This window comes from Eschscholzia californica, unplaced genomic scaffold (genome assembly GCF_041429995.1).
Source record: "Eschscholzia californica isolate CP2 unplaced genomic scaffold, dmEscCali1.0.p SCAF_2, whole genome shotgun sequence".
Taxonomy (NCBI): domain Eukaryota; kingdom Viridiplantae; phylum Streptophyta; class Magnoliopsida; order Ranunculales; family Papaveraceae; genus Eschscholzia; species Eschscholzia californica.
In genome coordinates, this window is record NW_028238309.1 from 49,407,376 (window position 1) to 49,477,589 (window position 70,214).

The window sequence follows — 70,214 nt, forward strand, 5'->3', positions numbered from 1 at the left end:
ATCTGGTGAGGAAAAAGTCCACTAGGCCGGGGAATAAAATTTCTAAAAAGTTCAAGTTTAGGATGCTTCCATTGGGTTTGAAGTAACATATACATAGTGATTATTGATGCACGGTTAATGTTGGATAAAATGTCCCAGGTATCATTTGTCCTAGATGTATGGATGATTCTGGGTGATAAACTAGCATCTTTCAATTATCTCCATGTGGGTTGTACATAAGCCCGACCAGGAACAAGTCTACTACTAAGTATATCTTATGATCGATCATACTTCATTTTGTGAGAGTTCTAACTACTATTTTCAAATTTCTATTAATATTAATATATTATTACAAAGTGAATCAATTTATATGTTATATCATATACACTTCATTTTGTGAAATTAGTGAAGATAACATAGAGAATCGAAACATATATTCGAGGGTATTTTCTCTATATTTTATTTTCTAGTGAAGGTATTAAACGTATTTCTGATTCTTTGTTTCATGCAGTTTTGACCTCCCCACAAAGTCCCATGAAGATGATCGAGGGGTTGATTTTTTCGGCGGTAGATAACAACATGTGATGCCCAGGTCCCGTGTAAAAAGAGCAAACGGAAACTTTCGTGTTAATTAAGAATGAAGATGTTAAAAGATGCAATAACAACATGTGATGCTCAGCTGATGTGGCGGTTGTGGTTTGAAAGTTTGACTAAATCACATGCTGGTATTTCTCTTCATCAAAAAAAAAAGACTAAATCACATGCGTTAAAAGATGAAGATCACAACCGCCACATCAACTGGGTAACTTCTTTTGTCAATTTTTTTTTGTGATTCTAGCACTTCCGTTCAGAATAAATGGTCAGGGTCCGTACCCGTAACCAGTGGAGGTAAACATTATTTCCTACTTTAGTATCATGGATTGAAAGAGATATCATGAACAAAATTTTAAGACGAATGAAAACTTTGTCAAGATTTTTTCCAGCTTGAAACTATCTGTTCAAACACTATAATGTCTACTATAACAATAAAGTGCACGCTTTCAATATGTTAATTAATACGAAGGAAAAGTAATAAAGTTTTCAGAAAAACGAATAATTAAGCTCAAGATTGGAGCTTTATCTGCGGAAGAGAAAGGTAAGCTAAGAGTCTGAACCCAAAATCCATGGCAAACATGACACCAATCTCCACAAAGCCACTGTCTGGTTCGGGGTGAATGGCGTTCAGAGCTGGAGGGATGTGATCATATTGAACCTTGAGAAGAAGCCCATACGTGTGATAGTTGAAAGAAAAATTTCAAGCCTATACGTGAGCTAGCATAGCTCTCTCTTGTCTAAGCAAATTAACTGGTTATGCAGAAAGTTTATCGGTCACTGAAAGGGCTCTTTCAAACTAAGTCAATTTGCATCCAATATAATTTGATCTATTTGGCGTTATTCAGAACTTCACAACAATTATCAGTACAAGTCTTGGTGACTAGCTAGCCTTGAAATTTCTACATAAAGAAGAAGACACAAGATACGATCTTAAAACGACTTTTTGTGAATAGTCTGTAAGACTTCAAAACAACTAAAAGAATTAGAAAATTATGAGTTCAAGATAACCCATTGAAAGGACAAAATTTGAAGTCTCCAATAAATTACTTTCACAATATTTGTAAGTCTCAATCAGATACTTGGATTATTGAGATATCTTGAGAAGTTTTGTATCTGGATAGACTCATTCACTCAAAAGAATTAGAATCTAGCTCAAGTGTACATCTAGAAATAATGTTTCCAACAAAAATAACTAAAAGATGGAGACGATGACTGAGTACTGATTCTGAACTTCCAGGGGCAAGTACACAGGTAAAGCCCCTTCAAACACGCGTGGTCTATTGGTGTACAAGTGAGCTCTCTTTAGATAATCCAAAGAAAAGAAAACACAACAAATATTGGTGAGTAGATTCGGTCACAAACTGCGCTAGCAGTTGTTGGCAAATCAAACCCATTGAGAGGGTCGATGAATAATCAAACTTAACAAAGTAGAACAGTCTAAATACTAAAGAAAAGTCTCCAACTAATTTTATTGTAACAATCTTTGCAAGATTCAACGGGCCTATACTTATTCATCACTCTCTTTGTGGCCATAACATCTTAAGATATTACACCCCACAAAGAATTGAGTGGTTGTAAAGAAAATGGAGTTGAGACCGACTACTGATTGAAGGTCTTGTTGACTCGAAAATTGACACTTCAGCTGAAAAATTGAATACAGTACGAGAGGTCCTATCACGCGGAAAAGCTTTAGATTTTGTGTGTTTGTATATATATGTTGGCGATTCAACTTGAAAACACAGTTGATTTTTGGTTTTGATTGAAGTACGTAATAATGGAGTCGAGGTCTATTTCTCTAATGCTCTTTCTTGATGCATTCTTCTTGTTCAGACCAGATAACAACAAATTCAGCTTTGCTGCATTCTTCTCTAATGGGTAGGCGTTTACTCTGAAGTCTTTACTCTTTAAGTCTTTACTCTTGAAGTTCACATCCTATGTTGGGTTTAAATTAATATCTGAAAATTTAACATGTACTAATTTTAAATGCATTTTTATATTGAAGTTCACATCCTATGAAGGCTCGCCCTTGTTAAAACATTTTTCTTATCTCACCACTTGTTGGAGGACCCATGGCTGTTCAAGGTGCATAATGCACGCGTAGTGTCCCTTCAAACACGCTCTTCTTCATTTGTGTTCTGTACTATGCTGTCTCTACTCTATTAAGATAACACAAGAAAGAAAAACAAACCACAAAAAGACACAAACTCTAAGCAAATTAACTGGTTGTGCAGAAAGTTGATCGGTCATTGAAAGAGCTCATTCAAACTAAATCAATTTGAATCCAATATAATTTGATTTATTTGGCGTCATTCATAACTTCACAACAATTATCAGTAAAAGTCTTGGTGATTAGCTAGCCTTGAAATTTCTACATAAAGAAGAAGACACAAGATACGATCTTAAAACGAATTTTTGTGAATATTTCACCTCTATTGTGAATCGAGTTTGGAATCTCCCGGATTCTAGAGTAGATGCAATACAAACTAAGCTAGCAGTTGTTGAAAAATCAAACCATTTAGAGGGCCGATAAATAATCAAACTTAACAAGGTAGAACAGTCTAAATACTAAACAAAAGTCTCCAACTAATTTTATTGTCAACATCTTTGCAAGATTCAACGGACCTACCAACTTAAGATTTTGTTGAGTGTTCAGACCAACTACAGATTGAAGGTCTTGTTGACTCGAAAATTGACAATTCAGCTGAAAATTAAAATATAGTATGCGAGGTCCTACCACGCGGAAAAGCTTTAGATTTGTGTGTTTGTATATATATTGCCGATTAAGTTTGAAAAACACAGTTAATTTCTGGTTTTGATTTCAGTACTTAATAATGGAGTCGAGATCTATTTCTCTAATGTTCTTTCTTGCTGTATTTTTGATGTTCAGATCAGATTACAACAAGTTCAGTTTTGGTTTTGTTTGCAAGGAAAGGGAGAGACAAGCTCTGTTGTCCTTCCGAGAAGATTTAAAATATCAAAATACTTCATATATTGATGAAAACGGAAATATTTATTATGAGAAGAATATATTATCTACTTGGGATGGTAAAGAATGTTGTAAATGGACAAGAGTGGTTTGCAATCCGAAAACGGGAAATGTTGTTGAACTTCATCTTCAACACTTATCACTAGGTGGTAAGTTAAATCCTTCTCTGCTTGAATTTAAACATTTAAATTATTTGAACTTAAGTTGGAATGATTTTAGGGGTAATGAGATACCTTCTTTCTTGGGCTCCCTCCATAATTTGAGATATCTCGATCTTAACAGCGCATATTTTGGTGGAATAATTTCCAGGGAACTTGGAAACTTATCCAATCTTCATTTTCTTGATATTAGTTACAACCCCAAGCTAGATGTTAGTGATCTTCAATGGCTCTCTCATCTTTCTTCTCTCCAACATCTTGACATGAGTTTTGTGAACCTGAGTAGGGTAAGTCATAAGTGGCTAGATGTGATTAACATGCTCCCATCTTTAGTCGAGTTACGTCTTGCTTTATGTAATCTAGATTCATCCGTAGTACCAACTCTTCCTCACATAAACTTTACTTCTCTAGTAATTCTCGATCTTTCTATTAATTTCATGAATTTTTCATTATTACCTGCATGGTTATATAATCTTACTAGACTTGAAGAACTTCATCTAAGTGTCAATAATTTCTACGGAACGATTTCAAAAGATATTGGTTATTTGACTTCAATCAAGAGCCTTGATTTAACCAATAACAACTTTGAAGGGGAGATACCTAATACCTTAGGAAATCTATGCCACTTGCAGGAATTAAACTTGGGAAGGAACAAACTTGGTGGAGATATATCTGGATTTTTGGTAAATTCATCTGGATGTATCACCAGTAGTTTGAAGTCGTTGGATTTATCATTTAACAAACTTTCTGGCCCTTTGCCTGAGCAATTGGGGAAATTAAAGAATCTCGAATACCTCTATCTCGACCATAACTCATTTTCTGGTTCAATTCCCTCGTCGTTAGGAAGATTATCATTATTAAAGGTTTTATTCCTTAATGGAAATGAATTGAATGGATCATTGCCAGAAACAATATGGCATCTCTCAAATTTAGAAAGATTAATGGTCTCTGATAATGAATTACAAGGCGTTGTAACTGAAGCTAACTTCGCCAATCTCCGGAGATTAAAACTGTTGTTTATTGATTCAGTTGATTTGAAGTTGAGATCTGCTTGGAAACCTCCTTTTCAACTCGAACAATTATCATTTAAAAATTGTCACATAGGATCTGGATTTCCCCAATGGTTAAAAACACAAAAAAGTTTAACATATATTGATTTATCCAACACAAGAATATCAGGCACAGTTCCCACTTGGTTCTGGGACATTTCTTCTCGAATGGAAATCTTAAATCTAGGCCACAGTAGTCTCACTGGAGAATTACCAACGTTATTGAAATTTAGTTCTACTTTTACAGAAGTTAACTTGACTTCCAACTATTTTAACGGCCCACTACCTAGTGTATCTAATGTTTCAGTACTAGATCTTTCTCACAACTTCTTATCCGGTCCTATTTCCTCTTTCCGATGTCATCCAGAGTTTGGTCAAATGTGTACATTAGATTATCTTGATCTCTCAAACAATGCCCTGTCAGGAGAGATTCCAGAATGTTGGTTTCACTCATCATCTTTGTCATTTCTAAAGTTGGAAAGTAATAAGTTAACAGGAAAAATTCCAAGCTCTATCGGTTCTTTAGTTGAATTAGAATCCTTGCATTTGGGTAATAACTCTTTATCCGGTGAACTACCTCAGTTATTGCGAAACTGTACCAAGTTAATAGCGATTGATCTTGGTGAAAATAAATTCAGTGGAAGCATATCGACATGGCTGGGAGCTGACTTTGCAAGGCTTATACTTCTTAGGTTGCGTCTAAATAAGTTCAGTGGTAGTATTCCAGAAGCACTTTGTGACCTTACTTCACTACGAATACTGGATATCGCTCATAACAACTTATCCGGATCAATTCCAAGATGTTTCAGCAATTTAAGTGCCATGGCTTTGAAGCAAAAAAAACAGATAGACTATTCTGGCATCAGCATTAGGGGAAATGAAGAAACTGCTTCGCTGGTGACAAACGGAAGACAATATGGGTATAGTAACACTCTTGGACTTGTTACAACCATGGATCTTTCTACAAACCACTTATCCGGAGAGATTCCTCAAGATCTAACAACACTTCATGAGTTACGATTTTTGAACTTATCTGATAATCATTTTACAGGAAAGATTCCAAACAAAATAGGGAAGATGAGCACATTGGAATCTCTTGATTTCTCCAGCAACAAACTTTCGGGTGTAATTCCTCAAAGCATTACAGATTTGAATTCTCTGAATCACTTGAACCTGTCATATAATAACTTGTCAGGGAAGATTCCTTCTAGTACCCAATTACAAAGCTTTACTGAACTGAGTTATATTGGCAACCTTGAACTTTGTGGTATTCCACTCAAAAACTGCAATGACGACGAACAAGCTCAACCGCCCGGATATGGTGAAGGCAAACAAGATGATGATGATGGTGAGAAGGATGATTGGCTTGAGATGAAGTGGTTTTATATTAGTGCAGGATTGGGATTTGTAACAGGTTTTTGGGGTTTCTGTGGGGTGTTACTATGGAAGCAATCCTGGAGACATGCTTATTTTCGGTTCATTACTTCTATGACACAAAAGCTCTTCAAGTTTTGTGCATGGTAGTTTGGGAATAGATGTGGTAATAATAATAATATTTCAGATAGCAGACCAATCCCATTTTTTTTTTTGTTGAAAAGACCAATTTCAATTAGAATGAGACTTTGGTCCTTAAGGTTGTGGTGTTTTTTGTCTTCTTCTTGTGTAATCTCGCTAGTCCCAGTCTGATAATTTGTTTGTAACCGACTAATCTGAAACATACAAGTTGAAATGTTATAAGTTAGCATCTTTGCTATCAATCAAAGTTGTCTCTGAATCTTTTTGTCTTCGTACTTATGCTCTTAAATTTAGGCGTAAGGAAGGGTATCATATCCTCTCAGTCTTAAAGAATTTACTTAGGTTAGAAAACTCAACTGTTAAAGGTATGACCCCATCTCCATATTATAATGTTTTTGAGTTATTTTGGGTGTACTTGTAAGAACATTGCAAAGTATATATATCATTTAGAGAAGAAAACATAAAAGAAACCAAAACTCAGCTAGTGATTGAAAATTTCGTGACAAACTAGAAGAAAAATGCCTATAGTTTCGTGTGAAACCCCAGAAAATAGAGTAAAAGTTCAAATGTTGGCCAAAAAAAATTGTTACCTTTCAACCATTGTGTTAAAAGTAATATATACGTAGTGGTTATGTTCGATAAAATGTCCCATCTACCATTGTGTTAGGTATGGACGGACATATATGATTCTGGATGACAGGGTGATAAACTAACATCTTTGAATTATCTCCATGTGGGTTGTACATACTTCATTATGTGAAAGTTCTAACTACTATTTTCAATATATTATTATAAAGTGAGTCAATTTATAAGTTATATCATATACATAGAGAATCGAAACGTATTTCTGATTTTTTGTTTCATGCATTTGACCTCCCCACAGAGTCCCATGAAGATGATCGAGGGGTTGATTTTTTCGGCTGTAGATAACAACATGTGATGCCCAGGGTCCAGCGTAAAAAGAGTAAACGGAAACTTTCGTGTTAATTAAGAATAAATGATCAGGGTCCGTGCCCTGTAACCAGTGGAGGTAAGCATTATTACCTACTTAGTAATAGTATCATGGATTGAAAGAGATATCATGAACAGGAGTTTAAAACAAATGAAAACTTTGTCAAGATTTTTTCCAGCTTGAAACTATCTGTTCAAACACTATAATGTCTACTATAACAATAAAATGCACGCTTTCAATATGTTAATTAATACAAAGGAAAAGTAATGAAGTTTTCAGAAAACGAATAATTAAGCTCAAGATTGGAGCTTTATCTGCCGAAGAGAAAGGTAAGCTAAGAGTCTGAACCCAAAAACCATGGCAAACATGACACCAATCTCCACAAAGCCACTGTCTGGTTCGGGGTGAATGGCGTTCAGAGCTGGAGGGATGTGATCATATTGAACCTTGAGAAGAAGCCTATACGTGTGATAGTTGAAAGAAAAATATCGAATCCATGATATGAACACTGGAACTCTCTGCAAAGTCATAGAATTAAATTTTATTATCAATTCAGTAATTGATCTATAGGAAGTCAGATAAAGCTTACGAATACTCGTAATCTTACCTTTATAAAGAACCCACCAGCTAGCATGAAGGTCATAGCAGTTACTGACGCCAAGGTAGTTGCCTTCTTAACATCCATTAGTATAGCACCAATAGCCAAGCCAAGTCCCTGATATTGTGGCAACCGTTCTTAGCTACTTACTAGAAAAAATGATCATTCTCGTTTTTTTCCTCGGCTGATTGCCAATAGACGTACCTGTGCTGCTACAATGCTGAGAAACACGGTAAGCAAGGTTAAGAAAAACGGAGCAGCACCCAATCTTAGGCCAGCCATGAAGTAGACAATGAGAAGGAATAGCAATGGTAGCAAGAGGTCAAGTGGTAGATCACTGGTTATTCTTGCAACAAAATATGCACTTAGTCTATACATATCGACTGCCCGTTCCTTGTTTAGCATAGCTCTCTCTTGAGGGAATGTAAAGATAGCCGTGAAAACTGGAAAGAACCCCCAGAAGACAGCAATAAAGAACAACAGTCCTGCCTGCAAAAATAGTCATTTGACTCAAAAGATACAAAATCAACTCAGGCAAGCTAGGCATCACGAGTCAGACAATAGAAACTGAAAATTTGACTCGAGCCAGTTCAACCTTAGAAAACCACAAAAGACAACCTAAGAATGTTTGTGTCATGTAGTTTAGTACCTGATCATGTAGGCCACTAGGTGTAGTACTGTCTGAGTTCCACCATAGCAAACCCAAGATAGTAGCAGTGGCGAGGACTTGAGTGATTCTTAACCAGCTTAAGTAATCATGTCGCCTTTCTTTGAGGCCTCTCCAAAATAGGATAGAAAACTGCTGAAACCAGCTTGCACCCCATTCTCTATTTGGCATAGATACCATTGCTTTTACTTCTTCATTGATGGGTATTGGTGCCATAATTCTTTTCTTCTCTTTCTCCGCCACTCTTGTCTCATAAGCCTCCACTAGATACTTAAATAGAACACAGAATATGGCTTATTCCCCTAGGTACTGTATACAAGTAAATTAAGAACATTGAGCCTTACCTCATGAACTACTGTCGATGAAGGTTTCCCTTTCTCCATTTCGGTCTTTAAAGTCCCCATTTGAACTTTGTCTAGTAATTCTGATGGTACAGATACATCATTTACATTTCCATTTGCAAGGTCTACCAAGAATTCAGCAGGGTTCATTGCAATTAAGGGAGAGCATCCTATGGATGCAAAATAAACCATCGCTTCAGACGCATCTCCGAAGTATAGCAGGCTCCCCTTCCCCAAAAGTATCAACTTGTCGAACTTATGAAAGAGTCTGCTTGATGGCTGGTGGATTGTTGTTACCACCGTTTTGCCAGCCTGACGTATAAGATTACAATGTCACAGGTATATTCGTTATACTGTTGTATAAAAAGCACACACATATTCATAGATTGTCACCCCTTGCCCGCGGCAATTAATGGGTCATTGCTCAATCTAGTATTTCAATTTATAGTGATATAGATGAATCTCCTGGTTTTAGATGACATTTGTAAGTAAGAAAATTCCATACCTTAGCTATCTCATGTAACATTTGAACCATCCTCAGGGCTGTTGTTGAATCCAAGCCAGAGGTTGGCTCATCAAGGAACAGAAGAGAAGGATTGAGTATTATCTCACTGCCAATACACACTCTCTTCCTCTCGCCACCTGAAATTCCTCGCACGAAGGTGCCTCCGATCATTGTTTCCTGACACCTATGTTCACCAAAATGTCCCCACATCAGCATTTATCATAACAATAATGAAAATTTATTTTCTTAGGTATACCTCTCTAAGCCGAGCTCGTGGATTATATCTGTTGCTCGTTCTTCCTTTTGTTGTTTCGTTAATGTCTTTGGCAGTCGTAAGAGTGCAACATATGTTAATGTTTCTTTCACAGTGAGATGTGGAAATAGAATGTCATCTTGAGTCACAAATCCTATCCTGCCATGTATTCATGTTCACATCAGAATAATAGAATATCACTGAAGGTCCTTTAGAAGTATCAATTCCTAGAAAAGAAGAAAACTAAACAAGCCTTTCAATGTTCGTAAATTTAATAACGACAGAAAGCACTTGTTAGCCGAGGTGAGTTGGGCTGAGGCGAGCTCGCCTTGTGCGTCAAATTAAACAACATAGTCTATAAAGTCATAATTTAGTTACCTGCTTTTCAAAAATTTAGAATATGGTTGATCATTATAAGTAACAGAACCTCCTGGAACTGATTCATTTAACCTCCCACTTAGTAGATTAAGAAGGGTTGTCTTTCCACTTCCTGAAGGTCCCATTAGTGCTAAAACTTCTCCCGGACTCGCTGAACCTGTAATTCCGTTTAAAATTTCTTTCTCGACCGTTGTCGTTACCCCTTTCATAACTATTTTGTATTTCACATCTGTAAACTGAATAATCATTTTTATCTCTTGTTATGCAACATAAAATTAATGTCACTTAACTCTTGTAATCTCAGTTGTGATTTTGATTAGGAGTATATAAGTAACTTATTATTACCTTGAGATAAATGGGTAAGGTTGGATCAGTATGTATCTTCTTTCTTGTACTTGCTTCAATATCTTCTGTTGCTGCAAATACATAAATAATTAGAGATTGCCCCCTTAATCTGAGTGTTTTTGTCATTTGATCATTTCGGTGAGGCCCGGTAAGGGTAGTTATACATGATTACCCGTAAGATTATCCGCCTGGACTTTCACCTAATGGGCCATGAAATAAATACAATTTTGTATCTGGGTTACTTCATGAATAAATAATGTTAGTTTGCTTACAGATTTCATCGTCGCTTATTCCTCGGAGATTAGCTATTGGCTCAGGCGGAATGGTAAATCCAGCAAAAGAGAAAGATAAGCCGCCAAGGCTAGCACTAGAAGCTCGACTCAGCGCACCACTGCTCATCTCATCTCCACTTCTTGACTGCTTCCTTGTATGGGTCTTAGCTCCAGGTGAAGTCATTATTTTGCTGAAACCTGATTTTCTAGATGGGCTTGGGCCAGAATCAGTTTCACCAAAAGGCCACCGACTTGGCGACTTCCTCAGCATTACTTCTAGTTGATCTGATTTCGACCTTGGTAGTACTGACGATGACGATGAAGCGGCCTCCATCTTCATTGAGTGCCCACAAAGGTATTAACCAAATATTGTCAAGAAAAGTGTAGGTGGTGTTGGTTAAAACACTAATGATTTTTATAGTGAAAAGAGAGTGGAGAAAACCAAGAAGCATGTGAATTTGTAGAAGAAAACATAAACCAGGAAAAAAATTGGGGCAGGAAAACATTTTCCGACAATGACTTGACAAATGAGTTGGATGTCGGTTGGGGAAGTTCCCTCTCCAATTTGTTAGATAAATGCTCAACTACTTCAAAAATATAGTTGGTTCTTTTATGTTTTCTTCAAAAACTTGGGGGAGGGTTTTACTTTTCATGTTCTAATGTCTGTTCGACTCTAACGTTTATATGGGCGAGAAGCCGTTGAACACGTCGTGTTATTGCTACCGAAGAGTTGTTGTCTTAACTGCATTCGTTGATTCAAAGCAATTCCGGAATCAACTCGCCCTTTTCTTTCTTTACACGAGTCAATCCCTTCTAAAAGTTCATATATGCTCGATTTAAAAAGGACGAGCCTTAAAAAATTAAAATCACAAATATATTTTCATGAAATTAGATTTTTGTTATTTAGACTTGGACTTGAATTCTTGTAGCCTAATCTTAAATAAAAGAAATTGCTTTTTTTTTAAATGAATACAAAAATTGGTGAGTACTATTTGCAACTAATAGAAAGGGAAAGCAATAAATATTTCATCAAAAATGGATGATGTTGCTTAAAACTTTGAATGCTCGATCATGAAAATAGAAAACAAACCATAAATGTTTTGTTAACTCCAAACAATATTATAAAAGTTTATGTTATTAACAATCACCTTCACTTTGTTAAAACCATAGTTTCCAAGTTCCAACCACTAAAAAAATTTAAGAGGATTTTTAGGTATAGAGAAATTATATCAGTAGTACAAACATATATTGTTTGTACAAGACAACACTACGTTAAACCGCAACCCTAAATTCAATATTTTAGCTACTATTACGTAAAAAACTTCAGTTCTCATATTTCACTTGGTACAAAAGCGAACGACACTTTTCTCCGGTTTAGTTTGTGAGCTAGCAAAATGAGAAACTATAAATAAAGACCCTAATTTGATATACTAATTGAAGAGAAAGGAGTGAAATTATTTAGTACCTTCATGGTCCAATGGAGGGGAAGAAAAATTTGAAACTCTTGTTGAAGAAAGGCCACTGCTACAGAAAAACTAAATGTATTATAAACTTCAACTACTTCTCTTCTACTATATAAAGGGCCAAAAGGGTCACTTTCTTAATGATTTTTGCAATATTACAAAATTACCATATATTTGTTGATTGAGCAATTAAAATTGTTGATAACCTTACAAAAAAAATTAAAGTGTTGATAAGGACAAACTCGTCATTTGAGTCAGATCTCTACCATCCACGTGTAACTTTGTGTTTATTGTTCTGTTTCCATCAATGACTTGTCACCGTACATGTGTATCTAGTGGCTCCACCATAATTAATTATGGTCCTAGATGTTGGGACTTGATTTGTGAAGTTTTAGGGGGACGACTTATGACTCCTCAGCTGCCCTATGATACAATGCCACGTATTGTGAGTAGCTATTATTTGGGAATGCCTATCCACTATAATGAACCCTATCTTCATGGCCTTCAAATTGCTAAGACTAATCATGTTTGAAATTGGATCTTTTTGACACAATTTCTCCTCTCTAATCTCTAGGGACAAAGTTTGTAAATACAACATTGGGGATGTGTGGCTGTTAGATTATACTCTAATATTCATTTTGTTTGATCTTTGTGGTACTCAATTGATTAAGAAGAAACTTATTTATGGTTGATAACTCAATTACTTTTTAACTAATTACTTTTTATAATGTGTAAGAGCTTATGATTCACGAAAAGAAAATTGTTGCTTCTAAACTTCAAACTATTTCGAATGATTCCGGGACAACCTGTAAAGAACTTGAAAATCTCTCTGATATTGAAGTAAGTAAAGGGTTCTTGTAATTAAAGAATTAAACGCCTCAAACTTAAGTTTGAACCTTTGATTGATTGCTTACTTGTCCGTTTAGAGTGAAACTGTTGTTTTTTATAGGCTCGTTTAACGACGGTAGATGTGTGACAGAGCCGTGTTTGAGGGGGGGCGGGCAGGACGTCCGCCCTGGGCCTCCACCTCAAAAGGGCCCACTTTCTATTAAAGGGCCAGAGTGGTTATATAACTTACAATACCACCTTAATCATCTAACTTCTAGTAGCTCCGTGGGAAGGGTGATGTTTGTCCATGTGACACGGGTTCAAATCCTGATGGCTACATTTTGATTTTCTTTTAGATGAGAATATAATTGCCAAGTCAATCTCTAGTTTTGCTCCACTACACTTTGTCTTAACCATTCTTATATTAGGTGTATTTCATTAATTTTTGAACTGTTTTTTAAGAAATAGAAAGTTAAATGTTTTTTCAACAAAAAAATTATAATACATAAATACACATGTGAATCACCTGATGATTTTCATCATCTTACATTTTGTTTAATTTTGTGAACGTAATTTATTTATGTACGAAGGGCCCGCAATTAAATTTTGTCCTTGGCCCTCAAATTCTTAGCCACGGCTCTGATGTGTGATAGTGATGAGGCGCTGAAGATCCACCGACTTAAGATAAAACTACTATTTCGTAGTCGTTAGGAGGTCCTCGTTTGAATATATTTGGAATTTAGATAGATTGTGATGTCGATCCCGAAAATTTCGTAAGAAAAGTTTCTTCTACGGCACTCTTGTGTCCCGAGTAACTTAGATATTGTTAAAATTTTTTGTCTCGTATCTTAGATCTGATTCGAACTCAGCTTGGGAAAGTATCAAATACACATCTACCACCTTATATTTCGGGATTAAAGTGTTCGACCCCACTTTCTCAAACCTCCCCCACATCTCTAAAATTTTAGGCAAACTTAGAATATATTTAAACTCAAGGCAGGGTTGTGGCGTCTAGGATACTCATACACACCCCCAGGGTAGGAATTGAGTAGTAGAGCTCGATTCACCTCCCTGCTTGACTATCACAGGTTGACCCGTTGGGTTCTTGGTCTTTTCTTGATTTAGTCAACTAATGACCAATAATTGGATCATCAATTTTTTATTTAAAATATTTCATGGATAGGACATGAGCAAAAGTGTAGAACCGATTGGATTTGTTGCTATTGAAATTAAATCGTTGTTTTAGAGATCTAATCAAAATTAGCAATTAACTAAACATGATATTGGGTGGGCCGAAGGTCCAATTTTAAATTTTTAAGGTAAAAAAAATAAGTTATATTATGTTTGGTTACAACTCAACATTTGTATTTGTAACAATTACAATATTTGTATTTTATTTAGTTGAAAACCTAACATTTTTTTCAACTATTTTTCAATTTTTTACAAGCAGTTGCAAATAACAAAAGTATTTAAGAAAAAAGTTGATTGATCATTTTTCACCGAAACAAAAACACTAAGGAATTTTAACCAAATTTTCCTTAAATAAATGTTTATAAAGAGAGTGAACTTTTGGAGAGTCGGCAAGTACTTATACATTATATGTTGGCATCTTCGTCAAGATTATCTCTTCTCTTTTTTTAATTTCGTTAAGGTTACCTCATTAAGTGAATCTCCCCAACTTGAACTTTTGTTTCCACTTCTATATGTAAGATTGTTTTGCACTTTAAATTTATAAGAAGATTTTTATTTATTTTTAATATTTCTACACGAATTAAAATTTTAGAATTGCTATATTTCGAACATTTGTTTAAAGAACAAAAATATTCTATATCTAATTGGATATCATACATAAAACAAAAAAAACAATCCAAAACCACCATATTTTAATACACTATAACCACCTAAATACAAAAAATAGAAAAGAAAATAAAAAAAAATATCCATTATCATATTTCTGGTATTGTGATTATCCTCAATTTAAAATCACAACCTAAACCATTAGATTTCTCAAATTCGTAGTCTCTAATTGTGTTCCCTTAACAAAACACAACATTTGTAAATCTCTTTCTATTTTGTTTTGTTTGTTTCAAAAAATAAATTTCACACGTTCTGGACTGAAAAATAATATTCATCATCTTACAGACTCAAGTCAAGATATAAAAAAGGTGGCCAATACGTGGACAACCATTTTTCTTATATGGACAACTATTTTATGTGGACAACCAGAAAAATTAAAAATTTTATATGGACAACAGTATTTAAGGGGACAACTTTCTATTATTTTCATTCAAGTCCTCTTAGAATTTGATGTTATATTTTAACTCCTCCTCCATTTTTTTTCAGTAAACCTAAGTTTCTTCCTTCTTCTTCTTCTTCATCACCGACACCTAAAAATTTCTAGAGAGAGAAACAACTTTGTCCCAAGATTTGCATACTCGCAGTTAAACAAAACTGAAGATTAACCCTAAAGTATTGGTATTAGTTCTTCCCAACATCGAAACTCTCCCTCTTCCATCTTATCTTTTTCCTCAATCAGCCCGTCAATTGAGAAATACCCATTAGTAGATATCAAGAGTTTATCACAAGATCACAGAATAGTTCTAAGAATACAAGAAACCAGATCATGAATAATGGCCTTACCCATATGAAAAAAATAGATCAACAAAAACAAATTGCATGTTAGAGAGAGAAAGGATCAATTAATTGATAGAACCCAAAAATAAATGAAGGAAGAAACAGATCAAGAAAGAAAGCAATACCCACACCGATTCTTCTGCCATTGATCATTCATCGCGGTACATTGAGACCTAATTTCATTTCATACAAATATAAAAAGGGGACTGAGAGATAAATCAAACCCCTGGGTTCGAACAACAAAGAGTACCCTGAGACATTGACCTTGAACTAGTACCATCTTCCATCAAAAAAGAACTAGTAGCATCCATGCCAAGACATGAAGTCAAACGAGCTGAAGAAACAACACTATACAATGGTAACAAAGATTGAACACAACCCATCTCTAATGGTACCCTTAATTCTTAAATCAGATCAAATCTTTATCAAAATCTATACAATTTGATATTAATTTCATTGAGAATGTGAGCAATTGGGGAGACTAGAAGAGAAGGGGAGGACTGAGGAGGAAGGAAGGTTGTTCTTGCCTTGAAAAGGTGGGATTTTAGCAAGGAAGATGAACTGAAGGAATGGGTTGTAGTTGAAGGTTTATTAATGGCGGATTTCAAAAAGTTGAGTACTGGTTTTGAGATTGATCAACGTCGAGATGCCAATTTTGAAGAGAACAAAGTAAAATTTGTGTATGAGGGTTTTAGGGCGTTTTATTGTATCGTCCAAAAGTTAATAACAGTTAATATTTAAGGCTTTACGAAGTTGTCCCCTTATTAAATCAAAGTCAACTAAGTCAAGCATAATTGACTCACGTCGGACCCGAAATTAGTTGTCCATACAAAAAAAGTGATTGTCCACATATTGGTCCCCATAAAAAAATATGTGGATCATCAACCAAGTATCGAAAAGCTGAGGAAGAAATACTGGATTAATACACAACATGACAAATATGACGTGCTTTTTAATCCAATTTGGTGAGAGAGCCACCAAATTTAGCTCGCTTTGCTCACCAAAAATTCAAGACTGACCCTGTTAAAAGAGGAAGACTTTCGTTTTCTGTAGGCTATAGAGTGGTTGAACTTCGCAATGTTTGTGGTTCCGGTAGGTATTCTATATGCCTAACGCAAGACTAACTACTAATGCAATCCTAATTATCTCGAAAAAAAGAATGTAAGTCTAATTCATATCAAGGAAATCATGGATGGAAGTACGTAACTTGTGCAAACTGCATCAAAAGTTTAAACTTCGACAGTAGGGTATTTTGTGGGCAATACCCAAAATTGTTAAAAACAATTTTGTCAAAGACAATCCCTATTACAGTTTTTTACTACGTTATTGGGTTGTGTTACCATTATTGTGGGTCAACTAGTTTACTTCATGGATCTCTATAAGAACAAATGCATTTATGGTGTACATGTGTTTGGTTGCAGGATTCCTAAGTATGGTTCGTATTAAAAGTGATATTTGTTAGGAATCAAGAATCCTTGATTTATTGGGCTACAAAGAATTTGAGGACTCTTGAATCCTAAAGATTCTTAATTCCAAAATTTGTATTGGATCAAAATCTACCCCTACCCCCCAATATTTGCTAGGATGTTGGATTAATAAACTTATATTTCAAACTTAAAATCAAAAAAATATATTTCTTTTTACAAAATAGTTATTTCAAAAATATTTGTTTTTTCAAAAATCATTTTTTTCCATAAAATGTTTTTTCCCCCCGAAAATCATTTTTTTTCCAATACCCGATTTTTCTGACAATCGTTTTTCCCCCGAAAATCGATTCTTCCCCAAGTAACTTTTTTTCCCGAAAACAAATTTTTTCTCCAAACCCTTGTTTTTTACCGGAAAATCGTTTTTCGAAAACAATTTTTTCGATAAGTGAAATTTCCTTAAAACTTTTTTGTTTCATGAAGACCGTTTTTCCCCAATTGTTTCGTGAAAAAATTTCATTAAATCTCGGTTACTGAAAAAATGTTTTTCAAGAAAAAAAAGTTCTTTTTTCGAGAAAAAGTTTTTTGAGGAAAAAACAGCTATTGGGAAAAACTATTTTCTAAAAAAAATTTGTGTACTAAAAAAATTGGAAAAATGATTTTCGAAAAAAATAGTTATGAAGAAAACGGAGGGTTCTCGAATGAAACGATAGTTGAAAAAACGAGTTTCGAGAACAAGGTTTCGTTAATATTTTTTTAAATAAGCGTTTAAAAATACTCAAATAAAAATAAAACATAGGATTCTTATTAGTTGCCAAACAAACCAAAAAATACTACTTGGATTCATGAATCCGTGGAATCATGAATCCGAATGACTCATGAATCCGCAGATTCATGCATCCCAACACACCATTATTACATTTATGGGATGACCGTTTTAGGTTTGGATCTTTATCATACTGTCTGAAGGGTTCTTAAGATTTGAATTATGAGTTTTTCGCTTCATTAAATCTAATTTTTCTAATTGTCAATGCCGAATCCTGGATCCGCTATATATTATGTATAGGGTGGTGTTAAATCTATGTCGGATCTCTTTGTTTCTGAGGTGAGGTTTGGATCAAATCTCAGAATTCTTCGCGAGATATTATTGCCAAGGCTTACACATTTGACATCACTTAACTTCCTATAGATAATTCCTATCGAGCTCGATAAATTATATTGTTTAGAAATTAGGTTTCCAGATCAGAAATCCTCCTTCATGAAGAGTTCCGATTTGGAAACCCTTGTTGTGCTCCCCTTTGTCAGGATTCCTGTTTACGAAGGGGATTTTAGAGAGAGAGGGAAGAGAAGGAGGAAGAAGAGAAAAAAATGTAAGTCGCCAGTTGGATATTGTCGGCCGGTTACATTTGATTGGAATGCAAAAAAAAAAGAAGTGGGTGATAAACACCTTCAAATTTGGGGGTTGCCTTTAACCGTACTCAGTCAACCTATTTTGACTAAGTCTCGAGTGAAAAACACATTGCCTTTAACATGTCTGGACATTCTCTATAAAATTTCCTCAGAGAGTATTATGCTTGAGTAAGAGTAATGTTGCTTATCAACAAAAGCATTACTAACAACAATGAATTGTATATAGGTGCATTGAGTCTAAAACATTCAACAACATATTTTAAGAATTGACAAAGTAATAGTAGATTGTCCACAAATATTTTTGTCCTGAGTTACAGAATATTTTGAAAATAAATACATGAAAATATCTATGAAAAACTCTCATTATCAATAAATATCGATAAAGATTTGAAGACTTCAAATGTCCGTCAATATCTCAATCCTTTATGCTCACGAGTGAAATTAGTTCGAAGTCTAGGTCGAACTCCAGCTAATTGTTATTTGGATTGATAACAACAAACGTTTAGTGAGAAGAGAAATTCCAGCTCAAGTATATGTAGGTCCTTTCTAGTTCTTGACATCTTTTATCTTGTTATGTCATTCAAGGAGATAATAAGAAAACTTTATGTGGTATAAATAGTTCTACGTAGTTGTCCAGAAAACTTTATACTCCATTAAATATTGTTGATAGAAACTCAATAGAGACACGTAATTGATTAGATGAGGAAAGACAATTAAGATGTTATTATGATAAATTTAGTTAGAACTGAGGAATGAGTGACACCACCATACGAAACGACTCAATTATTCTTCAGCGTGTGAGGGTAGTCGTGAGTACGCTGTTTATACTAATGATCGGAATTATTGTGACTCGGGCTTATGACTTATCATTTATAGTTAATTAGTTTCAGTGGATCTTCACAAACATAAGAAATGTTTGTCTTTTTTTCCAAGTCAAGACTCGTATCAGAGATCAAAATCATTTCTTTTGTCTGACTTGTCTCAGTGGCTGGTTTTGGATGATTTTTAGTCTATCTAAATCGCGCGAGTCAGATGCATAGAGCGACGAGATAAAAATCCCACCAAAATTTGCATTGTTTTACTTCTAAACTTTTTTATTGGAATGACTTTTAATCAAACTAATTTTTAAGTCACTCATACTAACATATGTGTTATTTCATTTTCTTTCTAGGGATTGAAATTTCGGACGAAAAAAATAAAAATTTTAAAGAATGGAGATCTATGAAATGCAAATGATTTTGATGTTGCTAGTTATATTTAGTTTATGAAAATGTAGAATTTTATAAATTTATCTTCGGAGTGATGTGTTATAAATTTATTCTGAAATTCATATTTATGATAAAATAGCAGGTTATTATTCACTATGTTGCTGCAGTTTATGGATCACCACATGCAACAATGGATATAGATTTGTGTTTATTTAAATTAACAAAAATTATATCGTCAGCAAAAGTTATAGCGACGCATTATGACCGTCGACAAAACAAAGAAGTTGTCGAAAAAGCAGGAGAAACTTGGTGCCAATAGCCGACGGTACGAGAAATCACAAAACCGACGGAAATGGACCTGCCGACGGCTGGGTTTCCGTCGCCACCCTCGTCGGCAATAGTTTGCCAACGCACTTTTGGCCGACTATTTCTCTCCGTCGGGTGTTACCGACGATAACTTTTGCATTGCCAACGGTGTAATGCCGTCGGTAATAACATTCATTTTTGTAGTGAGTCCTAAGTTCAAAAGACTTAACCATGCTATCAGTGTCAGAGTAGTCCAAATAGACAATGAGTACTCTGCTAACTCTAATGATCAAGAATATTATATCTTGGCCTATCAACTTATGGTTAATTAATTTTGAGTTGGGGCTTCATAAACATATGTAGTGTTTCTTTTTTTCTAGACAAATGACTAGACTCAAGTCAGTGTCGTCAGACTAACATTTTCTTTATTTGACTTGTCGGAGTGGTTAGGTTAATTTGCGATGTTTTTTGGTCCATTTGAATCAGACGACAGTGAGAACAAGAAAAAGACACCACCTAAATATGTTAACAGTACCATAGGTCATTAGGCCAAGCAGCAATAAATAAAACCATAGTAGAAGTTCCAATGATCTAACCATACTATCCTCAAAGGAAACCAAAATATGCTAACACCCAACTAAGTTGGATTTCTTTGAAAAAACTATTTATCTTCTCATCTTTCATTTGTCTGACGTTGGTTGTCGGCTTTCACTTTCTATGTCTCTTGGAAAAGAGTCGTAAATATGAAGAGAGAAAAGCTGGAAAGTAAAAGGTTAAGTTCATTAAGTTTCATGTGAGTTGGATCTTTTAAGATTATGATAGCTTGGAGCCTTGGACACACACACACACATATATTATTTGAAAGAGACAAATATCGGTTTATCACGAATCAAACTTTCCTTTTTCATCATTTTCATTGTCGATGATTACCCAAGTTACAATTTTATGAGGTATTCAGGCATCAATCTATTTTTGTATATCTCTGAGGTATTCAGGGGTATAGTCTATATCAATCCACCTATAGTACAAAGTTTATACAAATAGATTTGTTTTCTCCTATAATATAACTCTAAGTTAGTAGTTCTATACCCAAACTCACAACATCTCCTAAAGAAAAGAGAACATCTTATAATATATGCTAAGATTGTCAAAGAAACATTCTTACTCGAAATAAATCGAGACAAATGTTTTAGTTAGTTATATGAAATACAAGAAAGCTCAATACATATGACTAATATGCAGATATAGATGAACTAAAAAAGACAAGTTTCTTAACCAACATATATAGATAAGAACGAATTCGCTTAGATAGTAAACGTATCGACAACGTAGTAACGGATTATTTCCAGTTTTGGGAACTCGGTTAAGTTTTTCGTATGACTATCAAGTTGTACTACGAGATGGAACTTGTAGCATCGTTTCTTTCAAGTTGGTAACATCTCGAGCTCTCGCGAAGAACATAACTTTTATCTTTTAATTTTAATTGTTGTTCTTATCATCTTTGTAATCCATGGCGCGCTAAAAGCTCAAAAGCTCTGGCAAAGCATTCACAAAAAGTGAAAGATGGATTCGATCTTCTTCTCCTCAAAATCAAAGTATCACAAAGATTTAACAATGGAAAGTGATATAAACTCATCGAAAAAAGCTCCAACAGATCAATAAAGAAGTTTACATTACAAATAACTAAGTAAATTTACAGATGGACAAAATAGAAACTAGTACACGGTTGCGGACGCTAGGTTTCCAGACGAATGGGTTAATGAGCGCGAAAAGGTGTTTGAATTATATTCCATGGCCCTAATTGAAAAAATCAAAACCATAGAAAAGCTTTCAAGTGTAGCCCAATCACCACTCCATTGTTTGCTTGTGGGAGCTCAGTTCCCACTCCCCCTGCACTCATGGTTAATAGCCCAACCATTCCATTGTTTACAGTAAGTCATATTTGTATTCTTACTTCACTCTGAAAACACCTTAAGAGTGGATCTGGTGTATGGATTGAAGTCAATGATTAAAAAACAATAAAGTGGAACAAGATAGAAGACAAAAAAAGAAAACTTGTATTATTATTATCTGATCATAAGTAGATAACTAGTTGGATGTATAAACAACAATAGGACTTCTCACAATATGAACCCCATCTGACCAGAGAAGTATTGCTGTCGCGATTCCTTCTTTCTGTAATCCATCTCCTTCAACATTCAATACAAAAGACTTCTTCTCACTTACAGACTCAAAAGACAGGACATTAGGCTCAACAGTCACCTTAATCCTATCATCCGAAGTGATGGTCGCCTTGTATGTCGATTTTGCATCGCCAACATTTGTTACCGTTCTTGGGAATTTGATCTTAATGGACTCTCCCTCTTTAACTTTTGCACCAAATGAAGGATAATTTAGATCTCTTGCAGTTCCGTTGGCAGTTTGATTGTCAGGACAAGTATGGTTAGTTATGAGCTTAACTTTGCTTCCACTGTAACCAATATCACAAAGCATATTGATATAATCATCACTAACCAAGTCATACACCAAACCAGGATTTATCGCTTTTACCGGGTTTATGTTACCCGCTCCAAAATCAAACACACTTGCGTTACCCTTGGTACCATTCATAGGAAAAGCTATAGATAACAGGAACAAATTAGTAAATGAACTAAGTGATGGGAGGGTACAAAAAGAAGTAAAAGCATGATAGACTTAGTTGAAATTACCAGTAGTCATAAGAGCAGATTTAATAGCAGAAGGAGACCAGTAAGGATGGAAAGATTTAACATAAGCTGCTGCTCCTGTTGCATGGGGGCATGACATCGACGTCCCTGACAATACACTATACTTTACAGACCTTTTATCGCCGGGTACATTTGATGGGTTACCTTTAGGTGAGAATGCAGCAAGTATTTCAATTCCTGGGGCACTGATATCTGGCTGTTATATAATACATGACAAATAAGTAAGTATTAGAGAAGCTAATAAAGCTAACTCGGGTGTCATTTGTATGGTTCTCATCGTCTTATTCTTCCTATTCTGAATCTGAATTATCTGAGTCAATTAAGTGAACCTAGAATCGACCCGAATCAGACATTAGAAGTTAGACAAAAATAAACATTTTGAAATCTAGGAGTCAATTCAAACTCTTGAACCGCATATTAGATCCCGATGGAAAACAAAAACTACTTCACATAAATAAGTGATACCTTTACAATATCTGGTAAGATACTGTTCGGTCCACGAGAAGAGAATGAAGCAACTAATGGAGCTTTGGAATTTTTTATAGACTCCGATTTGAGAATAGTTCCCACAGGTTTTCTGTTTGTTGAAATGCATAAGTTAGAGAACTAATAGTTTGAAGCACAAACAATCATCATCTTTGGATACTTTTGTAAGCTTACTTGGTTGAGTTGAAGTACGAGAAGACACTTTTGCCGACCGTAGTATTTAAAAGAGTTGTCGGTAAGGGGTAAACGAATGAAAGATCGGAAAATCGACTTTCAGCAATCAGGATAGTTCCTAATGCATTCGCTCTTAAAGCTTCCTCCCCTCGGTCATATGATTCACATATCACAATCTTGTCCTTAACTAAATTTTCATCGAGGCAAGAGTAGTAACAAAACCTGAAATTTGAAACAGGACGAATAAATAAAACTCGAATTTCTTATCTTTATACTCCAGTAATTGTAAAAGCTAAAGTATCAAAATTTACCGAGCTTGTTCAAAGGAACAATTAGTCGAGACATTTTTCCCATACAAAATAGGAAATCTAGTTCCATTTAATTGAAAACCATTAATAACATTACCCTGAACAAGAGCAACAAGGTCAATGAATAAGTGAATACGCTAACATTCCATTCAAAATTGAAACACATCGTAAAACTACAGGAATCGAGAAAGTATACCTCGAATGTCTTCCCATTTCCAAGAACAACCTTGTCGATGATCTTACGATCTGTTCCCGTCGCTCCCACAGTTAACATCCAAGGTGCATTGCTAGTCACAGATTTCTGCCAGGGGCCGCTGTTACCTGCTGAATTCGATGTGAGAATTCCTTTTTGAATTGCATGAAAAGCACCGATGGCAATAGGATCTTTATCAAATTCCTGGGGATCACGTGAACCTAATGAGACTGAAAGCATGTCGACCCCATCGGCAACTGCGTCATCAAACCCAGCCAAGATGCTGGCGCTGTTGCAACCTAAGTCGGAACAGACCTTATAAACAGCAAGTCTTGCAGATGGCACAGCACCTCTAGCATTTCCTTTGGCTATTTCATAGAAACTCACATCCTTCACTATGTTCCCTGCTGCAGTTGATGCAGTATGAGTACCATGTCCTTCGAAATCCCTCGCACTGTCGCCATCTTGATAATACCGAGCCCCGATGATCTTGCTGAATGTACAACACAGATAGACATAAATTGTTATGTATATATCTACGTTCGGATAGAATACAAAACACATTTCTTATAATTTCTTGACAACGAAAGAAATGAGTAGGAAAATTACTTGTTGCAAGTGAAATTTTCGCCACCTTTACAAATACCCTTCCATTTTTCTGGTGGAGGCCCGAATCCAGCATCATTGAAACTTTCTGACTCTGGCCAAATTCCTGTATCTAATACTCCAACAATGATATCACTCTCAGTAGTAGAAGCCCGTTCTACAGTTTCTACGAATCCTAGAAAGTCCCACGATCTTGTTGTATGAAGTTGTAGTTTTTGGTCAGGAAATATAGACACTATGTCTTTCCTTCCTGTGCACATATTGAATATATACATAAGTTATTTTGTATTTCAACAAAAAAAATTTTTGACACAATAAACGTATCAAAATCGGGTTATTCGCTAATTACCATAAAGCTTGCGAACTTCTTGTTCAGTAAGCTTCGCTGCAAATCCATTGAAACTTCTTTTGTAACTATATACCATGACATCTTCCACCAAGCTGTACAATAACCATGAATATAATTTTAAGTAATGTAAATTAAGCTATTAAAAGAACTCATGTTCGGCATAATGTGAGACAAACAACTTTTCTGCCTGTCTAAAATTTTCAGGAAAACTATTGTTTAATCAATACTACCTTTCCCCGATAACTTCTTTTAGAATACTCTCGTGATGAGATGTTGGAGAATATTCCGCCTCAGCTGGAAGTCCGCCTATGTACACGATATATATCTGCATGGGTCATCCACACCATCGTGAAGATCGAAGTTAAAGAAATATAAGGCACAAGCTTTCAACATATAGACTAGAAATTCGAAGTTAAAAAAATTAAATTTTTAAAATCTGGTAGTGCTTGGTTGTGTTTTTTTTTTTGCGGATACAAAAGAAATAGATGTGAGTTTATGTATTAATGGTGGGAGTAGTACCACATAAGAAAATAACAATCTAATAATCAATAGTATACTTTTCGGGTCATTTTACTCATTGTAATCGGTTTTGAGTCGTAAGACAACAAATTTAACAAAGTATGTTATAAATTATTCGAATTCTACAAAAAAGACAGGGGAGGGAGAACCCAAATAAGAGATTTGGTAGATTACACATCGCTAATTTGAAAATAACAATGCTATTTTGAATTGTATAAGTTCTTCAAAAATGAAAACTATAAAAGTTCAAAGAAAAATCATTTGAAAATCGTAGTTGAGTAACACTTTTTATGGTAATTGAATAATTATTGTAAATGAGAGAAAATGCAATTCTAATCAAACATTAACTAGATATGAGAACAAACATTTCTATCCTCGTTAACACCAGCATCAGAAGCAGCAAAAGTTAAAATCGCCAGAAAGAAAATGGAGAAAATGCTAACAAGGAAAGGAGATGAACTCAAATTGTAAAAGGCCATTTCTCGACTCTAATGAAAAACTATGATTCCCCACAGGTGTTTAAATAGGCGAATGGAGAATTAATTTAGCATTCTGTTTTTAGTATATGTGATGATTTTAAGACTCCGTTCGTATAATTTTTTGTTGATGGCTAAATATGAAAAGTTAATTGTTTTTTATTATCACGCGTTTTCCTTACATGTACACCACAAGCACATGTAAACTCTGTAAATTGATTGTTTCGTTTTGAAGAAGTTAAAAGCAACTCTTAGAGTAATCCAACATTTCCTTAATGGAAAAAGATAAAAAAAAACAATTAATATTTATGACGCAGGACACTTGTTAGAAAAATCGCTTTTATACACCTATCCCACTATAATAATTATCTTAGCAATAATATTGACCTTGCTATGACTAGACTATTACATATTTTGCAACTATTCAATTCTTAACATCAAAACAGATGATATAAATGGTGCAAAAGTAAATGCAACAAGTAGTGGAGGTTTTACGTCCCCATAGTTCGATTGTGACGTCCAATATTTCAAAAAATAGTGCCTAACGTTATTTTCTAGTTCTTGACATCTTTTATCTTGTTATGTCATTCAAGGAGATAATAAGAAAATTTTATGTGGTATAAATAGTTCTACTTAGTTGTCTAGAAAACTTTATACTCCATTATATATTGTTAATAAAAACTCAATGGAGACACGTCAAGAAATTTAAATTTTTTAAGTATATGTTGATGAAATACTCTTTAGGTGATTAGATGGGATCGACAACTGACAAGTAACTGGTTAGACAAGCCAAAAAAGGTAAACATGATTATTATAGTAAGACTGAGGAACGAGAGTGGAGAGACACCCCCATACTACGCGATCTTATGAGTGTTAGGATAGTCCATAGTAAACAATGAGTATGTCCATTGATCTAGTTACCAACATTATATTTTGGGTCTCTCAACTTATTGTATTGAGTTGGGTATGTGGTGTTCTTTTATTTTTTCCAAGTCCAATCTGAGTAGATTCAAATCGAAGAACAACATAAGTTTATTCTTCGACTTGTCTGAGTGGTTGATTTGGGATGATTCTTAGTCCGTCTGAATCGTACGAATCAAATTCACAGAGTGAGAAGATAAAAAAAAAACATCTAGAATGTTTCGAGGACCATAGGTGATTACGTCAAGTAGCGATTGAAAAATAGAACTATGGTAGTTCTAAGTTCGAAAGACTGATCCATGCTATCAGTGTTAGAGTAGTCAAAATAGAATACGAGTACTCGGTTAACTCTAATGATCAAGAATATCATATCTCGGGCCTATCAACTTAGCTTTCATTAGTTTAGTTTTGGGTTGGGTCTTCATAAACATCGATAGTGTGTTTGTTTTTTTTCCCAAGTCAAATCTGAATAGACCTAACTCAAAGTTCAACACTTGTTTTACTTGTCTAACTGGTTGATTTGTGATAATTTTTAGGTCATCTGAATCAGACGAGTCGGATTTATTTTTTCCTGTTGAAAGGACGAGTCAGATTTACATAGTGAGAAGAAGAAAGAAACATGACCTAATAATTTTACCAGGATCATACGTGATTAGGCTAAGCAGCAATGTATAAAACCGTGGTAGAAGTTCAAAGGACCTAACCATGCTATCCGTCAAAGAAAACCAACACATGATAACACCCAACTTCGATATCTCAACAAAATTACTTCATTATTGTCATTTTTAATCTGTTTGATGTCGTCTTTCACTTTAATTACTTCCACTAACTTAAGTTTTCCCATCAATTTCTTAAACCTAAAATTTTCCTCTTTCTCTACATGTTAATGGACAATCGTGGTGGGTTCCCCGTGGAAAACTCGAACGTGTAACCTTTAATGGTAATATGTAATTGTACATAGCAATTAAGTTGAGTTGTATAATTACATAATAGGCTAAGGAAAGCAACTCCTCACATATATTGAGCTTACCTTTCATGTGAGTTGGTTCTTTAAAGATTATGATAGCGTGGAGCCTTGGACACACATATGACATATATTAATTGGAAAAGACAAATATCGGTTTATCACAAATCAAACTGTCCTTTTCATCGTTTTCATTGTCGATAATTACCCGAGTTATAATTTTGAGGTATTCAGGCAATAGGCATCAATCCATATTTGTATATATCTGAGGTATTCAGGGCATTAGTCTATATCAATCCGTCTATAATACAATGTTTATACAGATAGCATTTGTTCAAATAGTAAACGTACCGACAACGCAGTGACGGATTTTTATTTCAGTTTTGGGTACTTGGTTAAGATTTTCGTAAGATTATCTTGAGTTGTACTATGACATGGAACTTGTAGCATTGTTTCGTTCAAGTTGGTAGGATCTCGAGGTCTTGCGAAAAACATAACTTGTATCTCTAAATTTGAATTGTGGTTCTTATCATCTTCGTAATCCATGGTTGAAAGCTCTTGTCTACAAGATTAAACATTAAAGCTCAAGAGCTCTGGAAAAACATTCACAAGAATCAAAGATGGATTCGATTTTCTTCTCCTCAAAATCGAAGTGTCACAAAGATTTAATAATGGAAAGTGATATAAACTCATCGACGAAAGCTCCAGCGGAAATTTACATTACAAATATGAAATACCCAAGTAAATTAACGAAGGACAACATAGAAACTAGCATAAGGTTGCATCAACTAGGTTTCCAGCCGAATGCGTCAAGTAGTGCGAAAACGTGTTTGAATCATATTTCTGTAGGGAGGGGAAGGCCTACGCATCAACTGGAGCTCAGTTCCCACTTCCCCTACACTCATGGTTAATAGCCCAACCAGGATTAGTAGAAGATAAATACCTATAATCATCTTATAAATTTAAAGATTGATACCTTTGGCAATTTTAACTTTGTGGGTTTTAACATTACTGAAGGACAAGTTCTAGGTTAAATACCTATAATCACTCAATGTTACGACGAAGACCATATGACACAGGAAATTTATAACGAAAGTAAAAAGCCACAAAAAGCGCAAGAGATTTGTGTGGTCTTGCCGTCTTGTTGATGAGATCTACTCTACAAAGGCACGATAATTTTCACTACGAGTGAAGAACAAGATTTCTTAAGGATTTTAATATTTGTAATTCACTAAAACCTAGGACTCAGTCGACTCTATCTCTCCCCTCAAAAACTGAAAAATGAGATTGCACACTTTACATTGATAACCCTAATTTGAAAGTGTGAGAGTTTAACAAGAGACACTACTCTGACTGTGTAGTTTGTTCTTCTCACACTCTTTGTTCCACGCGCATGATTTCTAGGGGTTTTTTGCTCGATGCATTCACTCAATACTTATATTTGTCCTTACCAAATGCGACAATATCAAAGAAATAAGAAATTTCATTGCCACACCTTGAGTATATGATTCCAATGCGTCTTGAGATCTTTTTCATTAAAAAAATTCACGCTAACAAACAACTAAATACGCCTCACCAAACAGGGATAGGCCCTACACAAAATACACAACATCCGTTGTATGATCGGGTGGATAACCGAACCACGGCATATATGTTAAGACTCCCTTGCGGCACCATGGGTGACCTTTACACGAAACTAGGATAAGTGGAGTCGATTTCCATCAACCATGTTAACCATACACATTCCTGGCGAAAAGTTACTGACTGCCTCTGGGTAACACCCACAAAGTAGCGACATATTAGTCAAAATCTGAGCCATAGAATGTGAGGAACTTGCTCTAGTGATCCCGGATTGCTTCATTTCCTGCTAGAGAAAGGATTGCAATAGCTTGTAACAGAACCTGATTCTTCGCATTAGCTTGTTTTGATAGGAAAGCCCTTCCCTAGCTTTGAGCCAGTGGTTTCAGATCCAGGGACTGTAAGCAAGTTCCCATTATCGGACATGTAGAAATAGTTGTAGTTAATTCTAGTGATCAAATCAGCCAAATGAGGAAAGTGCCCCACATTGAGCTTGAAGGATAGTACCTAAACACAGTTAAGAGAAACAGTAAGTTAGGTATGAAACTAAAAGCTGCAAGGTTATATGTATCTAAGTAAAAGAATGTCTAATATCTGCATGATGAGGTTGCTTCTGTCGATGCATTTAGTTAAGTTTGCACTTTTTGTAACAAGAAAGTAGTATGCACAAGTCAAGATTAGACTGCACAAAGCCCCCTTTGACGCAGCGGAAAAACTGATAAAAGCCTTAGAACTCCGTCTAAAGACTATTGAACCGAAATTGATAACAAGAATACTAAAATACTGAATTTTATTGATTGAATGAATGACTGAAACAACTTCTAAGCCCTCATTATATAGACTTAGGGTTTCCTAATCTTGGTCAAACTCCAATAGAAAGTCCTAAAAATAAAATACTAGAATAGTAGTAATCCTAAACTGAAAATAATTACCAAAAATAGAAAAAAAAACTAGTAAAAGTCCGTTTTGAGGCCCTAAACGATGGAATTTGCCCCTCAAAGTGGGTCCGTTGTGGCGAAGCTACAACGAATGACCGGAACGCTATTTCGGACCATCCCTCAAAATTTCGTCCAATTCCGACACCCGTAGCTTCGATTTTGGCCGTTTTAGTCTGTCACCCTTGTATTTGGCCGCTTCGATCTCATCCATGTATTTCTCGGCCAATTCCTCTACATCAGTCTCCTCCACTTGAAAAGAACTCGACCTCGAGTGATTGTTAGGATAAAGTGGTGTATCTGGATAAAAGGTATAGATATCAGCAACATTGAAAGTATTTGAAATTCCCATGTCTTGAGGAAGATCCACCACATAAGCATTGTCATTGATTTTCTTCAAGATCTTGAATGGACCATACTTCTTAGGTTTCAATTTATTATATGTGCCTGCAGGAACACGCTCTTTTCGCAAGAAAATCATCACTTCATCTCCCTCCTTATATACCTTCTTTCGACGATGTTTATCGGCAGCTGCTTTGTTCTTAGCGTTAGTCTCCTCGAGGCGAAGTCGCACTTCGTCGTGCATTGTCTGAATTTGCTCGGCCATGTTTTCTGCTGCTATACTAACTCCTATTCCTTTGGGTAACTTCGCTAAATCTACAGCGTGATTAGGAGCTTTCACGTAAACGACAGAAAATGGAGTTCTTCCAGTTGCACTATGCACTGCATTGTTGTAGGCAAATTCTGCTTGAGGTAATGCATGATCCCATTGTTTGGGTTTATCACCACAGATACATCGAATCATGTTACCTAAAGTTCGGTTTGTTACCTCTGTCTGTCCATCTGTTTGAGGATGAGCTGTAGTACTTCTGTTTAAAGAAGTGCCGAACATCTTCCATAAGGTGACCCAAAAATGGGCTAAGAAACTTTGAGTCCCGGTCTGAAGTAATCGATTTGGGTACTCCATGTAGCTTGACAACTTCACGAAAAAACAATTTTGCTATATGGGTAGCATCCGAAGTCTTCCTACACGGAATAAAGTGAACCATCTTCGAAAACCTATCGACGACCACAAAAACTGAGTCTACTCCCCTTTGTGTACGAGGGAGTCCTAACACAAAATCCATGGATAAATCCTCCCAAATGGTTGCTGGAATGGGAAGAGGCATGTAAAGACCCGTATTTTGTGTCTGACCCTTTGAGACTTGACAAACATAACACTTCTGAACATAATTCCCCACATCTCTCTTCAACTTTGGCCAGAAATATCGACTGGATAAGCTCAGAACTGTTTTATCTCTTCCGAGATGTGCGTTTAATCCACTAGCGTGTAACTCGCGGATCAAATTTTCCCGTAGGGATGTTTTGGGAATGCATAAGCTGCTGCCCTTAAATAGGTAACCCTCTGAAATAAGATAATCTGCCACAGGTTGATCTTCCTTACACTTAGCCCAGATTTCTTTGAAGTCCTCATCATCTTCGTACAACTCTTTTAATACTTCAAAACCCACAACTTCTTGTGTTAACGTTACCAACAGTGTGGCACGTCTACTAAGTGCATCTGCGACTCTATTCGTTGCTCCAGATTTGTGTCGAATAACAAAGTTGAATTTCTGAATAAAAGTGGCCCACCTGATGTGCATCTTGTCTACTTGTTTCTGACTGTTAATGAATTTCAGGGCCTGATGATCTGAGTATAAGACAAACTCATTCTGGTACAAATAAACCTCCCAACGTTGTAAAGCTCGAACTACTGCATAAAACTCCTGGTCATAAGTACTCCACTTTTGTCGGGCTTCATTCAATTTCTCACTAAAGAAAGCTACAGGACGCCCTTCTTGTGATAAAACTGCTCCAATTCCTACCCCACTAGCATCACACTCGACTTCGAAAGGTTTATCAAAGTTGGGTAAGGCTAAGACCGGTGCATTGCATAATTTTTCCTTAATAAGGGAAAAGGCTTCGTCTGCTTCGACACCCCAGTCAAACTTTCCTTTCTTCATGCACTCAGTGATAGGTGCCATGATAGTGCTAAAATTCCGAATAAATCTTCGGTAAAAGGTGGCTAATCCATGAAAACTACGAACTTCAGTAACTGTTTTAGGAGTCGGCCACTCTTGTATAGCCTGTATCTTTTCGTTATCAACATGAATTCCTTCTGAACTTATTACAAAGCCTAGAAATATAAGACTATGTGTGAGGAAAGTACACTTCTTTAGATTCAGGTGTAATTCATTCTCCTGTAGAACCATCAATACCTTTCGGAGGTGTACGAGGTGTTCCGCCTCAGTTTTACTGAAAATAAGGATATCATCGAAATAAACAACAACGAATTTTCCAGTAATACAAGGTTCAAGTACCTGGTTCATCACTCGCATGAAGGTGCTGGGAGCATTGCTAAGACCGAAGGGCATGACCAACCATTCATACAGTCCATCTTTACTTTTGAAAGCCGTTTTCCATTCATCTCCTGGTCGGATTCTGATCTGATGATATCCACTCCTCAAATCAATCTTGGAAAAGATTTGGGAGCCCTCTAATTTATCCAACATATCCTCTAGTCGTGGAATTGGAAAACGGTATTTCACAGTTATTTTGTTGATAGCTCGACTGTCCACACACATTCTCCAACTTCCATCTTTCTTTGGAATCAATAAAGCAGGTACAGCACAAGGACTCATGCTTGGGCGGATGAATCCTTTACTGAGTAATTCTTCGATCTTCTCTCTTAAAATCTCATCTTCCTTCGGACTCATACGGTAATGTCTCATATTAGGCAAGCTGGCTCCTGGAATGAAGTCGATATGATGTTGTACGTCCCTAAGAGGAGGTAGCTTTTCAGGTAAATCTTCAGCAATGATTTCCTGAAACTCTCCCAGTATTCCCTCAACCTGTTCTGGAATTTGGATTGGCGGCTTATGTACTCCTTCTTCCACTGCTGCCTTAACGACAATGGCATAGACTCCTTGCGCTTCCTTCACATCAGCAAAGACTTCGTCCTCTGACCTGCTCAATGTAAGAAAAGTTTCTTTAGATGAGGATGTAGGTGAAATACTTTTAACCTTACTTCCTTGGGGCACCATGAGAATCTTATGTCCCTCCCAATCGAATGTATAAGTGTTGGATCGGCCTCTGAAGGTACAATCGGTGTCCCATTGCCATGGTCGTCCTAGAAGAACATGACTAGCATCCATATCGGTCACATCACATACGACTTCCTGTTTGTAGTACTTTCCGATAGAGATAGGAACTCGACACGTCTTGACAATTTTCTTAACATGTCCCGGTTCTATCCAACCAATGGTGTATGGTGATGGATTATCTTCCACGGGTAATTGTAGATGCTCAACAAGTTTTCTAGAAATAAAATTCTCAAAACTTGCGGAGTCAATGATTAGAGAACACACTTTTCCTTTGATAGTACATTCAGATCGGAAGATCTTTTTCCGTTGGCTACGATCTTCCTTCATTGGTGTGAGTAAGACTGGATGAATCATGCAAGCTACTCGTTCACCTTCCTCTTCGGCACATTCATAACCCTCATAATCTTCACCACCATCTTCGTCTTCTTCCGGAAAACCATCTTCTCTATTATCTGCCACGACGTTCACTGACCTTCTGTTCCTTCCTTGGGGACAATTACTTGACGTGTGGTCGATTTCTTGACAGGAGTAGCACTTAGTCCCACGAAATTTTGTATATGGATTTGGATTGGCTCCTGTGTTAGCTGGGGGTCTCTGATTAGCAGTACTGGAGCTGCTTCTTGTCACGTTTCGTGGGGGTTCAGTATTTTCCCCGAGTCCCTTGCTCTTTTCAGCAGTCAATCGAGGTTGTTCGTCTCTTCTGAATCCTGAATTGAATCCTGAATTTCGACGATCTTTCTCCCAGGATTCCGCCTTTAGTGCTAAATTGTACGCGTCCTGGATAGTCCAAACCGTAACCAATCCAATCTTTTCCCTTAGATTAAATTTTAAACCATTCATAAAACGATCCACTAACACGTTATTTGATTCTGTCAATTGTTCCATCCTATTTCTCTGGGCCAATCTTGAAAACTCCTCGTAGTACTCTCCCACCGAACGCAACCCTTGTTTACAATTTTGGTAGATCCTGAACAAGTGTTGTTGATAATCAGGGGGTAAGAACCTCTCCCTCAAGTGTTCTTTCATAGATGGCCAATTCTGGATTGGAGCCTTTCCTTGCCCCTTTCTTTGACGTTGTAATTCATCCCACCAAACCGCAGCACTTCCTTTGAGTCTACAAGCGATAATGTTTACCATCTGTTCGCCAGGAACAGTATAGGACATATCCACTTGTCGTTCCACCTCATGTAGCCAATCAAGGAACTCTTCGATCGGCAAATAGCCACTGAAGATTGGAATTTCTGCCTTGATTTTGTATTCATCATAATCTCTGCGCGGGTAATGTTGGTTAGGATAATAGTTACCATCACGTTCTTGGTTGCCAGCATATTGTTGAAGTATTTGTGGTCTGCCTTCGTTTCCATTAACAGGTTGGTTGTGGGCGAATCCCTCAACACGTTCTCTGTTAATAGGTTGCCTAGGGTTTATGTTGACATTCAGGTTGTTAATCATCTCCATCATCTGATTTAGTTGATGACTCAAACCGTCAACTTTTACCCACAAAGCATCGTTACCTCGTTCACCGTCGAGGTTTGCGTTTCTAGCTTCGTCTTCTGCCATTAAGCCAGGAGAAACCTCGCTCTTGATGCCAACTGACGCAGCGGAAAAACTGATAAAAGCCTTAGAACTCCGTCTAAAGACTATTGAACCGAAATTGATAACAAGAATACTAAAATACTGAATTTTATTGATTGAATGAATGACTGAAACAACTTCTAAGCCCTCATTATATAGACTTAGGGTTTCCTAATCTTGGTCAAACTCCAATAGAAAGTCCTAAAAATAAAATACTAGAATAGTAGTAATCCTAAACTGAAAATAATTACCAAAAATAGAAAAAAAACTAGTAAAAGTCCGTTTTGAGGCCCTAAACGATGGAATTTGCCCCTCAAAGTGGGTCCGTTGTGGCGAAGCGACAACGAATGACCGGAACGCTATTTCGGACCATCCCTCAAAATTTCGTCCAATTCCGACACCCGTAGCTTCGATTTTGGCCGTTTTAGTCTGTCACCCTTGTATTTGGCCGCTTCGATCTCATCCATGTATTTCTCGGCCAATTCCTCTACATCACCCTTATAAGTGCCTTAGAATTGGAACCCTCTTTTCTTCTATCTGGTTTTCTCACCTCTCCTCTCCAAACCAGATAGAGATATGGATGATATGATAAAGGTGTTAGCCTATCATATCATGTGTGCGTCCGAAAGAATGGAGTACAATTTATGTAAATATAAGCCGAATGAAACACAAGGAAGTAGAAGAATACTCTGAGAAGAAAGGCAATGCAATCATCAAACTGTTTCTCAATTCGATCCACTTCCATCTCACATCTAGCTTTGATAGCGAGAGCTGCTCCACCACTACTAAGTGTCTGCTGAATGGAATAGAATTCGAGAGCCAATCTAAGGATACTTTTGACCCGACTTGCAATCAAAGCCCACTGCATTTTGCGAACACCAATAACATGTCTCAGTAAGTTACCAGTATCAAGATTGTCTTTTTTTTTACGTTTTAGAATACTGGAGCCCATAAACGGATCTTTTTTGAAAAGTTAAAACCTTAAAATAGACTTAAGCTCTGAAAGAAAAGAAAAAAGAAATTCAACTTACAAACTTATCTGGAACCACAAAGCACTGACGCTGAATAGACGATAGATAGGCCTCATGAACTTCTATAACTTCATCAAGGGAACCAGCAGACGCCATACCTTCACAGAGTTCAATCCATGCACTGTGAAAAACCTGTATATTCAGTCCAAGAACGATTAGATTGAAAACTTTCCTCCTTAAGTAGAGTATTGAGACAAATTTTTTATTTTTACCCTGTCCATGACATACTGATGAAAGGCATCAACAAAATGGAGGAGCTTCTGCTCCACCAGCCAGTGGCGTTTGCGGTTGACTGCTGAACTGCCTCTACCCTGCATAATAAACTCCCAATATAAAGCACATGCTCTGAAAAATGATTGTGCAATCACAACTCCAGCCAGTTAAAATTTTCAAAGCAAAGCATGGGGAAAGTCCAAGTATGTCGAACCTTCCACATCCACCTACGAGCTTTGTCAAGGACATACTTTGCCCGCTTCACCTTCAACAAGAAACCCATCACCTAAATCCAACACAAATATCAAATGATCTGGACTGTACTTGAGGACAACCCTTGTAGTTGTAGAGAAGCAAAACAAAATATTTGGGAATGACAAATTTATACCTGATTATACTTCTTAATTGCCTCTGTGTTTGCAATAAGTTCAAGAGGCCAAGAAACCTGTCATAACATATACCATCCTCCACTTAAAAGGATGAGCTTTGAGAGATATGATGATTCCAAGTCCAACCTATAAATAATCAAGATTTTGAAAGATACTCACCTTGTAAGTAAAATTCAGCAAATCAAGGGCATCAATACCAAAATTATTGTTGCGGCTTTTAAGGTTATTGGAGGCAAAGCTTGATGCAGTGTTTTGCTCATTGATATCAGAACCTTCTTGCTTTGTGATTGAAACGACCAAAGAATCCGGACCACTTAAAAGCATTCCATCAGAGGAGTTTCTGATGGACTCCTGTATTAATCAAATATACTGTGATTACTGCCAGGTTAAAAGATATGCACCTTTAACTACCAGCGAGCTCAAGTTCTCAACTATGGCGACATACAATCACAAACCTGTAATACGCCATTCAGCTCAAACTCGTCATCCCAGGATTCCCCCTTGTCCAGTTTATCAAAAAGAACCGTCAGAAACTGTTGCAGCAGATCACCTAACATCGTAAATATCAGTGAAATGTTAGAATAAAATATCCTTTAGAAATAAGCAACCAAACCTTATAAGTTGAAAAACTAGAAATTACCGGATCCTAGTAAGTAAATAGCACGTAAAACTCCAAGCTCATCCATCAACATCCAACCATTCATCAAATTCAATAAAATACGTTTTCCCACATAATCCACCTGCAATATAACATCATAACAAGTTAAACAGACAGGCACACTGACTTGTGGGAATTCTGGAGTTTTATAGACATTTACCTGTTTCTTTACGTAAACAATGAGGGACTCCTGCATAATAACAACAGGAAGTGGGGTGCCCTTTGGTTTGGTGTCTTGAATCCACTTAAGAATTTTTGATGTGAGGGTGCTATTTCTCTGGAAAGGCAAAAGCTCTGAAATAGAGAGATCGTCCTGTACAAAAATGGTAAGGGCATGTTAGAAGAGCCATTGAAATTACACTAGATGAGAAACTATTTAAGAGCTACAACTAAAGCACCTGGAAAGGAGGAAGAAGATTTGGAAAGGGACACAAGACTTCTAAGGTTTTTATGTCATTTTCTGAACGATTAAACTCGGATTCACCAAAAGGAAAACCAAACATATAGTCTGTCTCCTTGAGTGCATGGGGTACTCCATCAATTCCACCAAATATTGCATCTCGTAAGCTCTCATCATTTAAGGATGGAAGGTGATAACTTCTATGTATTTCTAGTTCGTCCACAAAGTTGTTGTTGCTACTAAGAAAGGTGCGGCAAACTGTAATCATCGGATTTTCGGGACAGAATAATTGTGTAAGGGGCTGACTTTCTGCAGATTCCAAAGTTATGTTCTCTTCATTGACTTCTGCTAAGCAGTCAAAATCTTTCATGGAAGATTCTGGGCGAATCATTCCTTGCTGTAGCATTGCATCCTGCAGGAACTTAAACCAGATCTTCTCTGAACATACTGAAGGTACTGGGGTGTCATTAGTGTCTTGATAACTCTTCTTTTTACCCATGGATGACTCAAATAATAGCTCGAGATTTGGTTCCCTTCGCTCATCCTGCACAAAGTACATAGAGACATGGCTACCGTCACCTATAAGACCAGCCAGTGATACACAAAAAACCTCTGATAGAGTTAGCCCCCCAATGCTTGTCCTTGGATTCTTCTCACTTGATTTCTGACCAACTCCAGACCTTTCAAAAACATCACTATCAGGATCTTCAGAACTGCGCAGTGAAGAATATTCTCTAGGGTTGTGCCGGATCAGTTGCAATGATTTACCAGCAGAGACAATGGCCTTGGCTATATCCTTCAGAAAAACAGGACAAACTTCAAGGCCTGACAAGCTTCGGTCTTTTCCTCTTGCCGAACTAGATGAAAGGATGGGTTCTTTATCAGTCATTTCCTTACTGTCATTTCTCATGGATCCACCATCATTGCCTCTTCCTATGGTAGAGGTCCCAGGAGCAACATTTCTGAACTGTGATCTCAAAAGGTAGCTCTTATCCCAGAACTCAGCCTGACTGATATGGTTGATAGCAATTCCATTGTTGGCATAAAAGAACAGCTGCAAAGAAAATATTCAGACAATCACGAGTAGTCAACATTTCCCAATCATAAATAAATGAGTCAAACTACAGATACAGATCATGTAACGCAATTACCTCCTCAAATGGATCGTCAAGATTTCCATCATAGAGCCAAGAATCAAGTGCTTCAATATAGGGCAATATACTTCCTACAAGTAAATATAATAGCATATGGTAGGCTTCCTCCTGAAATTAGCAAGATAACTAATTTAAAACCATATAGATGCACAATACAAAGCTTAAACTATGGAGCACAAGATGTTTCGCAACCTCGCCACCTTCCACGAGACTAACTTCATTTAACTTCATGTAGAGATGATCAAGGATATGAGCAGCTATTTCGGCAGCTGGAATAGATGGTTCAAGGTTCAAATCTGAACCAGGTATTGCATCATGCACTACTTGCAGCAGAAATTCGGCTCCAGAGCACAAACTGTGAAACCATGTATACCAGTGAGGCAGTGAGAGACCAAACAAATAGTGTAATTCAAAGACCAACAGTGACCCGCAAAAGGAGCCTACATAACTGATGTGGATCAGCCGAGCTCAAGAGGGATACTTCACCCTGATCCCAGCTGAGAACAAGAGGGCAGCAACCCACTTTCTATTTTCTGTTTTGATTGCTCTTAGTTAATAATTCCTAACTGTAGGATTTCTTTTCTTGTCTATTTTTTATTCCTAGACTATTTACAAATTATGTCTACTGGTAACAGAGACTTGTTCAGCAAGTAGAAAATTAGTATTAGACCCTCATTGGACATTCTGCTGTCATATTTAAATTGATAATTCATTACGTAAAGCGCGTCAATTATTTTCAGGATTTTGAAATAAATCTATGTGAATATAGTGAAGGGGATCACCTTGACATAGCATTTGCCAGACTTAGAAGTGTGCTTGTGGTCCCAATAGTAGAACTCACCACCTTCTTTTCCTCCTCTAGAGCAAGTGTACGGAACCTCTTCTCACAGAATGAAGTCAGTTATTTTTCTCTAGACAGTACATGTTTAAGACAAAAATTACATCATACATTATGTAGCGCGCATATATACCTTTAGCCATGCAGAGACTGAATTTGCAAAGGCCTTCAGAGTAGGAACTGATCTCAAAGAAGACTTGTCCACCTTGTTTATGAAAGCTTCTACCAACTGTAAGCATGTTGCACTATATACAAACTGGCTGAGAATGCCATTGAGACTTGCTTGAGTAAGATGACTTAAATATATCCCACTTTTGGAACGAAATTTTTGGGTCTTTTCATCCCAGTAAAATAGAGAACTGGAAAACCCTTGTAGCATTTGTAAGATACCCCGTACCTAAAATACAACAAAGCATGATAAGGCATCACAAACTTGAAGTTCAAATTCCATTATAAAGGCTCACATATACCAGTTCAATTTCATTTGTCCTCAATGTGGAGGATGGCGCTGCAAATGTAACACCCTCTGAGAATATGCAACAAAGCCGGTCGACTAAACTTTGAGGAACTTCAACCTTTCTATCATCTGATGGAAAGAAACAGAGAGTATGTAATTTGAAATACAATGAGGTCATGATAAACTTTCTTTCTCCCACTCAGTACAATGTTATGATTTAAGAAAGAGGCTGCAATGCTTTCAATGGACCATGCAAACACTGAGCACAGCCGGCACCCTTACAAAAAGAATCTCGAATGTGATAACCATAATACAAGTAGAAGAACTCTAATCACTCTTTATATGCCTCCCAAAAATGCTGTTGCATGATGAGACGCTTATAATGGTCACCGGGGAAATCTGAAAGCTAGGAGGGTTAGGAATTCAGTGGCCTACGTCATATTATGATCTACTTGAGCTGGTCAATCTAGTGATTTGGGGTCTAGCAGTCTAGATAAAAGTATCAAATTGACTTGAGTTGCTGGGCTTTGATAAATTACGATCTACAATTGGAAAAATAAAAGCATAATTTTGAAACTTTATTATTAGAAAATGTTAGCTAAAAAAGAACATAGAAAACCAAAAACCATATTCTTTGTTTTCTAATGTAATGCGCCATATTCAATTTTGCATCTTCTGTTTACAATTGCACAACAGACTGAGCAAGCTGCAAAATGAGCTCGAGACTGCAATTACGGGAAGGAAAATTTGAGGGGAAATAGTCTCAAATAAGCATTTTATATTGAAAGATTAAACGTTTTCCTTTATCTTGTTCGTCTCAAGGAAAAATAGCTGGTAAAATGTTTTCTAGCAATTTACTTGCACTATTGTAGGAAAGAAAATCAGGATGGATTTAAGATTGAGAATTCTTAAAAAGAAATAAAAAAGTTAATGGAAAAACGAAAGGGAAGAGAGATTTTCTTAGTGAAGCAGATTTCGACTGGAGATATCACAGTTTTACCAATTTTGGGGGGGAAATATTGAACAGACAAGTTCTTTCCTTACCCTAAAGACCTACCAAACACATGGAAAATACTACTTCTAGGTGAAGAATCTACCCTTTTTTGCTATCAAAAATGCTGATCAAACACAACATTTCACAGGCAGCTAATCAGCTCAGCCTTTTATCAAAATCTTCAAACTGATAAATGAGAAGTAAATCAATGGAACACTGGAATTAAGGTTCTGGAACAAACAATTTTAAGACCTAGGGCATTAATGAAACTACAGTTTAAGTGTTACAAGTCAGTTTTAATTAATTGAACTCAAAGAAAGAGATGAATTCAGAAATCAAACAAGTACCTTTTTGGATCTTTTCAAGAGTTTTAGATAATAAGTAATGATGAGAATCGAACGTTTCCGCATCCACCATGACTGATCGACGCGATTTTCACTCCCAAGCACAATCCCTGAGTATAACAAGAAGACTACAAAATAAAATCCAAATGATCAGAACCTCAGAATTCACTGAAAGACTGTGTGCATTTGTGTAGAAGTAAGAAAAGTAAAGAGATTTTAGGGTTTCGGATGACCTGTTTCTCTCTACTGAATCTTTCTATCAGGCTGGCAATGCACCAACTGAGAAACCATTACTTGGAGCTCTTTCTGAAGAAAGGTAATTTTATTTTGCCTCCAAAATTTTCTAACTAAAATTGGGGGAAAGTTGTTCGGGTGGTCATTTAGTAGTTCATGTACGCCCCAGAGGCCCAGTGTATGCTTCTACATGTTGGGGCTTGGGACTGAGTCACTGAGAGCAACTCCAACGTGGGGCTCGGGCTCCCAATTTTAGGAGCCCCTGAATTTTGGGAGCCCCGGGGCTTTCCTCAATTCCAACGTCGGGCTCCCAACCGGGGCTCCCAAATCAATATATTATACGTGTGCGAAGTATGTGTGCGAAATTTTGATTTTAAATTTCGACTATAAATTATTAGATTTCGACTATGAATTAAAATGTGATATTATTCGAGAGAGATAATTTCAAAAAGATAAACACAAAAAAAACACAAAAATAAAAATTAGAGAAAAATACTTAAAAAAGTAGTATTTAAAATAATAAGATTATTAAAAAAAAAAATTAGTTTAAAAAAAAATTAAAAAAATTTAAAAAAAATAAAATAAGGTGGGGTGGATCCCCTTTTTAGGGGATCCACCCCAAATATGGCCGTTGGAGCTCCCAACGGCCATATTTTGGGGGCTGGGAGCCCCCAGCCCCGGGGCTCCGGGGTTGGAGGGCTGGGGCTGGGGCTGGGGCTCCCAAAATTTGAATTGGGAGCCCCAGCCCCCCCAACGTTGGACATGCTCTGAGGGCAGTCTGATTCTCAAGCTGGACTATAGAATTATTGTGCTAATCGGACAAACATAAGTACTGGGTCATGAGTTTGGGATACGAAGATTTTATTTTTTGAGTTTAGAACATTAATTAACTTTGACTAACTTTACCATCCAAAAGGTAATAACCTCTAACAAATCTTAACGTTAGTTAACTCTAGTAATAAAAAGTGAGAAGCCCCCAACACTAGTGTTTTAAACTTTTACACCACAAACAGTAACTCTTAAATTCAAATCTCCAAACACCGGTATTGTAAAAAAAATTCACAAATATTCAAAATAGAAATAGGAACTTAATTACATCCATAAAATCTGTTTACATAAATCAGCTGATGGAACTCCCTTCATCTCAAGAGATATGAAAGGGATTCATGTGAAAATCTCATAAATATTTACATCTTTCACGACTCTTTCTATATTTTCTCTCTCTATCCTCTCACTGTCCGAATGATGGAAATGGTTTGTTTCGCTGAAACCCCCTCCGTCTTAGATGGAGGAGGAGGGTTTCAATGAAATCTTGAAACTCTCGAGAAAGTTTCTCCTAAAACCTTTCCCCTTCATCTCAGGTGGAGGTGGTTCTGACGAAGAGGAACCCTTCCTTTGCTGAAGCGAGAAGAGAGAATGGTAAGATTTTTTTTTCCATCCAAAATCTTGGATTCTTTATTCTCCAAAGTCGCATCCTAAATTTAATTTCTTTTGATATTTCTAAACGAACGTAAACTTACTTTAATATTGATAGACGTTATATTTTAACATTACTAAGATGCATAAATGTTTGCTTACAAACAAACAAATCTTTACATGTTCTTCTTTTTAGATAATTTGTGCTTTAATGAATGGACGAATGCATACCGTCAAATTTTTTGATAATAGATTCAGCGACACGTAAGATTATGCATAAAGTTTATGAATTTATGTGATTATGCATATTTATGTGTATATGTTTCTGGATGTAAATTGACTTTTTATTTATATTTCGAATATTTATGGAAAAAAATTGCAAGAACGTAACGGGCATCTGAACTAAGAAATTAGTGTTGGCATTGCACTTTTTGTGACTAACGGGAGAATTAACTAGCGTGAAAAGTTGTTAGACGTGGTTACATATTTTTTTTTTATCAGGTTAGCCAATGCCCCAGACTAAAAAGAGAGCATCTTCATGGTCCAAATTCAAATAACATTTTCATACTCCAAACTCATCACTGAGTACTTGTGTTTCCCCATTTGCAAAATAACTCGCTATATTACTAGGGAATTGTAATTTTCTTCTCCTCGAGTAATTGATGCTTAAATTCACTGCGAGGTCCCGCCTTACCTGAGGTCGGAAAGTGGGATCTCGTCCTTCTGGGGAGACGGACAGACTTGTGTTCCACAGGTCCTGGAGGCAGCCTCGGCACGCAGGTGTTCCGCAATTTGATGATTTTTTACTATCGGCCACTGCCGTGCAGGCCACGCAGCGCGACACGTGCCAGTCTATACTCCGGTGACCAATACGTGGACAACTGAAATTCTTATATGGACAAATGATATTAGGTGTACAACGGAAATTCTTATGCGGACAAACTTGACCTAATTTCTGAACAAAACCATCTCTATAACTAGTCTAACGATTATATGATATGATTGGGATTAAAATGATTAAAACCCTATATCCTTTAACAGTGTCGTATGCCTCCTAAACATTTCTTCCACCATGGTAACAATTCCTCACATCTTTGAATTTCACTGAGGTAACCGAATATATCAGAGAATACAATTGAATCTTCAAACCTCTATAAATCGGCAAAGAACTCAAATTGTGAGAGTATTTGATGCAGAGAGTTGATCTAATGCTGGAAAGTCGAGGAATTGTTACTGAATTAAGTACGGCAGCGATTGATGATGAACTAGATTAACTAATCTAGGGTTATAGGTGAGTTGGATAGATCTAGAGATAGAAAGTACTTTAGGTTGTGAGATCAGAAAGGGATGAAGAAGAATTATGTATGTAGAGAAGAAAATGAAATGATGAAGAGAAATCAGTGGAAATCGAAACCAAACCTTGTCCCGATTTAAACAACTAATTTGGTGAAAATTAAAGAACATGAAACGATTAGGCTGCCATGGACAAAGATACAGATGATGAAGGAGAGAATTATTTTTACACCCGATATGGTTGTCCACGTAAAATTTTGTTTGTCCATATATTGGTGGCCTATACTCCCCCTCCCTCAAATTTCTTCTCCTATAATTTGTAGGAGTAGATCAAGTAAAGGTAGTTCTTGAATGCCTTCTAGAGTCTTTTATATCCAAGACTTTCATTCTTTGATCTACTCTTGTCAGTTGAGTGTGAGTATTAATCTCAAGACCCTTGTGCCTTGGTGTGCACACGAAAAAAGACAAGTGAATTTTGTTGCTTCACACATGGCCTTTGAGCTCTGAGCTCTGACTGGGGTATGGATTCAAGTATAATAGAGTAGTCTTAAATAACAGGTACATTGGGGAACTCAAGAATGAGGTGTTTTATCTGATTACTATGCTAAAGAGTCTTTGAGAAATGAAAACCGGTTAAAAAGTTACATACTAAGGAAAATAGATTGTTGGGTGAAATCAAACAATCAATATCGAACCTGTCTTTGAAAATAGAAGCATTGTAACATGTTACAGGGGTATAACTTTCGACCAGCACCTTACTGCATTCATGCCCGCCCACTTAAACCTTTGAAATATATTCTTAAACCTGTATGAAAAATGATGTACAAGAAAAATACTGCACAAAAAACCCAACTCCCAATCCTGCACTCAAACTGAGTCCAGGAAAAAAATACCCTACTTCTAAAGGGGAGACTATAAACACAAATCCACACGACAAACAAATCTAGGGGAGCATTGGCTCTAAAGAGCTGGTGAGACAACAACTTCGAAAAACTTTCAGTTTTAACATTTGATTTGAGCCCTTGTTAGACATCTCCATTGTCTCATATTGGGTCCTCTGTCAAGCAACAATAATAGTCCCGCATTGCTGGCGGATAATCCAAATGTATACCTGTTACGTTTGAGGCACTTGTGAGCCTTTCGTGATATCAAGTGAAGATTGATAATTGACATAATAACAAGGAGAGAATTGCTTACTTGCTTCGCTGAGCTTTACTTCTCCAGAAAATGAAGGATACCATCCACTGAACATAGAGCAATAAAGAATTGTCAGCATATGATTAAAGCAACTATTAGAGTAATTACTACAAAATCATTAAGCAAAAAATTAGTTTTTAATACAAGTCTTTAAGTTATCCAAAAGAAGTCAGAATAATCCCCGACAATGTATACGTTATGATTTACAAGCAAATTTATGTCTGAAATAGAACAGCAAAAAAAGGGAATATTTTTTTAATAAAAGCAAAATAATCAACTAAATATAAGGAGAGAAAGCACACTTAAGCACTCAAACGGCGGGATATTTCAACATGTCGAACGCTTCCTCAACCTACTATCTTGCCCCCTTAAGCGCGCTACACATTATGAGAATTACGGGCTTAGCTCTCATTATCCATAAAGTGGTAAAACACAAACATTTTGTACCATGTACAAGAGATCGAATGGAAATAATTAATCCAGTGATGATTTAATTTGTCTCGAGATCGGATTAGTTTGAGTGGGAAATGTTGGAGAACTCAGCTAACTCATACTCATCTCCCTAAAAACAGGAAATTTTGATATAAGCTATAAAAGTTAAATCATATGGAAGAAAGATTGAGACGAAAGTTCTATATCATATGGGGCGTCGAAATAGAAGGAATCATTAAAGGCAATTTGTTTAATAAACTAATAATAAGTTCTAGGAATGAAAACCACCAGAAACCGATACAATCACGTAAGAGACTATTACTACCGGCACTTAATTAAATACAGTATTTCCTTTTCATGTGGTCTTTAATTTGGAATGAGTCCCTAGGCGACGAGTTTCACATAGGCGACGAGTTTCACGTAATAGAGATTTTCCATCATGGCATGATTAACTCTTGTTCTAAAGAAGAAGTTATTAAAGGATTCCAACTAATTAACCATGACATAAATTACTAATTCTGAAACTGGTGGGTCAAAAGATAGAAAATTGTTATCGACAGACACAAGGGCCTAAAAAAGAAAACTTGCTATGCTACAACATGCAAAGATTAAGTATAGATATGACAAATACAACAGATAGTAAGTAAGACTAGATGCAAGAGAACTAGACTTGATCAGCATATAAAGGAAAAGTACCTTCAGTGCTGAAATGACGGAGAAGCTCCCAGACAATGATGTTTTCCTCACTGGCATCCTTCTTTCTGGCGCCAAATCTTTATAGATATGCTGAGCTATTTCTCTTAGTAAGACCAACTGAGCTTTCTCAGTTCGCATGGAAATAATAGCTTCCTTCATTGATTCCCTGTCCGCCTCGAGCAATTGAAGTCTCATATAAAGTCTCTTTATATCTATATCCCCTACATCAGACTGATTCAGCGACCCTCTTGGAGTAGTAACATGATCTTCACAAACCCCACCAGAAGTTCTGGGTCTTGAGGAATTGTTATTATGTGCTTCGTGATAGATGGAGTCAACTGTATATACCCGATCGCTCATGTCATCCCCGAGGTCAGATGCATTTTCAACCTTTTTCAAATCTGTGTTGTCCTCTGTTTGAGAGGCATCATCAACCTTTTTGAAGCTGCTACTGGCCATTGGACTTCCTTTCTGGTAATAATCCTGACCAATCTCTTTAACAAACCCTGAAAGTGAACTTGAACTATCCCCTGATAACCTTCTACCAAGCTTTGGTCTTCTGGGGGATTGCTCAGTTACTCCTTGTTCTAGGACAAACTTTGGGCTACTTTTGGGGGTTTCACCAAATGTTGCTTGAGGGATTTCACCGGAACCGGAACGAGGAGTGGCACCAGAATGAGCAATTTCAACAGAATCATATTTCTCGGAATCAGCGATATCCTCAAGATCTATAGGATCATGGGTCTCATTTATATTGCATCTTAGTGGAGGATAATCTAAAGGAGGGAACCCAAAATGGGCATCATTATTCTCGGGCATGCTGGTGGTACGCCTATAAGCACTTCTGTTGCCTTCAACCTCTTCTTCTGTGAGACCATAACTCAACATCCTATGCTTATACATCTCAACCTCAGAACTAAGAGATTCTACGATTTCTTCTCCCCTAACCAACATATCTTCTAGAGCAAGAAGCTCTTCCTGATCATGAGCCATTTTCTCCTCCGCATATCGTCTAAATTGCCGAGCTTCCATCTGTATCTCAGCCTTTTCCCTCTGCAATCTCAATATCATCGACATAGCCTCATTAGCTGCTGATTCCGACGCATTTCTTTCCTCCTCCAATTCAGTATAAAGCTCTTGCAAAGTTTCTTGCTGGATACTTAGTGTCTCTCTTAGGGCTACACATTCATTCTCAACTTCAACTCTAGCAACTGTGTTTTCAGAACCAGATGATCCATCTTGTTTTTCAACCTGCTCGAATTTCCTCTTAAAAGTTCGCGGCCAAGTGGTATTTAATGAACTGGTAATGAGTGAACAATTACAACCACAAGTAGAACATTCCATTGGATTACTTGAAGACAATTCCATAATTACTGAATTTGTATTTCACAGGCATCAAACTGTAACCCTAATTCAATTCAGTTCAACCAAATTAACTCAACTTATATAGAAAAATACATAAACTGGAGGAGATTATGATTCCTCCATAAAAGTACATATTCCTCTAACTCATTGAAATTCCCGAATCAGATCATTTTAATCTCCCAAAGAAAACTCAATAAAACCCTAATTATTACTAACTTCCGGATCAAATTAAATAAAAAAACAAGTTCTTCGCCTCCTCCTTCTTGAACAAGGAACGGATGAATCCAAGCCGTTCTAATTAAATTCAGAATCAAATCAATATATCTTGATCCACAAACGATACTGATCAAAAATCAGAATAACAAGAATTTCTGCTTACCTTGAATGAAATTCGAATCCTGAAGAACCGAAGAAGGTCAAAGATGATGACTCAAAATGGAACTTTTTCCCTTTAGTTCTAGAATTTACGAACTTGCGAATAATCGGAGCTGATAAATTCATCTACGATTCCGGAAGACGAATAAATCGGGAATCAGTAAGAATGTCGTCTGAATAGAGCAGGGAGAGAAAGAGAGAACTTCGAAACCCTAGATTTATATGATTTTTATTTTCCTTCTCATTTTTTGATTTGGTCGTCCCCTTTTCTCTCGCAGAAAGACGACGGGAGCGAGAGAGAGTGAGACAGGCAGGTGCTAGGGATTTAGTCGTGCTGCTGATTTGATGTCGCAACCAAATTAACATACTGTGGGTCCGGCTCGCAGACTTCCACCTTTGTGAGATATTTTATATGATGTCGCAATGGTTGATTGTTTTAAGATGATTTACTCGAAGTTGCCGTCGGAGAAGACAGAGAAACCCTTGATAAGAAAGGGGAAAAGGAAATGATTAAAAAGTTCTTAATGTGATGGGGATGGGATGTGATGGGGAAAGCTCACTTTACCTAGTTATCATTCTTAGCTAATGACTGATTAATTAGATAAAATAGGATTTAGATCTTAGCTAATGACTGATTAATTAGATAAAATAGGATTTAGATCAGTAAAGAAATCAGTAAGATTGGATATTTGAACAATTTTTCATGTGATGGGAATTTATAATGTTTATTATGTACAATTAAAATTTGACAAAAAGATTTACAAAAGGGCATTTGTGTATTTTGGCATGAGATCATGTATATGTTGTACTACCAAACAAACTCAATTGGATGTTTGTTTCTGTTTTTGCGAATGACTTGAAAATTAATCCAACAGATAAAAGAAGAAATATATTCGTTCTATAACGTCAACATCCCTTAAGTAGCAAACAAACACAAATGAGCCCCAATTGAACGGTTTTAAATGTCAGCCACCGTTAACCGCCTTATAGTGATTCCTAATAAAACCAAGAGGTCTTAGGTCGTAACAACTCACAATTGGGTACTCTTCTGAAAATTAAGAGGTCTTACACTCACGTCTTTATGAAAGCGTATTTTTCTCTCGCAATTTATTATACGTAACTATAAACGATTCATCATCTTGTCTCTTAGATGTGTTTAGCATATATCTATTATATAAAACAGAAGGGAAAACGATAACTGGGACAAACATCCTTATTTAATTATGCATATTGTCTAGAAGTCCTTCTCAAAATTTAAAATATAGTCCTTCGTAGAAATAAAGTTACCTATTTAAAAAAATATAGTTACCTATTTAAAAAACAACAATCCTTTCCTTCTTACAAATAAAATAACTAATTTAAGTAAATCTATTATATAAAACAGAAGGGAAAACGATGACTGGGACAAACATCATTTTTTAATAAAGGATATTGTCTAGAAGCCCTTCAAAATTTAAAATATAGTCCTTCGTAGAGATAAAGTTACCTATTAAAAAAAACAATAATCGTTTCCTTCTTAGAAATTAAAATAACTAATTTAAGAAATAAAGGAACAAAATAAATTTCAAGCGTTAAAATAAGAAATTGAAATCTCTCTCTCTCTCCCAATAGAAGAATAACAAAATAATAACTAATAAAAATCTCTCTCTCAATAAAATATAACAATAAATTTCGTAACATTTGATTGATACAAGTGTTCGTGCCGTAGGGCACGGGATATACACTAGTATATATATATATGCTACACTATCAAACAAACTCAATTGGATGTTTGTTTCTGTTTTGAGAATGACTTTGAAAATTAATCCAACAGATAAGATGTACCATATTCGTTCTACAACCTCGACATCCCTTAAGCAACAAACAAACACAATCTGCCGCAATTGAACGGTTTTAATATGTCAGCAACCATTAACCGCCTTACAGTGATTCCTAATAAACCCAAGAGTTCTTAGGTCAAACAGTAACAATTGGGTACTCTTCAAGACGCGAACAACTTTTGGTTGGAGTGGTAAGAAGTATAGTCTTCCACCTTAGAAGTCAAGGGTTCAAGACACGTTGAACAATTCAAAAAAAAAGAAATCGAATACTCTTCTGAAAATTAAGAGGTCTTACACTCAAATCTTTATGAAAACATACTTTTCTCTCGAAATTTATCATATGTAACTATAAATAGTGCTAAATAAAGTCGCTATAGTTTGATAGTCCGCTTAGGATCTATATCTAGTACTCCTTGTGGTTTATTATTTTTCACTATTAGCCTTTAGGATAGATCTCCACTTCATATGGCAGTTTTGTACTTATTTTATGATTTATCACGCCTCATCTTCTCTATTAGATGTGTTTGGGTTCAACAAAAAAAATAATATTAGATGTGCTTTTTTGTTGAGAGAAAATATTAGATGTGTTTGGTATTTCAACTTCTAATGGAAAGGAATTAATTTGAGTCTTCATAGTGATAAATGGCAATAATAAACTAATGAATCACGCGTCTCCACTATTTCATTAGAGAAAGCAATTTGGATGGCGATAAACACTTGAAGTAGAAAGTGAAAATGAAAATAAAGAAGAACAAATTAGTATATACCGAGAAGATTAAAAAGTCAAGAGTCCGAGTTGTCAAACTAAACCAAACAAGATTTTTTACATCTCCCACGATAGATTTGGTTATTGATATTTTTTGGTAAAGCACTAATTTACTTTTTTTTATTTTTGAGTAAAACAATAATTTGTCGATTTTCACTTTTTTACCGCTTTTACAAGTTGTACATGACATAACAGGAGAATATGATGAATATTATGTGCAATTCATTTTATTTTTCTAGTGCACATTGCAAGGTTATGGTTAGAAGCTTGGCTTCCTTAATTTTGGATTTGGAGTCCTCAATTAAGGAAGATTAAAATAGATTGTTCAATTGGGCCGGCTTTATTGAGGAATCGGTCTTTAGAAGGAAGTTTTTGAGGTCCATTCATATGGGCTAGCCGTCTTGAAATATTTTTAAAATCGAGGTGTTTTAGTTGAAGTCTTAGTAATCTACCCATCTTAAAGTAAAATTAATAATTTGATAAAACTATCTCAAATTAAAACTAGTGAAATAAACCTTCAAAGTTGCTTCAATAATTGAAATGTCAATACTTTTACATCTTAATGGGAAGTTTTATCCTCAATAAAAAAAGGGCTGAAAGTGATATTAATGGGCCAGTTACAACCTGTGACAATTTTTGTTTGGGGAAAGTAGGAATTGTTTTATTTTCCCACTAATTGTTGTAAGGGAAAAGAAAAACATGAACATTATTTCCTTTCTATTGACTGATTACGAAGTTGATATGATCCATATCAAAGTTGACAAAGTTTTTATCGCAAGAGATATGATTTTTTTATGGGTAGGAAGAAAAACAATTTGAAGGTAATAACTCGCTTTTTCTTTGACATTATTTGTAGTACTAGTAGAGTAAGAGTGCCACTAAAATTGCAGTCTTGCCGAGTAAGTTCCAACTCATTTTCAACAAATTGTTTGGTTGGGATGTTTGTAATTTAAAGGTGTAATCATATTTAACATTTTTTAAGTGCTAACATGCCAACCACTATTAGTTTTTGTATAAGATAACAACTGGTCAAAGATTTTTCCCTTTAATAACGATCCACTTTGGCAGCCTAATTATCCGAAAATAATATATCAGGCATCACCTAAAGTCCAATTTCGAACACAAACTTCTGTAAATCTGTGTGTAATTGTCTATACCAACCAAGTTAAAAGACCTAGTAGGGCATGCTATTTGGCCCGAAATTGAAAGTCGATCACAGATCGAAAGTTGATGTGACTGGCTCCCTGATCGGGCCATGTGGAGAGAGATTTGACTCGACCAATAAGAACAAGTCACATCAGCCTTCGACATGTGGTCGGTCTCCAATTTCACACCAAATAGTATTTCTGATCCCATATTGTATTTCTACAATGTTAGAGTAGAATAAGGAATCGTATCAATTTCACTTTAATAGGATTTCATCCTCTATTGGTGGGAGTTCTAGATTTGAATCCTGTTTTTTTTTTTTGTTGAGAGAGATTTGAATCCTGTTAAAAATTGAATTTTCAGTAATATTAAGATTTCATTATACTAGCAAATGGTGGTAGACCATGACATATCCGTATCAAGATCAAAGATCTTCATGATATTGAGATTGTAATTCTCACATAATGCTGGGAGAACCTTATGAACTCAACCCTTATTTATTTTACAATTGATCCATTAGATAAAATTAATTAATTCTGTCCATGAATGAAGTACTACATTAACAAAAAAAAAAGAAGTTAATAAAATTGTGTTTTTTTTTTTTTGATGAAGAAAAATTGTGTTTTGTTGGGTGTTGAACCAAAAACTTTATAAATATTAGAAAAATCCGATCTAAACAAGATTTGAACTCAAGTCCCTCAACACTCACAACTCACATCACTACCATCTCATCCACCTAACATATATGTATGAGTTTGAATTGAAAATTATATATTTAATTCACCGAGTGAGCAACCAGCCATTCCTAAATGGATTTGCAGCCAGCCAAGGGGGGCCATGACCCCTCTTGGCCTGGTTGTAGATCTTCCCTTGCTGTTAGACGAAATAGAGTCTCTATCGCTAGGTCCGTCAAAGGGGAGGGTTCTCAGCTGTATTCGAGGACGGGGAGCGACCAAGCCGAACCTATTTTCCCTTTATCTTTATCTCTCTCTTCTAATGGTGGCGGGTTCAGACTTTCAGTTGTATGTTGTTCATCTATATAAGAGATTAGATCAAATACAAATAAAAGTGTAAGAGAGGTGTAACAATACGTTGAGTGGTTTAAGTATTAGTTAAGTTTGTGGCCATCCAACTCAAAACCAATTGGCAATGAGTGGAGAGGACCTATTCTTTATATTCTTGGTTGCTAGTTACCCATTCTTCCATGTGGGACTATTCTCACACGCCCCCTCACGTGTGGCGTTTTTTGAGCCTAACACGTGTGTTTTTTTCTTTACGGGTGACGTGGAGCACGTGTGGCTTTTAAGCCTATCACGTGTGGGCCTAGCTCTGATACCATGAAATGTTTCAATCTAGGGTTTCAAGAGATAGAGAGAAGTAGGAGGATATTCTTTCATTAGTAATATAAGTGAGTCTATCTCAGTATTTATACACTCATTAGAAAGGAAAGAGGTGAGTGAGAGAAGTCGTTTTAGAGAGAGAAAGTAGTTAGTCTTAAACTAACTAAACTAACAACCCCTAAACAAACTTAACTAATACTTAAACCACTCAACGTATTGTTACACCTCTCTTACACTTTTATTTGTATTTGATCTAATCTCTTATACTCCCCCACAAGCTGAAGGTCAGTTGAAGCTTCAGATTGGAGAAGAAAGCAGAAACATAAGCTGATTAAGTAGAGAAGAAAATAGAGGATTGGAAAGCCCTTTGGTAAATACATCAGCCAGTTGAGCAGAGGATGAAATAAACTCCAACCGAAGAACATTAGCAGCCACCAATTCCCTCACAAAGTGATAATCAATCTCGACATGCTTCGTGCGAGCATGGAACACAGGATTGTGGGCAAGATGTCGAGCTCCTTGATTATCACAGTATAGAGTATAAGGAGTAGAAAGAGAAACTCCCAATTCACCCAAAACATAAGAAGCCCATAACAACTCAGAAGAGGCAATGGAGAGAGCTTTATATTCTGCCTCTGTACTCGATCTTGCTACAGTGGCCTGCTTCTTTGAAGACCAGGCAATGAGAGTGGAGCCAAGAAAAACACATAACCCAGATGTTGACCTTCTCGAATCAGGGCATCCAGCCCAGTCTGAATCACTATAAGCTGATAGTGATGATAAATCTCCAGCAACAATGGTAATACCAGACCCAAGTGATCCTTTCAAATATCTAAGAATCCTTTTAACTAATTGGAGATGAGCATCAGTAGGAGAATGCATAAATTGGGCAACATAATTGACTCCAAAGGCAATGTCAGGTCGAGTCATTGTGAGATATTGCAAACCACCTACTAAGCACCTAAACAAAGTAGGATCAGCTAATGGTTCTCCCTCCTGTACAGAGAGTCTCTTCCCAAATGGTATAGGTGTAGACATTGGTTTACAATCTAAAAGATCAGCCTTTTGAAGGAGTTCTAAAGTATATTTCTTCTGAGTTAAAAGCAAACCAGAAGAAGGAAGAGTATTTACCTCAATGCCCAAGAAGTAATGAAGAACCCCCAAATCCTTCATAGCAAATTCAGAGCTCAATTGAGTGATAAGAGAGTTAATCATAGAATTTGAAGATCCTGTCAATATGATATCATCCACATACAATAAGAGAACCATAGTATCACTACCCAAGATAAAAACAAACATAGAATGGTCTGTGGAGCTCTTCTGAAAACCATATTGAAGAAGAAACTCAGAAAATCTTGTAAACCAAGCTCTTGGAGCTTGCTTAAGTCCATAAAGAGACTTATGAAGATGGCAAACAAAAGAAGATTTATCCGAGTCAATGAATCCAGGTGGCTGCATCATATAAACATCCTCATCAAGTATGCCATGGAGAAAGGCATTTGACACATCAAGCTGCTTAATACTCCAACCATTAGTGACAGCAAGTGTAAGCACTATTCTTATAGTAGAAGATTTCACCACAGGACTAAAGGTCTCTGAATAATCTAGGCCATCAAGCTGGTGAAACCCTTTTGCAACCAGCCGAGCTTTATACCTCTCTATACTGCCATCAGACTTGAGTTTTGTTTTAAAAACCCATTTACAACCCAATATGTTCATGGAAGGAGAAGCAGGTACCAAAGACCAAGTTTTATTGTTTTGAAGAGCCTCAAATTCTTCTCTCATAGCTTTACACCATTCTGGACTTTTAGCAGCTTGTTTATAAGTAGTGGGTTCAGGAGACACATCCAAAACACTCAAGAAGGCCTGAGGTAAAGGATGACAGACTGTGTAATGAGAGACATAATCAGGTAGATATTTTGGCCTATGAATGCCCAATTTAGACCTTGTAGTCATAGGATGTACTGGGTGGTGAGTAATAACAGGTTCAGGAGCTGGCTGAAGTGTTTCAGGAGCTGACTGAAGTGAGGACTCAACTGATAAATCATTCTGAATAAGAGGAGAGGCTGAGGAAAAAAGCATTTGAATTACTAGACTCACCAGGAGAAGAAATTGAATCTTGAGAATGAGAAGTATCTGTGATAGAAGTAATAATAGGTAACACAACCTTCTCAGCAATAGGAATGGAATCCAAAGATGATAATTTGGAGATATCAGCAAATGGAAAGCAATTCTCATCAAAGACAACATGCCTAGAAAAATAAACCCTCTTTGTCTCCAAATTCAAACACTTGTAGCCTTTATAGATGTTACTATAGCCCAGAAAAACACACTTGATGGACTTTGGACTAAGTTTATCTTGTCTGAGAGGACCCAAGTGAGGGTAACAAGCAGATCCATAAACCTTCATCATAGAAAGATCTGGTGTTTTATCAAAAAGAGCCTCATAAGGAGTCTTCCAAGCTAACACTTTTGTAGGTAACCTGTTGATAATATAGGAAGCAGTCTCAAAAGAATCAAACCAGTACTCTTTTGGAACAGAAGCTTGAAAGCTTAAAGTGTTACCCATGTCTACAATCTGCCTGTGCTTTCTCTCAGCTCTCCCATTCTGCTGAGGAGTATAGGGACAAGAGCATCTAAGTAAGATACCATTAGCATCCAAATAGCTTTTGAAATCTCCCTTAGATAATTCAGGTGCACCATCAGTTTGAAAGACTTTGATAGAGGTTGACAATAAATTTTCAAAAGTCACCTTGAATTGCTTGAAACAAGAGAGTGCATCTGATTTGAACCTCATGGGATATAACCAAATGTATCTACTATAATCATCAACAAAGAGAATATAGTATCTTGCTCCAGTAGTAGATGGAATGGGAGCTGGACCCCAAACATCACAGTGAACCATATATAGAGGACTAGGAGTAGTGCTAGCAGATAGCTCAAAAGGTTGAGCTGTACTCTTACCTAATTGACATGGTTCACACAAGTGATCTAGCTGAGAAGAATCAAGATGAATCATATTTGATTGGTGCAGAGAATTCAATACAGGTTTGGAAGTATGACCTAGCCTCTTGTGCCATAGATCTAGTGTGCCAGAAACAGTGGAGACATGAGCCTCTATTGAAGAGGGAACATTCTCAAATTCAATTTGATAGAGATCATTCATCATTGGACCCTCTGTCAATATAGTGTGGGTAGATAAATCCTTAACATCATAGCCCCAAGGATAGAACTCCACTGAGCACAGGTTATCTCTTGTAAATTTAGAAACAGATAATAGATTTCTTCTTAAATCAGGAACTAGCAGAATATTCTTGAGACAAAATTCATGTGATTGTGTATGCATTTGTGCATCACCTGTACTAACAATAGGAATAGCCTTTCCACTTCATACTTGTACAGAATTTGAACCAAGATAAGGTTTAGGTGAACTTAATACCTTTTCATTATTGGTCATATGGCTGGATGCACCAGTATCAGCAAGCCAGGTGCTTCCAACAGCAACAATAGGTTCATGTAATGCCATATTACATTCTTCAAACTCAGCTAAATTGCATTCTTCTTGTGGTGTATTAGTGTCACCATCTTGAAAATCTAGGTTTTGGTTATCTGATATATGCATACCAGCAAATGATTGTGTATTCAATGGTTTCGAAGGGATAAAACGAAACCTGCATTTATAGGCTTGATGTCCCCATTTTCGACATATACCACAAGGAATACTTGTGAAGTCAAAATTTGTTGCCTTTTGGTTGTGTTGATTTTGTTGTGAGGGTAACAAGCAGATCCATAAACCTTCATCATAGAAAGATCTGGTGTTTTATCAAAAAGAGCCTCATAAGGAGTCTTCCAAGCTAACACTTTTGTAGGTAACCTGTTGATAATATAGGAAGCAGTCTCAAAAGAATCAAACCAGTACTCTTTTGGAACAGAAGCTTGAAAGCTTAAAGTGTTACCCATGTCTACAATCTGCCTGTGCTTTCTCTCAGCTCTCCCATTCTGCTGAGGAGTATAGGGACAAGAGCATCTAAGTAAGATACCATTAGCATCCAAATAGCTTTTGAAATCTCCCTTAGATAATTCAGGTGCACCATCAGTTTGAAAGACTTTGATAGAGGTTGACAATAAATTTTCAAAAGTCACCTTGAATTGCTTGAAACAAGAGAGTGCATCTGATTTGAACCTCATGGGATATAACCAAATGTATCTACTATAATCATCAACAAAGAGAATATAGTATCTTGCTCCAGTAGTAGATGGAATGGGAGCTGGACCCCAAACATCACAGTGAACCATATATAGAGGACTAGGAGTAGTGCTAGCAGATAGCTCAAAAGGTTGAGCTGTACTCTTACCTAATTGACATGGTTCACACAAGTGATCTAGCTGAGAAGAATCAAGATGAATCATATTTGATTGGTGCAGAGAATTCAATACAGGTTTGGAAGTATGACCTAGCCTCTTGTGCCATAGATCTAGTGTGCCAGAAACAGTGGAGACATGAGCCTCTATTGAAGAGGGAACATTCTCAAATTCAATTTGATAGAGATCATTCATCATTGGACCCTCTGTCAATATAGTGTGGGTAGATAAATCCTTAACATCATAGCCCCAAGGATAGAACTCCACTGAGCACAGGTTATCTCTTGTAAATTTAGAAACAGATAATAGATTTCTTCTTAAATCAGGAACTAGCAGAATATTCTTGAGACAAAATTCATGTGATTGTGTATGCATTTGTGCATCACCTGTACTAACAATAGGAATAGCCTTTCCACTTCCTACTTGTACAGAATTTGAACCAAGATAAGGTTTAGGTGAACTTAATACCTTTTCATTATTGGTCATATGGCTGGATGCACCAGTATCAGCAAGCCAGGTGCTTCCAACAGCAACAATAGGTTCATGTAATGCCATATTACATTCTTCAAACTCAGCTAAATTGCATTCTTCTTGTGGTGTATTAGTGTCACCATCTTGAAAATCTAGGTTTTGGTTATCTGATATATGCATACCAGCAAATGATTGTGTATTCAATGGTTTCGAAGGGATAAAACGAAACCTGCATTTATAGGCTTGATGTCCCCATTTTCGACATATACCACAAGGAATACTTGTGAAGTCAAAATTTGTTGCCTTTTGGTTGTGTTGATTTTGTTGATATTGAGAATTATGTTGTGTTTTGATCTGATTCTCATTAGACTTTTGTGTAGTTGTGTTTTGATTTTGTGAAGTTGTGTTTTGATTTTGTCTCAAGGACTGATTGTAGCTCGATTTAGAACCATTGTGATTCTGCTTGTATGAATTCTGTCTTGAATTCCTATATGGAGCATTTTTAGCATAATAGACTGTCTGATCATCTTGATCTTGAGTCAGAAGCCATTGCTCATGATGAAGGAGCTTAGATCGAAGCTCAGGTAATGTAATACTTTCAGTTCTATTGTTAATTGCTATAACAAATTGATGAAATTCTTTTCCTAAACCAGAGAGTATAATCCTAATCATCTCTCTATCTGAAACCTTATCTCTAACAGCAGTTAATGAATCTGAAATTGATTTGAGTTTTCGAAGATATTCACTTACAGATGATGATCCTCTCTTGATGTTTTGTAATTGTCGACGAAGAAGATCTTGTTTTGCTTCAAATTCTTCAGCATAAACAGTCTCCAAATAGCTCCAGATCTTGTTTTGTTGAGATGTTTCAAATTGGGAAGTTTACTTGCAGTATGGGCTTAAGAATGTTATTTATTTTAGATGGACTGCCCTTAGCCATTTAGAGTTCCAAGTTTCCATGCATGTGTGACCTATATATTCACTTAAGTGGTGCTATTGATTCTCTACTACTACTTTATAATTGATTTTGCCTTCCCAATTTCATTTTGTAGATTTATAGTGCATCAATTTGTGTGCTTACAAAACATGGATGGATCGTGGAAGCAAGAATTTGTGTGAACAATGGAGTGGCCTACCCACATACGACCCTCTTGCACGAGAGACCAGAGGACATCAGCCCCATTTTTGATTTATTTTACCGGTCAATAAGCTCACCCCAGCTGAAAACTCGTCCAAAATCAACTACACCAGTCAACTGCGTATGAGGATTCTCAAACAAAGTAAACAAGAATTTATTGCAAACACATTTCAGAAAGACTCTTTAAATATAAATTGTTCTTTTGAGTTTGGGCTTGGGCCATGGACCAACTTTGGCTAACTTTATTATCGAACGGCGTCAAATAACAATTAACGTTAGTTGCTAACTCTTCCGAAAAAAGTGAGATGTCCCAAACACTAATTTTATTTCTCAAACATTTTTTTTCAAATTCAAGTGTCCCAAAAACTATTGTTGCAATTTTTTTAAAAAATATTCAAAATAAAAGTCTAATTACATCTATAAAATATATTTATTCATACTCATCATTCTCTCTGCTGACCGCCACAATTTTTTTTCTCCCTCTTTCTCTCTCTCTCCCACCCCCTCTCTCTATTTCCCCCCTTCTCTCTCACTCACTATTTCAGCAAAGAGAGAATTTCCTTCGTCTGATTCCTCCTTCGTCTCAGACGAAAGGAAAAGGTCTCATGTCCCTAAAACTCTCGATGTCACTCCACAACTCTCTCAGTTTCTTTCTTCTAAGAGCATCTCCAATGCAACATTTAAATTGAAAAATTCAAAGTGCCATGTAAGAATTTTTCTTTTCTGTAAAAAAAAGTTTTACAGTCAATTTGGATCTCAAAATGATGTGGCATTATTTAATGTTGAGATATTTCAAGAAGAAACTCAATATTTGAGATTTCCTTTAAGGATCTCAATTGGCCACTCAATATTGAAAGCAAATCTACCCGTCTAGGAAATGACACCTAAGTTATTTTTAAGTATTTAGATTGTTGCATCGGAGATGACTTTTGAATTGAGGATCTCAATATTGACATTTAGGAAAGAAAAACTCAATTGAGCCTTGGCACATAAGATAAATTGAGTTTCTTTGAGTTTTGCACTGGAGATGCTCTAATTGTCGCGGCGGAGGAGAAGAGTTTCACTTGAAATCTTAGAACTCTCCATGCGGGTTACCAATAAGGGTACATTTCCTTATTTTGTCGAAATAATGGAAAGATAGAGAAAGTCAGTGGTAGGGTTTATCTAAGATTTTTCACTCAAAATTTAGATTATCGTGATACAAAATGTTATTCTCCAATTCATCGTCGTAAATTTAACATTCTCTTTTCACAACACTAAGTTACTTAGAAAATAAATAGAGATTTTTTTTAACATTAAGATACTTTAATATTTATGAACAAGTGAACATTTATTGATTTATTAATTTTTAAATTAATTTTTGTGTGAATGAATGGACGAATGGGTACAATTATATTTTGTGGTCACGCTGTTTGTGATATATAGGTTCGTACGTGAGGTTTATGAATTTATGTAAGTGTAGAGGTTTATGTGAATACGATCAATAGATGTAAATAGGTTATTTTGTTTTTAATTTCAATGTTTCTCAAAAATTGCAAAAATTGTGTTAGAACCATTTGAATTAAAAAAATTAGTGTTGGCGTTGTTTTACTAACGCAAGAGGCAACTAGCGTTAAGGGTTATTAGACGACATTACTTTTTGGATGATAAAATTCGTCATAATAGTTAGTTCTTGCCCCAAACTCAAAAAAGAACATATTTATTCCCCAAACTCATATTCCGGTACTTATGTTTGCTCCCTTCGTAAAATAACTTTTTTGTTTTTAACAAAAATTATTCAAATCAATTTTGGGTTATTTTCCAAATGGCCCCCAACTTTGTGACCAGCTTCTTGCCTGACCCCCTAGATTAGCAAAAATACCCATATGACCCCATTTTTCATTATCTTTAACTGTTGTTACTCTCACTCCTCCATCTCATCTATTCTCTCTACCACTTCATCTTCTCGCCACCTCATCATCTTCTCCAACGAAGGTCGCCGGTCGGCCAAATTTCCGGCAGGCGACCTTCAAACATAAAAAAATTATTTTTTTTTCTCTCTTTCTCTAATTTTTTTTTCTTTCTTTCCACTCTAGAATAGATTTAGAGAGAGAGAGAGGAGAACATACCAGATCTGTTCGTGCTCATCACGAACAAACCAGGTCTGTTCGTGAAACCTCTCTCTCTAGAACAGATCTAGAGAGAGAGAGAGGGGAAAGAAAAAAATTTAGGGAGAGAGAGGAGGGTTAATTCCGTTTTGGCCCCCGATTTGTGACCAACTGGCCGTTTTGGCCCCTAATTGTGTCCGGCAGTTCGTTTTGGCCCCAAAAAATTCCTAAATAGCCCCAAATTTTTTCAACCTCCCAATTCTACCCCCATGGCATTTCTGTAATTATTTTTTTTTTCTTTTTCTTTGTCCACCTCATCTAACAATTGTCACATCACTCTGTCCACCTCACCCTTCTTCTCCGGCGAAAGGTTGCCAGCCGGAATAAAAAATTCCGGCCAGCCACCTTTACCAAAATAATTTTTTTTTCATTTCTCTCTCTTTTTCATCTCCTTCTTTCTCTCTTCTTCAAGGTCTGGTTCTCCGGCGAAGGGGCTCCGCCCCTTCGCCGGAGTTATAGAGAGAGGTCAAGAAAGAAAAAGAGAGAAAGAAGAAGAAGAAGAGAGAGAAGAAGAGAGGGAAAGAAGGAGATGAAGAAGAGAGAGAAAGAAGGAGATGAAGAAGAGAGAGAAATGAAAAAAAAAAATTATTTTGGTAAAGGTGGCCGGGCGGAATTTTTTATTCCGGCCGGCAACCTTTCGCCGGAGAAGAAGGGTGAGGTGGACAGAGTGATGTGTCAATTGTTAGATGAGTGGACAAAGAAAAAGAAAAAAAATAATTACAGAAATGCCATGGGGGTAGAATTGAGAGGTTGAAAAAATTTGGGGCCATTTAGGAATTTTTGGGGCCAAAACGAACTGCCGGACACAATTAGGGGCCAAAACGGCCAGTTGGTCACAAATCGGGGGCCAAAACGGAATTAACCCTTTTTTTTTACGTTTGAAAGTCGCTTGCCGGAAATTTGGCCGGCCGGCGACCCCTGCGGGAGAAGATGATGATGTGGCGTTTTAGGTGACTTGACAGAGAGAGGAAATGAGGTGGAGGAGTGAGAGTAACGGGCGGTTAAAGATAACGGCAAAAAGGGGTCATATGGGTATTTTTGCTAATCTAGGGGGCCAGGTAGGAAGCTGGTCACAAAGTTGGGAGCCATTTGAGAAATAACCCATATAATTTTGAAAAGTTAATTCCTATTCGGCCCCCTATTTTATAACCAGCTTCCTTTGTGACTCACTATTTTTCATAAATTCAAATATGACCCCCTTTTTTTAGTGTAAATGTCATAAGTACCCTTCCTATATATATATTTTCAAAATAAAATTAATTATAACACATGGAATTCCACCTCACAAAGTAGGAATTTCATGACATTAATTAATTTTATTATAAGTGATGTGGAATTTCATGTGTTATAATTAATTTTATTTTAAAAATATATATATATATATATATATATATATGAAGGGTATTTATGACATTTACACTAAAAAAGGGGGTCATATTGAATTTATGAAAAAGAGAGGGTCATAAAGGAAGTTGATCACAAAGTAGGGGGCCATATTTGAACATTCACTATTTTGAATAAAAAGATTTTATGATTAGAGACAGTTGAGAGTACTTTGAGATAAGGGCTAATTTTTTAGATTATATAATTGTTTGACGGTTCGATTTTACCTCATCTCAAAATTTTCACAGAAATACCCTTTGGTGTCGAATGGAATTATTTCCAAAATATTTAAAAACATCAAAGCCACATCATTTCCCCTTCTCTCCTTCATTTTTTCACTTCTCTCCTCCAAACTATCTCTCCGTTTTTCTACTTTACCATATTTTCTAATAGGAGGTCGCCGACCAACTATTTTTTCCGGCAATCATTCAAAGTTCAAAAAAAAAATTTCTTTTTTTTCCTCCCACCACCACCACCACCACCATTGGTTTTCTCTCTCCATAGGTTCCCTTTTGCCAGCAGGGGAAACAATTTCGTGAAGAGGGTTACCAATCTGGAAAAACTTTCCACGAAAATGTTGGAATCCCGACGAGGAAGAACCTATGGAGAGAGAGAGAGAGAGGGTGGGGGGAGGGAGGCAGAGAAGTCAAATGGTGGTGGTTGTGGGAGGAAATGAAAGAGTTTTTTTTTTCTAAGTTTGGATGATTGCCTATCTCAAGGGTTGGGTTAGTGATTAATTTGCCAATTGGATGTTGAGTCATCATAATTAATCAGTTAAGCTTCTCTTTATCTTATCAATGATTTTTTTTATAGTGGTAATTATGGATGTCCATTTAGAAATAAAAGGCTAGATTAGCTATCTTATTGCAACAATTAAGCCTCCTAATCACCCCACTGATCATTTACCACCACTTTTTTCTTGTAGTAAGCCATAAATTCTTTCCGATAAAAGATTGAAAAAAGATTACCATATGAAACTTTAATTCTTTTCAATAAAAGATTTAAAAAATATTATCATCTGGAACTTTAATCCGTGAAATGCAGCATATTGCCCACTCCCCTCTAACCAAGTAAGGGTATGGGCTCATACTAATAAATTATATATAGGCCATCTAAACTCGATTGTTAGGCTATCTGTTAGTCGACTTAAGGGGTTTAGACTATCGTAAGTTCTTTCTTACGACACGAAAAAATGATACGCCTGTTTTTGTAGTAAGTTCTCTGTCTCTTTTACTCTGTGATTGTCTGATTTTTAGTTGTCTGATGACACTAGATCTGTGATATATCTATTCGTCGCATTCTTGCCCCTGTTCGGTAGTTCCTTAGCTGGTTTTCTCCGACCTTTTCCAAGATCAGGAGGCCTCATTCTTTGAGAATAAGAAAGACTATTTTGGAGTTTGAATTAAATTTTAAAACTACCCAATTATTTATGCATAATATTTGTGATATTGAAGATAACTCATGTCTAGATTCCACGTACTATACGATTGGGCACAAATGCACTTTTATGGGATTATCCACACGTGTGATATGATAGTGTTTATCCAGAACGCACGTGCCAATTTACCTACCAGAAATTAACCGTTGGATATAATTAAATAATCTCGTACGGCTCTGTATTTGGACTACTCAGAATCAGTACTCTTGCTTCGTTAAGGAACTCAAAATTCCAATCTGTTCTTCGTTTAGAGAGAGAGAGAGTTTTAATGGCAAAATCAATGAAAGAATTGGGAAAATGGGTACCGAATTTTAAGAGGGGTTTATCAACAACTACAATTTCATCGTCTTCAAGGGAAGATCATGGAAAAATTCTTCTTCATCAACAAATTGGGAATAAAACTATGAATCTATTTACTGCAATCAATCAAGCACTTCACATCGCTCTTGAAACTGATTCTCGGTATGTTACTGATTGATTGATGATTATAAGAAAATCCCAGAATCCCAAATTATCTTTATTTCTTATCAATTGGATTTTACTAACTAATATTATTACTAAGATTTTTGAGGGTTTGGGTTAGGTTTTTTTTTTCTTGTTTATTAGTAAATCAAGATGCTTATCAATTTGATCTTAAAAAAAGAGGGTTTTTATTGAAACAAATATTAAAATGATAATTTATGGGATGAAGTGTTTGTATCCAGTCGCAGAACAATCATACATAACCCAAATTCTAGCTCGTCTGACTCAAATGGACCTATAATTAGCCCAAATGAGCCATTTTACGAGTCAGACATCACGAGTTCGATACAAAAAAACTAGTATAAAATCTAACATGAGCCAATTCAGATCTCGTGTCAGATTTCAGGTCTGATTTAGAGGTGAAATAAACACCACCGCAAGTTTGAGTCCATCTGACGAGTCAGATTCAGGAAATGAGCAAGTAGTATCAAACATTATAGACAACCTTTTTTTGCTTAAAACAGTGTGAACTTTTAGAGGAAGTGACAAAGGTCATAGCAGTGTCCATTTGATATCATCTCTCGCCAGCGATCGAACTTACTGTGTATCTTCATCTTATTACTTGGTTATGATGTTTGGCATTCTATGAATTATGTTAGAGCTTTGGTCTGATTCTCGTAGTAAATGTTAGCATGACTATATCGTCAGTTTGTACACAATCTGTATTTTGTTGTTGTCTCCAAACAGCGCTTGGATCTTCAGTCCTCACGAACAAAGAAAAGATAAAGAGACTGAATTTTAACCTTTTTTAATTTCTAAAAGGTAACTATATCTTTCATAGAAGAGTTGTTTAGTTATTAAATGATTTTGGGTTTTTGACAGTGCATACATGTTTGGGGAAGATGTGGGTTTTGGTGGGGTATTCCGGTGCACAACAGGATTGGCTGATCGCTTTGGTAGCAATAGGGTCTTCAACACCCCTCTATGCGAACAGGTTATTTGTTACCTCGTTAGCTTCCAATTTCTATATAAGTTCGCTTTTCCTTATTCTATAAGATGAAGCAAAGGACACCTCATAAGAAATTCTAAGACTAATGCAACTTCTTATGCAGGGTATTGTTGGATTCGGCATTGGTCTGGCGGCAATGGTGTGTATGAAAACCAAAGCTTCTATACCTTTTAAAGTTCATCTTATGCTAGTTTTAACTTTTGTCGTTTAATTAATGTTATAGGGAAATCGCGCTATTGCTGAAATTCAGTTCGCAGATTATATCTTTCCAGCTTTCGATCAGGTCTTTATTCCTTTTATACTTATCACTCTAATAGTTACACAAATTTTCATTTTATTGACAAAATTGCTATCCTATAGATTGTGAATGAAGCTGCCAAATTCAGATACCGGAGTGGGAATCAATTCAATTGCGGAGGTACAGTTCTTCACTTTATTCAAACCTTCTTTCTTGATTTCATTCATATATGTGTATACTAATATATGATCGATATCAGGTTTAACTATAAGATCTCCTTATGGTGCTGTGGGCCATGGTGGGCATTATCACTCACAATCACCAGAAGCATTCTTCTGTCATGTTCCCGGACTCAAGGTAATCTTTCTTCATCTTGGGCATTTTTATGCTTCTTTGTCCTCGTACAAGGTTTACTCCGGTGTTACATAAACCTCATCCCTTTTCTTTTACTAGGTGGTTGTTCCTCGAAGTCCGAAGCAAGCGAAGGGATTGTTATTGGCATCCATAAGGGACCCCAATCCTATTATCTTTTTTGAGCCAAAGGTTTCGGTTTATATTTTGATCATATTCCCAACCATGTCTATTTTTTTTTCTATAATTCGATCATAAAACTTAAAAAAATCATTGGCACATGAAATCAGTGGCTTTACCGCTTGTCAGTAGAAGAAGTTCCTGAGGGTGATTATATGCTGCCATTGTCCGAGGCAGAGGTATGCGCAACCCAATTGTATAACATGAAGCGAATATCCGTTCTTCCAAGATGTACTAATTTTTTTGTTCGATTAGGTTATTCGTCACGGAAGTGATATAACACTAGTTGGGTGGGGAGCTCAGCTTGCAGTTATGGAGCAAGCATGCATAGAGGCTGAAAAGGTGAGACAATCTTTCAGTCTTAACCATTTATTATTGATTTAAAGATTTTGTTTTATCGTTCAAATTGCGACTTAATTCATGAGAGTTTGGCAGGATGGAATTTCTTGTGAACTTATAGACTTGAGAACTCTGATACCATGGGATAAGGAAGTGGTAGAAGCTTCGGTTAGAAAGACCGGAAGACTACTTGTACGTATAACATCTTCATACAGTGTCCGTACTTTTCAGTTGCATTGATTTCATTTCTAAGTGGCCTCTCTTTTTCTCTCCACAATTTGTAGGTTAGTCATGAAGCTCCAGTGACTGGTGGCTTCGGAGCGGAGATTGCTGCTTCTATTACCGAGCGATGCTTCTCAAGGGTAAATATATACTTACCCCACGATAGTTTTTCGCACTTCTAATCTTACATAGTTGCTCTCCATTTCTCCATGTTCTTACTATGAGAATGTACAAAGTGGAATCAGTTTTCCGATTTCCGAATATGCGAAATATTAAACTTAAAAAGACTTTCGCAGTTGGAAGCTCCTGTGGCGAGAACTTGTGGCCTTGACACTCCATTTCCTCTAGTCTTTGAACCTTTCTTTATGCCTAACAAGAACAAGGTTAATTGCTTTCAAATTTCATTCTTCTTCTTTTTAATCTTGATTACCTATAGCATGGATAGAAAATAATATGAGCTAACAAAGTAATATGGCTGGTTGAGTGCAGATCTTGGATGCAATCAAAGCAACTGTAAATTATTGATATACATGAACGGGGATTTAGTGAGGGAAGGGAACTTAAATACCCTTTTCATGTACTTAAACTTTAGATACTGTAAAAGGGTTAACATGGATGATAGTAAAAAACATAAATTTATGAATTCCTAGAGTTTCACCCTTTCAATTTTAGTTTTTTTTTTCTTTTTCTTTTGGAAACCGATCACATTATCGTACAATTGGCATTGATTACATCAAAGATGTGATAAGCTACTACCCGCCCACTCAAACTCTTAAGGCCTATAGCCCAACTAGATAAAGGCCTAAAGCCTTCTAGAGTTTATGTCAACACCTTGGAACTACTTGGGCTACCAACTGTTGACCCTTTTAGTTTTAGTTGCCAATTGCAGTTTTTGTAAATTGGAAGGCTTGGTATTTTCAACATGTGCACTTGGGCTTATGTCGTGGGCGACAACAAAACGACCTTCACGGCTTCACTGCCTTCTCAGCACGTTTCTACTCCCCCTCATCTCTCTGTGATTGGAGCTCAATCACTTGCAGGCAGCTTGCTCTTTCGCAACCACTGCAAGATGCAAGAACCAAGAACTTTGTCCGGGTGGAGCTCGAATCCTTACTGACCATGGGCTCGCTCCTCAGACAATTCCTCACTTTGGCCTTCATACAGCTCGTCCCTTTTCAGCAAGAAACCTCTAGACCTCTCAGAGAAATACTTGTCTTACTTGAAAAAGTTCACATTTGGAGAAAAAAAAAAAGCTAGCACAAAAGGAGGGCCAAAAGAAGGCGATCAAGTTTCAATATAGTAAAGGACCCAAGTTTCTTATTAGATGAGATGTTCAAACCAGATTTAACAATAAAAATCCACAACAGCATCTCTCACTCTCACTCTCTCTAGTCAAGCTGACCACCAAAATGAAAAATAATTAACTTGACTCGGTCTGAATAGTAATAGCTGATCATCAAAAACCAGACCCCAGACATTCCTTCTCCATATTTACAGTTAAAAATGAATTTCACTCTCACTACATCATCAAATTCTGCAAATGTTCCTGCAAACCCCAAAACCATTTCTTCAAAAAGGAGTCAACATTCTCCACATTGGTACTGCCCAACAAAAAAAAAAGAAGAATATAAGTTTGAGCTATTTGCATTTGGTCTGTTATAGGGAACAGAAACAGAAGTTCAAATCCAGAAACAAAAAAAAAAAATTAAGCAGATATGGTCAACTTACTTATTACTGCTGACTTTTCCTAAATTCTGTAAGGACTGGGTATATGTTCTCAAAAGCCATATACGTCTCTTCTCTCACCTGAAATATGTTAAAATTCAAAGGAAATAGTCAGCCAAAATCCACTAATACATATGTAGATATATATCATATATACCAAAGAGATGTGATCAAATGGAAAAGTGAATATAAGTTTTTATGATTGAATTTCCATTACCTTGGCACCTGTAAGAACTATCTTCCCTGAAACAAAGATGAGCAACACGATCTTTGGTTGTTTCATCCGATATATCAGTCCCGGAAACAATTCCGGCTCATACTGTACCAACACGACGCAGCTGCTTTTAGTAAAGAGGAAGCATATTCGAGAAAAGTCCATACCAATGAATGGGTACGATATAGAAGTAGTCTTATGTATGACCAAAAATGTGTTCAAAAGAAGTGGACCTAAGTATACAACTGTAATACCTGATCAGGGTTTTGAGACCGGACTTGGCTTTTTTTTAAAACTCGAAACATCTGAAAGGGTCACCTTTGTGAGAGTAGTATTAACTTTTGGGGCCTAATACTAAAGAGTACTCAAGAACTTGGTTTGCTAAATGCTAACACATCACATATACGGAAAGTTGGAAGTATATAAAGATTATAAAGAGATGCGAATTTCAGGCGGAACCATGGAATTTATGAGCAAGTCGGATTCTGAATCTATATGCTATTTGGTGAACTCAGAACTGCATGTCAACACTCTAAACCAGAAATATTACTCTGATTCTTTTCTATGGATTGTTTCAGACTTCCATCGAACAGAAATAAAAAAAGATCCAGTGCCAAGCAAGGTAGTATAAACTATCACTCACACTGGAAAATGCACCGTGAGAATATGCAAGACCTTCGAGCCTGATTGGAAACTTCACATCACAGGAGCCAACGATATTCTGAATCTTGAAGTCCTAATGAAGTAAAAAAATGACAACTGAAAATGAGTAAGAAAGGATATAGTAATTCTTGTGCGTGCATGTCTCTGTGTGTGGGTGGGTAAGTGGGTGGGGTGAGAAAGAACCTTGAATTGAGCTGGAAAATTGAGTTTCTGAATAATTCGAGCGTACTGGAACAGAAAAGTAATAAATCATGTCAGAATCCAAATATACTCGTAAGCATGCTATCTTTAGCATAGACAGCTAAACCTAAAATTATCATGTTACTGCTAGTACAACAAACCTACGCATTTCTTTTATGTTCTTTAAAACTCTCTACAAAGTAGAGGGGAAGGTCCACCGCAGAATCATAATCAATACTGATAATTACCTTCCTTGCTGCCAATCTCGACTGTTGTTCGCTTTTGGCTCCAGTGCAAACCTGAAAGTTAAAAAGCA

The 70,214-nt window shown here is 36.4% G+C and overlaps 7 protein-coding genes across 14 annotated transcripts in view; 2 read left to right on the top strand and 5 right to left on the bottom strand.

Moving 5' to 3' along the window:
- The first annotated feature begins 3,404 nt into the window (after positions 1-3,404).
- On the top strand, positions 3,405-6,447 carry LOC147558670 (receptor-like protein EIX2). Its single transcript, XM_086659065.1, has one exon. The coding sequence runs from the start codon at positions 3,405-3,407 to the stop codon at positions 6,288-6,290; it is 2,886 nt and encodes a 961-aa protein (XP_086515191.1). The 3' UTR covers positions 6,291-6,447.
- A 926-nt stretch (positions 6,448-7,373) lies between these two features.
- On the bottom strand, positions 7,374-12,242 carry LOC147558671 (ABC transporter G family member 22-like). Its single transcript, XM_086660398.1, has 11 exons — positions 12,058-12,242; positions 10,593-10,926; positions 10,321-10,391; positions 9,976-10,211; positions 9,601-9,756; positions 9,345-9,528; positions 8,843-9,151; positions 8,481-8,768; positions 8,036-8,320; positions 7,841-7,948; positions 7,374-7,751 (listed from the first exon to the last, which is right to left on the bottom strand). The coding sequence occupies exons 1-11, from the start codon at positions 12,061-12,063 to the stop codon at positions 7,530-7,532; spliced, it is 2,199 nt and encodes a 732-aa protein (XP_086516524.1). The 5' UTR covers positions 12,064-12,242; the 3' UTR covers positions 7,374-7,529.
- A 9,660-nt stretch (positions 12,243-21,902) lies between these two features.
- Positions 21,903-25,858, bottom strand: LOC147558672 (subtilisin-like protease SBT4.3). The gene is made up of 10 exons (XM_086657588.1): positions 25,592-25,858; positions 24,938-25,032; positions 24,708-24,799; positions 24,362-24,608; positions 23,756-24,245; positions 23,563-23,657; positions 23,252-23,473; positions 23,057-23,168; positions 22,574-22,787; positions 21,903-22,483 (listed from the first exon to the last, which is right to left on the bottom strand). The coding sequence occupies exons 1-10, from the start codon at positions 25,703-25,705 to the stop codon at positions 21,954-21,956; spliced, it is 2,211 nt and encodes a 736-aa protein (XP_086513714.1). The 5' UTR covers positions 25,706-25,858; the 3' UTR covers positions 21,903-21,953.
- A 3,194-nt stretch (positions 25,859-29,052) lies between these two features.
- On the bottom strand, positions 29,053-42,378 carry LOC147558673 (uncharacterized). 6 transcript variants are annotated; one of them, XM_086660399.1, is made up of 19 exons: positions 42,297-42,378; positions 41,591-41,729; positions 41,300-41,406; positions 39,972-40,087; positions 39,635-39,898; positions 39,446-39,543; positions 38,856-39,018; positions 38,661-38,771; positions 37,508-38,563; positions 37,270-37,422; positions 37,092-37,191; positions 36,907-37,001; positions 36,611-36,802; positions 36,451-36,507; positions 36,277-36,348; positions 36,062-36,160; positions 35,850-35,981; positions 35,507-35,680; positions 29,053-29,672 (listed from the first exon to the last, which is right to left on the bottom strand). In XM_086660399.1, the coding sequence occupies exons 3-19, from the start codon at positions 41,367-41,369 to the stop codon at positions 29,502-29,504; spliced, it is 3,123 nt and encodes a 1,040-aa protein (XP_086516525.1). In that variant the 5' UTR covers positions 41,370-41,406; positions 41,591-41,729; positions 42,297-42,378; the 3' UTR covers positions 29,053-29,501. The 6 variants fall into 6 exon arrangements, with proteins under 6 accessions (XP_086516525.1, XP_086516528.1, XP_086516526.1 ...); XM_086660402.1 differs by having other exon boundaries at positions 41,530-41,716; positions 42,297-42,351; XM_086660400.1 differs by having other exon boundaries at positions 41,300-41,424; positions 41,530-41,716; positions 42,297-42,336.
- A 2,526-nt stretch (positions 42,379-44,904) lies between these two features.
- Positions 44,905-48,832, bottom strand: LOC147558674 (myosin-binding protein 7-like). 3 transcript variants are annotated; one of them, XM_086660408.1, is made up of 4 exons: positions 48,309-48,607; positions 46,565-47,972; positions 45,437-45,483; positions 44,905-45,350 (listed from the first exon to the last, which is right to left on the bottom strand). In XM_086660408.1, the coding sequence occupies exons 2-4, from the start codon at positions 47,930-47,932 to the stop codon at positions 45,242-45,244; spliced, it is 1,524 nt and encodes a 507-aa protein (XP_086516534.1). In that variant the 5' UTR covers positions 47,933-47,972; positions 48,309-48,607; the 3' UTR covers positions 44,905-45,241. The 3 variants fall into 3 exon arrangements, with proteins under 3 accessions (XP_086516534.1, XP_086516533.1, XP_086516532.1); XM_086660407.1 differs by having other exon boundaries at positions 46,565-48,223; positions 48,309-48,602; XM_086660406.1 differs by having other exon boundaries at positions 46,565-48,832.
- A 15,657-nt stretch (positions 48,833-64,489) lies between these two features.
- LOC147558675 (2-oxoisovalerate dehydrogenase subunit beta 1, mitochondrial-like) lies at positions 64,490-67,782 on the top strand. Its single transcript, XM_086660409.1, has 13 exons — positions 64,490-64,777; positions 65,660-65,771; positions 65,890-65,925; positions 66,010-66,069; positions 66,147-66,204; positions 66,284-66,381; positions 66,478-66,567; positions 66,666-66,734; positions 66,811-66,897; positions 66,991-67,086; positions 67,179-67,256; positions 67,413-67,499; positions 67,606-67,782. Exons 1-13 carry the CDS (start codon positions 64,584-64,586, stop codon positions 67,639-67,641), a joined length of 1,101 nt encoding a protein of 366 aa, XP_086516535.1. The 5' UTR covers positions 64,490-64,583; the 3' UTR covers positions 67,642-67,782.
- A 631-nt stretch (positions 67,783-68,413) lies between these two features.
- The window catches only part of LOC147558676 (TATA-box-binding protein-like), a 3,532-nt gene continuing 1,731 nt past the window's right edge, over positions 68,414-70,214 (bottom strand). Inside the window, exons 4-9 of the mRNA XM_086660410.1 lie at positions 70,147-70,197; positions 69,902-69,946; positions 69,699-69,791; positions 69,059-69,160; positions 68,845-68,922; positions 68,414-68,717 (exon numbers count right to left, since the gene is read on the bottom strand). Of these exons, the coding sequence (XP_086516536.1) occupies positions 68,848-68,922; positions 69,059-69,160; positions 69,699-69,791; positions 69,902-69,946; positions 70,147-70,197 (366 nt within the window). The 3' untranslated portion in view covers positions 68,414-68,717; positions 68,845-68,847. The remainder of the gene's footprint in view (positions 68,718-68,844; positions 68,923-69,058; positions 69,161-69,698; positions 69,792-69,901; positions 69,947-70,146; positions 70,198-70,214) is intronic.

Excerpts from the sequence above, each read along its gene's own strand:
- LOC147558672 (XM_086657588.1), bottom strand. The coding sequence starts at position 25,705 with ATGGCCTTTTACAATTTGAGTTCATCTCCTTTCCTTGTTAGCATTTTC. Across the intron at positions 24,609-24,707 it reads AGAAGTTCGCAAGCTTTATG|GAAGGAAAGACATAGTGTCT; the intron begins GTAATTAGCGAA and ends ATATGTGCACAG. Across the intron at positions 23,169-23,251 it reads TCGTACTTCAACTCAACCAA|AAAACCTGTGGGAACTATTC; the intron begins GTAAGCTTACAA and ends TTCAACAAACAG.
- LOC147558673 (XM_086660399.1), bottom strand. The coding sequence starts at position 41,369 with ATGGTGGATGCGGAAACGTTCGATTCTCATCATTACTTATTATCTAAA. Across the intron at positions 38,564-38,660 it reads TTGACGATCCATTTGAGGAG|CTGTTCTTTTATGCCAACAA; the intron begins GTAATTGCGTTA and ends TTTTCTTTGCAG. Across the intron at positions 37,002-37,091 it reads TATTTACTTACTAGGATCCG|GTGATCTGCTGCAACAGTTT; the intron begins GTAATTTCTAGT and ends TTACGATGTTAG.
- LOC147558671 (XM_086660398.1), bottom strand. Across the intron at positions 10,392-10,592 it reads AATAAGCGACGATGAAATCT|CAACAGAAGATATTGAAGCA; the intron begins GTAAGCAAACTA and ends ATGTATTTGCAG. Across the intron at positions 10,212-10,320 it reads CCTTACCCATTTATCTCAAG|TTTACAGATGTGAAATACAA; the intron begins GTAATAATAAGT and ends ATGATTATTCAG.
- LOC147558675 (XM_086660409.1), top strand. The coding sequence starts at position 64,584 with ATGGCAAAATCAATGAAAGAATTGGGAAAATGGGTACCGAATTTTAAG. Across the intron at positions 66,735-66,810 it reads TGCCATTGTCCGAGGCAGAG|GTTATTCGTCACGGAAGTGA; the intron begins GTATGCGCAACC and ends TTGTTCGATTAG. Across the intron at positions 67,087-67,178 it reads GAAAGACCGGAAGACTACTT|GTTAGTCATGAAGCTCCAGT; the intron begins GTACGTATAACA and ends CACAATTTGTAG.
- LOC147558674 (XM_086660406.1), bottom strand. The coding sequence starts at position 47,932 with ATGGAATTGTCTTCAAGTAATCCAATGGAATGTTCTACTTGTGGTTGT. Across the intron at positions 45,484-46,564 it reads CCGTCATTTCAGCACTGAAG|TGGATGGTATCCTTCATTTT; the intron begins GTACTTTTCCTT and ends CTCTATGTTCAG. Across the intron at positions 45,351-45,436 it reads AGTAAAGCTCAGCGAAGCAA|GTATACATTTGGATTATCCG; the intron begins GTAAGCAATTCT and ends CAAACGTAACAG.
- LOC147558670 (XM_086659065.1), top strand. The coding sequence starts at position 3,405 with ATGGAGTCGAGATCTATTTCTCTAATGTTCTTTCTTGCTGTATTTTTG.